The following is a 69651-nucleotide window of genomic DNA, read 5'->3' as shown; positions in this document are numbered from 1 at the left end:
CTGGGTACATCATCAGTTTCCAGCCTTGTTTGCCTCTCTGCTCAGAGCTCCTCATTCCTGCTCTGCTTCCTTCTTTTACAACAGACTGTTGATCAAGCAAAGGCTCTGGGTGTTTAAAAATAAAGCAGATAAATATGGAAAACACTGCAGTACCTTCATCCAAAGCATCTCCCCCAGACCCTGAGTATCTTTCTACTGTGCTTACTGTTCCTTTCTATCATGTTAAGGCTGTGCTTAAAATTGAAAACTACTCCCTTTTATATTTTCCTTTTGATTTTTGTTTTCCTCTCGCAGGGATAATTTGTCCCCTGATGGAATGGAGATCAGCTGGATATTGCTTTCCCACACAAGTTCTCCTCTTTGCAATGTATTTGTGATTGGAAACTGGCCATCAGCAAAGGACACACTACTGTTTTCATCTTGTTTGCCCACCCATCCTGTGTCTCTTGCTTATCTTTTCACCTCTTAGTCTCTTGCCATACCACCCTGCTCCCCATGATCTCCAAGAAACACAGCTTTCAGGAGAAAGATGACTTCTCTGTTTCCAAGCTCATGAAGGTCTGTGCTAGTTAAGTGCAAGATGTTTAATTGGATCCTTCTTTCTGTTCAATGAACTATACTGTGGAATGGTTTTAATTAGGAATGTAGATCCCCATGGTCTGAACAGATGTTTTGTATCCAAAGTCTGGCAGAGTATCCAGGAACTTGCGTTTCACATTCATCAAAGTCTACCTTCCTTAAATCACCGAAAATGCACACTAAAAAAGGGACAGGGAGTGGCTAAAGGTGTTGTCAGCTAAGAAAACCTGTCCTCGGAGCTCTTCTTTGCTCCACCCTGTGACCTTGAACAAAAGACTCTGAAATTGGAGTAATCTCTTTTGAACCAATAGACCTGTACTGATGCATACGGTGTGAAGCCTTGGCTCAGTCTGTGCTTCAAAGAGCACAGACCGAGAGAGATCTTTTCTTTTCTCTCTTCCTCTTCCTCTTCTCTTTCTCTTCTCTTCTCTTCTCTTCTCTTCTCTTCTCTTCTCTTCTCTTCTCTTCTCTTCTCTTCTCTTCTCTTCTCTTCTCTTTTCTCTTTTCTCTTTTCTCTTTTCTCTTTTCTCTTTTCTCTTTTCTCTTTTCTCTTTTCTCTTTTCTCTTTTCTTTTCTCTTTTCTTTTCTTTTCTTTTCTTTTCTTTTCTTTTCTTTTCTTTTCTTTTCTTTTCTTTTCTTTTCTTTTCTTTTCTTTTCTTTTCTTTTCTTTTCTTTTCTTTTCTTTTCTTTTCTCTTTTCTTTTCTTTCTCTTCTCTTCTCTTCTCTTTCTTTTCTTTTCTTTTCTTTTCTTTTCTTTTCTTTTCTTTTCTTTTCTTTTCTTTTCTTTTCTTTTCTTTTCTTTTCTTTTCTTTTCTTTTCTTTTCTTTTCTTTTCTTTTCTTTTCTTTTCTTTTCTTTTCTTTTCTTTTCTCTTCTCTTTTTCCTTTCCTTTCCTTTCCTTTCCTTTCCTTTCCTTTCCTTTCCTTTCCTTTCCTTTCCTTTCCTTTCCTTTCCTTTCCTTTCCTTTCCTTTCCTTTCCTTTCCTTTCCTTTCCTTTCCTTTCCTTTCCTTTCCTTTCCTTTCCTTTCCTTTCCCTTCCCTTCCCTTCCCTTCCCTTCCCTTCCCTTCCCTTCCCTTCCCTTCCCTTCCCTTCCCTTCCCTTCCCTTCCCTTCCCTTCCCTTCCCTTTATTTTGTCTGTAGTTCTGTGAATGCCTTGGGACAAAGAACCTGTGATCTAAGACCTCTGTTGGCTGCCCTCGAGGTGCCTGATGGAGGAATTCCTACTCAGCTGGTTTCCCTGGAAAGGAGATGGTGTGGCCTCTCCTGCACCACTGCAGTGAAGCAGGAACCTGTGGGCTGCCATCTCTGAGGGGCCTGATGAGGAGGCAGCTCCATAGTTGCTGATGTCTTACATTGCACAAACCAAACTTTAGCAGAATCCACTACTGGCAGGTCAGAATGCCAGGAAGCCTGCATGGATGAATAAAGAGCTCTTGGACACAGCTAGATGCAAGAAGAAAGCCTACAGAGAGTGACAGCAAGGACAGGGAACCTAGGACAAATACAAAGAAATTGTCTGTGCCACCAGAGCACAGCTGGAATAGAATCTGTCTGGGGACAGTAAGGGGAACAAGAAGAGCATCTTCAGGTATATTAGTGACAAAAGGAGGACTAGGGAGAATGTGGGACCCTTCCAGAAGGGAAATGGAGAGCTGGTGACAAAGGACATGGGTAATGCTGAGGTGCTCAATGACTTCTTTGCCTCAGTCTTCAAAGGCATAGTCTCCAACCACAATGTCCAAGTCCCAGAGAGCAAAAGTAAGGACTGAGAGAAGGAAGATCTGCCTATGATAATTGAAGACCATGTTTGGGAGCTCCTAAAGAATCTGAACCTGCATGAGTTCATGGGGCCTGACAAGATCCACCCACCCAGGGCACTGGCAGGTGAAGCTGCTCAACCACTGCCCATCCTATTTGAAAGGTCCTGGCAGGCTGGTGAAGTTCCTGCTGACTGGAAAAGGACAAACACACATCTTCAAGAAGGGAAAAAAGGATGACCCTGGGAAGTACAGAGCAAGTAGTCTCACCTCTGTGCCTGGCAAGATCATGGAGCAGATGCTCCTGAAGGCAAATGGAAAACAAATCAGAGGTGATTGATGGTAACCAGCAATGGCTGCACCAAGGGCAGATCCTGCCTGACAAATCTGATGGCTCTTTGTGATGAAGTCACAGCAACAGTGGACAAAGGAAGGGCAACTGACATCATCTGCCTGGACCTGAGCAAGGCATTTGACTGTCCCAGGTGAAATCCTGGTTGCCAAGCTGGAAACACACAGACTGGATGGGTGGAGCACTGCTGGGTGAAGAATTGGCTGGATGGTGGCAGGCACAGAGCAGTGATCAAGGGCACAATGTCCACCTGGAGACCGGTGACAAGTGGCTCCCTCAGGGGTCAGTGCTGGCACCAGTGCTGTGTAACATCTTGGTCAGTGACAGGGACAGAGGAATCAGTGCACCCTCAGCAAGTCTGCAGATGACATCAAGCTGTGTGGCAGAGTCGACTTGCTAGAGGGGCCTGGACAGGCTGCAGAGCTGTGCCCAGGCCAACCTCATGACATTCAACAAGGCCAAGTGTAAGGTCCTGCACCTGGGTTGGTGCAATCCCAAGCACAGCTCCAGGCTGGGTGGGGAATGGCTGAGAGCAGCCCTGAGGAATAGGCCCTGGGGGTCTGGGCTGATGCAAAGCTCCACAGGAGCCTGCAGTGTGAGTGCAGCCCAGACACAACCCTGTGCTGGGCTGCAGCAAGAGCAGTGTGGGCAGCAGGGCAAGGGAGGCGATTCTGCCCCTTGGCTCTGCTCTCCTCAGACCCCACCTGCAGTCCTGGGGGCACTTCTGGAGTCCCCAAAACAAGGCAGTGATGGAACTGTTGGAACCAGTCCAGAGGAGGCTATGAAGATGCTGAGAGGGCTGCAGCAGCTCTGCTATGAGAACAGGCTACAAGAGTTGGGGCTGTGCAGCCTGAAAAAGAGAAGGCTTCAAGGAGACCTTGGAGTGGCCTTCCAGTATCTGAAGGGAGCTTCATGAGGGCTGGAGAGGGACTATTGACAAGGTCTTCTAATGACAGGGCAAGAAGGAATGGGATTGAACTGGCAGAGGGGAGATTGAAACCAAACATTAGAAAGAAGTTCTTTCCAGTGAGGGTGGTGAGACACTGGCACAGGTTGCCTAAGGATGTTGTGGCTGCTCCCTGTCTGGAGGTGTTCAAGGCCAGGTTGGATGAGGCCTTGAGTGACCTGTTCTAGTGGGAGGTGTCCCTGACTATGGCAGGAGGTTGGAGCTGGATGATCTTTGAGGTCCCTCCCAACCTGAACCATTCCATGAAATGGATCCTGGAGGTGTGACTTGGATGAAAATAATCTACATTTTTATGCATCCTTACATGTATGAGAACTTTAATTGCAAGAAAGAACCATTGATGAGCTAATAATTTCTAAGGTCACTTGAGGTTTGCAGTGAAAGAATCCCAAGAGCCACCATCAAACATATTTTAAAAGGAAAACCAGTTTTCAGAAACAAAGCAAGAATTTAATGCTGCCTCTGTGCAGCATGGCCCAAGAATTCAGATGCAGCTGGACATGCTGCATGCTAACTGAAAGAGAAATATTGTGGGGAGCTGCCACAAAATAATTGTGTATTGATCAGGGAGAAGATAAACAGGTGCAGAGGAAGAGGAGTATGGCAGCTGCTTATTTTAATAGCAGGGCTACAGACTTAGATCCAGTCAATTTTTGGGGCTTGGGACAGGACACCACGAGCTTATCTGCCTGCTAAGCATGGATGCTAAGACGTCTCTGGGGGTACGATGGGTCTGTCCTTAAAGAGCAGAGTTTTCCCAGATGATGCAGCAGAGTAGATGTGTCCCTGTGTCTCACAGAACCACAGAATGGTCAGGGTTGGAAGGGACCTCAAGGATCATCCAGTTCCAACCACCCTGTCATGGGTAGGGACACTTCTCACTAGATTATGCTGTCTAGAACCACATCCAGCCTGGCCTTAAAAACTTCCACAGATGAGGCTTCCACCACCTCCCTGTGCAATCTGTGCAACCTGTGCCGGTGTCTCACCACCCTCACGGGGAAGAACTTCCTCCTAACATCCATTCTCAATCTCAGCTGCTCTAGCTTGGATCCATTCCCCTCCAGTCTTATCACTACCTGACACCCTAAAAAGTTCCTCAGCAGCTTTCTTGTAGCCCCCTTCAGATACTTGAAGGCCACAATAAGGTCTGCTTGGAGCCTTTTTCTCTCCAGGCTGAACAATCCCAATGCTCTCAGCCTGTCACAATAACAGAGCAGCTCCAGCCCTCTGATCATCCTCGTGGTCCTTCTCTGGACATGCTCCAGCACCTCCAGATCTTTCTTTTAATATGGGCTCCAGAACTGGACACAGTACTTTAGGTTTGGGTCTCACCAAAGTGGTGGAGAGTGACCTACTGTTTGCAGGTCTCTGGTGGTGTTGTACCAACTCATCCTGTGCTGCAGAAATGGTTCTAAGGACTGCAGCAGGAATGCTCCACTTCCATTTTTAGCAGCAGCTTTGGGGAACACTAAAGCAAGCCCCCAGAGTCTCCCTTGTGCTTGCAGAGACTCACTAATTTCTACTTCTAAGGGAAAGCAGCAGCTTGGGATATTGCTGGCATCTGCCTCAGTGGGTGCACAGCTCTTGTGGACAGCGTGGCTGCCCCTCTCCTGCAGAGGATTCCATATCCAGAGAGGTGTAATGAACCATGATGGAGCTTCAGATTTCATGAGGCCCCACAAAATCCAGCAGTGAGAAGGCTGTTAGAAACCATGTCCTGTTGGTCCTGCTGCTGGTCATCTCGCCAGGGGCTCACCTAAGCTTTACAATGCTTTAATAGCTAAGCGTAGTTTGACCAACACAAAACTTCTGTGGATTTGGGCTGCATTTAGGTGCTTTAATAGAAGGGAAGTGTGTTTTGCATTCAAAGTGTTGGCATGATTCATCCTGACACTTCTGAAGTGGAACATGTTCCTTTTTTCCAGGCTGAAGTCACATAGGGGTGGCACTGATCTCAATGCTGGACTGGAAGTGGCAGATCATGCACTGGGCTGCATGTCCTGTGCAGTTATGCTGCCTGTCTGGTCCAGCTTTAACAGGGTGACTCAGGCCTGGGGTTTGCTCTAGCCCAGGGAGCCAGGCTGTATGCAGAAGGAGAGAGGTTATGGTTTAAATGTGTAGTGAAGCAGGAGATAATCTCCCTTGTTTCAGGGCAGTGTGTAAGCTGTGGGGCTGCTGAATGAAAGGCTGAGCCCTAATGGTTTTGCTCTATCCCTTGCCTTTGAGACTTTTGCCTTTTACTGTCAAGAATGCCTGAAGACACAATTAACTTCCCTTTTTGGCAGTAACTGAGAAACGAGGTCCTTGCGTTTTCATTCCCACCAAAAGTGAGAAAGGAACTTCCTTTTCTTTTTTTCACTTTTGGTGTGTCCCACAAAGCACACATACTGTAACTGCACCTGCAGGAGAGGTTTGTTCTGATCGCAGTGCATCTGCTGTGCTGTGCAGGGGGCAGAAGTTAGAACATGTTTTTTTCAAGGTGAGTTTGCTCAGAAAGGTTCAGGCCAGTGGCTTCTTTCTGCTGCTTTATTCTACCATGGCAGCCAGAGCATTGAATTAGGAGGCCACAGAGGAAGAGATCCTTTGATCCAAGATGCTTGCAGCTGTAGGACACCCTGCTAAGCTGTGGAAGCTTGTGTAGAAGAGTCAAGCCTGATCAATGGCCAGGTCAGGATGTTTCAGGGGTGTTGATCCAACTGTCCTCAGGAAGGTGGCCTGGGAGCAAGGCACGGAGGCAACCTGGAGGTGGCTGTGTGGGATTGTCAGTAGCAGTCAGGGTTGGCACCATGGCATTTGCAGGTGGTGGTAAGTGGGGCAGTGCTGCAGCCAGCATTATATAATGGCACAAAAGTTGAGTTATGCGCACAGACAGAGGGCTTGAGAATTTGCCTCTTGGCTCCTTCAAATGCTGCAGAAGGTATTAGTGGCCTGAACACAGCAAGGAGCATGCAGCACTCACAGGGCAGTGCTGGCTGATGTCAAACCATGCTGAAGGGGCAGGCTAAGGAATGAGTGTCTGAAGAAGGGCAAAGAAGGCACCAACTGGTGTGCCACATATAGCTTGTGGCTGACTTAGCACTTGTGCCACATTGCTGTCCTGCACAAGATTTTCTAATTCTGTCCAGGACGATGTCAGTGTCCCTCAGCAACTGGCAGCGAGACATACAAAGCATTCCTTGGAGAGCTGGCAGCAAGACATACAAGGCATTCTTTGGAGAGACCACAAACATCTCCCTCACCCCCCTGCCTTGCCCCAGGACGCTTGATGAAGAGGGGGAGCAGCTTTCTGAATGTGTGGCTGCTTCTCAGCTCTTGCTGGAGAGCTTGGTGGCTGCATTCAGCTCAAGTTCAAAGAGTTCACTTTTCCAGTGTGAGGAAGAGTGTTGCCCAAGTACTTTGTGCAGTTTGCTTTCCACTGTCCTGTAAGGCTTCCAGTAATTTTATTTTGGCATCTCAGCTTCCTCTGCATGAGCATCAGCTTATAGATCACTGAGTAACCAGGCTCTGAAATGCAAGTGTCTGGCTAAATGTAACCAAAACACCCATGAGCGAGACTTGTACCTTGCTGCTGCTGCCCAGCTGCTTTGGCAAGGGCTGCAGTCAAGACAGAAGGTGTGTATCAAATCTCACCAGGCAGAGCTCTCTACCAAGGCTGGTGAGACTGGAAAGGTTCTGTGTGGTTTGAAACCTAAAGACTAGGCACTGCAAGAGATGTTTATCTCTGCATAGAGCTGCTGCAGATAAAATCTCCTTGGTGCTGCTTGGGCAGGGGGAATTCACAGAATCACAGAACTTTAGAGGTTGGAAAGGACCTCAGGGCCCTACAGTCTGTGCATGAACTGAAGAGATTCACCTCCTCTCTTTTCCCTGGGGTGTGTAGCAGTGGAGTTAAATCGTTATGTATTTAAAATGAACTTAGGTCATGCTTTAATCTACTTGGAGATGGAGCAACTTCACCTTTGGAAAGGGCATTAAATGTGCCTTGGTGGCCAAGGAGGCCAATGGGATTCTGGGGTGTCCTAGGAAGACTGTGTCCAGCAGATCAAGGGAGGTTCTCCTCTCCAAGGCCTCACCTTTCTCTTTCACCTTGAAGAGACAGGAGTGAGCAACAAAACACACTTGGGAACTTCATTAGGAACTGCTCAGCAAGTTTGCTGAAGATGCCAAACTGGGAGGCTTGTCTGGGACACCTGGAGGCTGTGCAGCCACGCAGCAAGACTTAGACAGACCTCAGCTGGGCACAGAGGAACCTAATGAAGTTCAACAAAGATAAGTGCAGACTCCTGCACCTGGGAAGTGAACCAGTACAGGTGATCTGCTGGAAAGAAGCACCACGGAGAAGGACCTGGGAGTGCTGGTGGAGAGCAAATTCTGCATGGGACAGCAATGTGGCCTGATGGCCAAGAGGGCCAATGGCATCTTGGGGGGCATAAAGAAGAGTGTGGCCAGCAGATCCACAGAGGTTCTCCTCCCCCTCTACTCTGCCCTGGTGAGACCCCATTTGGAATATTACATCTAGTTCTGGGCTCTTCAGTTCAAGAGGGACAGAGATCTACTGGATAGAGTCCAAGGCAGGGCTATGAAGATGATTAAGGGGCTGGAGCACTCCTTCCTGCTACACCAGTGTGAGATTTGCTACTCTGCTCACAACAGAGAGAAATTCACCATGGTTTGCTCATTAACAGAAAAGTCTAAGTCAGAGCTGGGCACAACAATTATCCTCACTCTTGAAATAATAGAATCACAGAAGTGCTGGAAAGGACCACTGCCTGTTGAGGTGAGCCTGAGAGCCCCAAGCTGATTATTCTGAGGAGAGAAAGCTGAGAGGGGATCTGATCAATGTCTACAAATATCTGAGGGCTGGGGGACAGGAAGGGAAGGACAGGGACAGCCTCTGCTCACTTGTGCCCTGCCACAGGACAAGGGCAAGGGATGCAAACTGCAGCACAGCAAGTTCCAGCTCACCAGGAGCAACAACTTCTTTGGTGTGAGGGTGCCAGAGCCCTGGCACAGGCTGCCCAGAGAGGTTGTGGAGTCTCCTTCTCTGGAGCCTTTGCAGCCCTGTCTGGATGTGTTCCTGTGTGACCTGTGCTGGATTCTCTGGTGCTGCTGTGGCAGGGGGGAGTTGGGCTGGAAAATCTCCAGAGGTCCCTTCCAAACCCCTAATGTCCTGTGATCCTGTGACATGTAAAGATGGAGCTGCCCTTTTGCTTTGGAGACCATTGTGTCTGGTGGCAGTATTCCCTGTGGCACTCCAGCTGTAGCATCTCCTCATAACTGACACTGCTTTGGGCCCAGCCTCCAGCATGGTGATGTCTTGATGTTGTCTGTGGATCTTGTTAATGCTTATGAATATCTAGAGGGTGAGTATCAGGTGGATGGAACCAGACATCTCTAAGATGTTCAAAACTTGCCTGCCCATGGACCCATGTGATGTACTCTAGGTGATCCTGCACTATCAGGGTACACACATGAAGGCCTTCAGAGGTCCCTTGCAAGCCCTGCCATGCTGTGACTGACTTGTATTCTTTCAGAGTTCTTTTTGGTGGCACTGTGTGCCCCTGCATGCTCCTTCCCCAGCAGAACTTTCATTCCGGCTGCCCAGTCCATAACTAGAGAGGTGGCCTCCAAGCAGCAGACGAAGGAGGCTGTAAGCAGGGCCTGGCACTTCTTTAGACAGTCAGAGGTCAATAAAATCTTAGATGCCACAAGGAGTTGATGTGGATCCCTTAATGCTTTAATGGGGGGAGGGGAAACACAGCAACCACTTGTGCTGTGGTCCAAGGGGTCAGAGCATGCTGTAAGGTGTCAGGTGCTTCTTACAGGAGGCAGGAGGATGGATTTTATGTTGGATAAATCAGGCTGTTTAAAACCAGTTGTGGTGGAGCTTAGTCTTGTGTAGTCACAGCTCCTCTCTGTGTGAAAATAAGGCACAATAAACTCTCTGAACAATTCCCATTGGAGCTGCTGAAGGTTGCAAGCCTTGTTTTCGGGAGCAATGCACACGGAGGATCTCTCCTTCAGGAGCTGTCAGGCAGCTAAGTTTGCTGTCTTTAAATAACCCACTACTGCTGCACCCCCTATTTAGCTGCAGACAAGTGACACAGTGATGCTTGAGAATGTAATTTTGCTCCTGGTGTGACCTATGAGATCACAGGAAATACACAGTGACTCTCTCAAAGCATTGCTGTGTCCAGGATCTGCAGATTCTGTGGGGCTGGCAGAAATGTCAGAGAACAAGGGCTTAAGAGACTCCTTGGCCAGGCTCTGGCTGTAGGGAGTGACTGAGCACCTTTGGAGCACCTCTGCTGCAAGGACAGGCTGGGGGTGTTCAGCCTGGAGAAGAGAAGGCTCCAGGGATCTAATAGCAACCTTCCAGTACCTGAAGGGGGCTACAAGAAGCTACAGAGAGACTGTTTGCAAAGGCCTGCAGGGACAGGACGAGGGCAATGACTTCAGACTAGAGCAGAGCAGATTGAGATTGGATGTGAGGAACAAGTTCTGCACCATGAGGGTGGTGGAAAAGGGCAACAGGTTGCACGGGATGATGCTTGAGGCCCCATCCCTGGAAATATTGAAGGTGAGGCTGGACAGGGCTGTGGGCAATCTGATCTAGATGAAGATGTCCTTGGTGACTGCAGAGTGAGTTCAACTGGATGATCTTTGGAGGTCACTTCCAGCCCAGACCATTCTATGATTCTATGAAAGCTGTGTGTGCCTGTTGTTTGGCAGGCAGTGCAAGTGACCTCTGACTCCACCTGCAGCTCTTCTAAGGTTGCTGTTTCATATAAGGTTCACATAGTCAGCACTTTGGAGCTCCACTTACCGGGTGTGATATGAGCGAGGCTCCAGTTTCAGCCTTTTGTGCTTGGATAGGCAGTCCAGAGGGCTTTTCTCCTGCTTGCTAAACTGCTGTCCAAGTCAATTGCTTTGTAAGGAGATGCCTTCAGAGCTGCCAGCCAGGGGCTGCTGACATACTTCACGGAGGCTGTTATCCCCACAGGTAGTTCAGCAGTGCTTGTTATTTTTATTAGATGCTTTTGTCCCAAACTCAGTTCTCCTAAACAACTTTATTAAGCCAATAGGACTGCAGCTGCTGTCTGTGGGCTGCTCTCTGTGTGTGCAAGAATGGCTCCTAATCCCTTTTTCTTATGGGTTATATTGTCTTTTCTTCTGGAGAGGTGTTGGGCCATGAAGTGGGAACTGCAAGTGCAGCTGAAGCCCAAGTGCCAAAGTTGATTTGGTTGAATGCAGCAGTGTAGCAAGGGGAGGTGCAATGACAGTGGTAAGTACTGTGGGAGGAGTCCTCACTTCTGTAGTTTTGGGGGGCTGTGGAATACATGAAAGATGAGATGCTGAAAGGTGATACCACTGTGGAAGAGTCACTGACAGGCTCCAGCCTCCTGACTTTCTTGAATTAGCTGTGCCACCATGGTCCCTTTGGATTTATTCTACCCATTCATTTTGGCAAATGAATTTTAGCTTCTGGGTTTGCTGAGAGGGTAAACGTAGCTATTCACACCTGGATGTCTGCACACTCCCGATTAGCAAGTAGACCGTGGAGTATTTCTATTTCCTGCTTCTCAGAATGTGAGGCTGACAGAAAAGCTCCACAATATCAAATTCATTATTAGCTTCAAGCAACTGTTTTGAAAATCTCTTGTAAATACATCTGGTGAAGACTTTCTTGCCAAAGGATGGAAGTCATTTACACAAAACTCTTAAAGTCAACCACATGTTGTGTATCTTTTTATTGTAATGTTATTGCTCTCCCCATTTTTCTAACAGCATTAACCATGAGCATATTTCATGTTTGTTGCAAGTTACAGAGATGCCTTTCATCTCCCATGCAGAAATGAAGCACTGGTATTTACTTGCTGTTTCAGCAACAGACCGTGGTGCATGTAGCATTCTAAGAGAGCAGAACTCACAGAATTACAGAAAGATCTGGCTGGAAGAGCCCTTCAAGCTCATCCAGTCCAAACCTTGACCCAGTTTAAGGTCAACACCAAACCATGTCCCTAAGCACAGCTCCACAGGCTGCTCAAACACCTCCAGCCCTGGGCAGAACATTCCATGGCTGAGAGCCCTCTCTGGGAAGAAATATTTCCTAGCATCCAGCCTCAACCTCCCCTGCTACAGCTTGGAACCATTTCCTCTGCTCTTGTCCCTTGCCACCCAGGAGCAGAGGCTGCCCCCTCCTCACTCCAGCCTCCCTGCAGGGAGCTGCAGAGAGCAATGAGCTCTGCCCTCAGCCTCCTCTTCTGTAGCCTCAACACCCCCAGCTCCCTCAGCCCCTGCTCACAGCCCAGCTGCTCCAGGCCCTTCTCCAGCCTCACTGCCCTGCTCTGGACAGGCTGCAGCCCCTCAGTGTCCTTCCTGGAGTGAGGGGCCCAGAGCTGAACACAGCACTCGAGGTGTACTGAGCACAGGGGCTGATCCCCTCCTGTCCCTGCTGCCCACCCTGTTTCTGATCCAAGCCAGGATGCCTTTGGCTTCCTCTGCCTTTGAGATCCCAAAAGCCTTCTTGTTGTATTAGTTTCCTTGGAAGTATGATAGGACAATCCCTGCTAGGCATCATGTTTACAGCCATGGCATCCACAAAGCCTTCTTGTCTCCACGTGTCTCCTGCTGTGGACCCTGAAAGGCGGCTCCAAGGAGACCTTGTTGTGGCCTTCCAGTATCTGAAGGGGGCTATAAGAAAGCTGCTAAGAGATATTTTAGGGTGTCAGGTAGTGATAAGACTGGGGGGAATGAATCCAAGCTACAGCAGTGGAGATTGAGATTGGATGTTAGGAGGAAGTTCTTCCTAAGAAGAAGGGTGGTGAGACACTGGCACAGGTTTCCCAGGGAGGTGGTAGAAGCCTCATCTGTGGAAGTTTTTAAGGCCAAGCTGGATGTAGCTCTGAGCAAGCTGATATAGTGAGAGGTGTCCCTGCCCATGGCAGGGAGTTGGAACTGGATGATGCTTGAGGTCCATTCCTGATGATTCTGTGGTTTCTGTATGGCAAGTGCTGGTCAGTGTTTCATTTTGGATCCTCTTTATTGGTTATTTGTTTTGGGGCCCATGGAGCTGATGTTTTACTTCTTGCAGTTCCCTTTTCTTGCCCTATCACAGAATCACAGAATGTCAGGGGCTGGAAGGAACCTTGAAGCTCGTCCAGTCCAACCCCCATGCCAAAGCAGGATCACCTATACCAGATCATACAAGAACATATCCAGGTGGGTCTTGAATATCTCCAGAGAAAGAGACTCCACAACGTCTCTGGCCAGCACGTGCCAGTGCTCTGGGACCCTTACAGCAAAGAAGTCCTTCCTCATGTTGAGGTGGTCTGCAGTGTAGACTCTGTGTCTCCTGCTCAGATCAGGTTGGTTGCAGGATGACACCCAAAATTTCCATCACTTCAAACTGTTGAAGGGCTCAGCTCTGTCTGCAGGGGCATGGTGTCAACTTCTTACAGAAGAAAAGGTGTTGAGGTTGGGAATGCAGTGAGGTTTTCTTTTTCCAAGTGAGACCCCACCTGCAGTGCTGTGTTCAGCTCTGGAGCCCTCAATAGAGGAAGGACATGGACCTGATGGAGCAGGTTCAGAGGAGGACCACAAAAATAATCAGTGGGCTGGAGCAGCTCTGCTATGAGGAAGCTGAGGCTGAGGGAGCTGGAGGGTGTTCAGTCTGGAGAAGAGAAGGCTCCAAGGAGACCTAATAGCAGCCTTTCAGTACCTGAAAGGGGCTACAAGAAAGTAGGGGAGGGACTTTTTACAAGGGCTTGTAGTGATGAGGGGAATGGATTGAAGGTTGAGGAGGGCAGATTTAGATTGGAGGTTAGGATGAAGTTCTTTACAGTGAGGGTTGTGAGACACTGGAACAGGTGGCCCAGGGACGTTGTGGATGACCTCTCCCTGGGGGTATTCAAGGCCAGGTCCAGTGAGGCCTCGAGCAACCAAGGCTAGTGGAAGGTGTCACTGCCATGGCAGCGGGTTGGAACTAGGTGATTCTTAAGGTCTCTTCCAACTCAAAGCATTCTGTGATTCTGTACTCCAGGTAATATGATTCACTCTGTGCCTGAGCAGGTGAGGTTTAAGGATTCACCTTGCTTGCCCATGTTTCTGTATTAGCTCAGTGATAGTTTGGACTGTTCCAAGGTAGAAGGGAAGTGTGGGGAGATGGTTATATTCTTTTGGGTTTTGTGAAAACTGCAGCTGGGAAGAGTTCTCAGTCAGGCCCTGTTTCTATAGAGCACACATCATATTGAAGTCTTACAGTGTGAAAAGCCAGGAAAGGATGTTGGACTGCTTCTCCTTTGTTACAGAGAGTGTCTCTTTGTGTTTGCCTTGCTGATGCCCTGGATTTGTGATGGGCCATGTAGGAAGGAAGTGCTAATATCATTGCTCCTTGGTTTCATGGGGCTGTAATTCATAGACTGTTCAGTGAAAGGCAAAGTCATTGGAGTCAATGGATGAGATTACTGATGGTGAAAACCAGGGAATTGGAACTGTTGGTATTGTGAAGCTAACAAAGCAGAGGGGGGAAGATAATGGAAGATGACTTGCTGTTTTGGGGGGTCTGTTGGCTCACCAAACCTGAGGACAATTGGACTCCTTTGAGATCCTTACATCAGGCTTTGTCTTCTCTCTGTGCTTGTGAAGCATGGGGTCAGTTGTGCTGGAACAGGATATTGCCTGGCTTTTGGTGGTATAAACACCTTGGAGTTTATCCTCTGTGGTCATGAACCAGCAGGGCTTCCCAAATGCTTCCACTGGCGACTTCCCAGCTCTTTGCAAACAGATTTGTCAGGCTTGTCAATACTGAGGGCTGCAGTCTGGTGGGGTGGTGAGCCCTGTTCTGGGAGCTGCTGGGCTGTGTCTTGCTGTGGCTTTCACTTAACTGCAGGTTGCCTTAATTGCCACCCAGGTGGCATTTGTCCTCTTTTCCTATGGTGGTAAATGAGCTACAAAAGTCTAGCAAGGGTATCCCTGGATGTAGGATCTGCTCTTATCCAGGGTCTGAGTTTTATGATGACCATCTCACAGTCTTGTAGACTTTCTTCTGAGGCCTCTCTTTTTTTTTTTTTCCTTTTTTTTTGTCCCAGTCACTTGTAAAATTCTGATGGACCCCTTTCCATCCACTTCTAGTGGTGTCCCTATGAAGAAACACCTCTGACAGAGAAGTGCTATGAAACAGCTCCAAAAAGCTTATGGGAATAGGAGAAACCCCTGCAATTAAGAGGTGCTTTGGGTATCCCCTGTGAGGAAGCTCCTTGGCACAGCTGTGCTCTGCCCCACAACAGTGAGGGGTATCCTTAAGGAAGAGTAGCTATAATAAAACTCAGCCAAATGGTGAAAATGTGAGCAACTGCTCAATCTGATCAGAGCCAACAGCTGCTACGTGGAACATTTGCTCCTGTTCTGTGTGCAGCTTTGCACTACAGGGCAACTATTTATGGGCCCAGCTCCAATGGGATTTGTGGATGGCAAAAGCCTACCAGCAGATTCGATTACTGCCTGAGATCACTGCAAATGCTGCAGCAAGCTGCAGCAGCCAGCAGCAGAGCTTTTTGCAAGGGCAGGTGTCCTGCCAGAAAGAAATTCCCCAGCTATGAGACTATGGAGGTAAATGGCTCCCCACAGCCCTGCTCTTTTTCCCCTCTTAAGGCTCTGGATTGGTTTTTAGCACCTACTCTGCACTTTTTCCATAGCTGTCTGGCTTCCTTGCTGCAGAGGAAGCAGAGCAGTGTACTGTCACCCACAGGCTTTAAGGGTGCTTGTTGACCTAATTTGCCATCTTTCCCCCTTAGGGGAATGCAGAGGGGATGCTTAGCATCTGTGGGGAAAGGCCGGCTACAAGGTGTTCTGTCCACCACAGTGGGTGGCAAAAACTAACAGCTCTCCTGCCTCTGGAGTTGACTGCTACAGGAAAAGCAACTAATCCCTCTTCTGTTTCTGCTGGCAACTCAACGCCTCTATTGTTCAAGAAGTTTTTACGGCCAGGCTGGATGTGGCTCTGAGCAACCTGATCCAGTTTGAGGTGTTCCTGCCCATGGCAGGGGGGTGGTAACTGGAATATCTTTCACGTTCTTTCCAGCCCTGACAATTTTGTGATGCTGTGAACTATTGAAGATGAGGGAGTTTCGCTTGAGTAGTCCTGGGCTGTGCTCAAACGCTTCCTCCCCAAAAGCAGAGGGGAGTGTGCAGGTTTCCTTGTGCTACAGTGGATTTACCTTCTTCCTACACTGCATTTTGCTTCTCCTTGCTGTGGTGCTGTAAACCTGTAGTGGGGTGCTCCAAACTCCTTTCCCCCTGCTCCATCAGCAGAGGTTTGAATGGGGTGAAAAGGCTTTCCCCTCCCCCTTTTGGCTTGAATAGGGAACAGCAAAAGGTGCCCTTCTCCTCCTGCTCTCACACATGTATTCTCTTGCGGGAAAGCCTGTGTTAGAATCTGGGATTGTGATTGGCTGCATTCTCCATGCCCAGTATATATTGGCACTGGACATATTGTCTAGGAATGACTTAAATGGAGCAACCAGAAAGCGCTTGCTCACTCAAGTCTCACAAGTCTGCCAAGTCCATTAGGTCCATTTGAGAGTGTTGCCTGCGGCACCCTTGGACCAGAGTGCCCTGGCTTCCTGCTCCCTACCAGCTGGAAGCTGGAAGGACCTTGCCTTTGCCATAAACTGCCACTGTTCACAGGAACATGTCCGCAGTATGGCTGTCCCTGCACTGTAAGGCACTGCCGCTCCACAAGAGCTGTCTCATGGCAGCCATGGCTGCAGACACTTTGGTGGGTTCCATTCACACTGGATTTATGCCACGCGGTTCCACAATTGGATTATAATTTGCAGTTCCAGAGGCTGACACAAAGGAGATCCAGGGACCGTCTCCAAATACTTACTCCACCCTTGTGAGTAAATCCAGTGCCCTTCCCTAGGCTCTCTGCTCTGCCGGTGATTTCTAAGTGGAGTAAAACTTATTTTGTGGCTTAGCCTTCTCCTAAATTACCAAAATTGCCCATAAGCATCCTCATGGAGATTCACAACCGAATTAGAACCTGTACATAAAATTTAACGAGTTCTGTATATAGTTTTGGGGTGGGGCTGTTCAGGAAAATAAAAACAACTATATTTTTATAATTCTTGCCTTGTGAAATCATTCCCAACTAAATCAAAACTGGAGTTGTGAAGTAATCCAGAGTAAGAGCCACCACTCTTTTTCCTCCAAAGGAGCATCATGGAGATAGAAACAAGCAGGTGAGAGTGAAATGGGGAGAGAGATAAAGCAGGAGTGTCTCAGTTCTGCTGCAGAAGGAAAGAGCAGGGAACACCTTGAGCAGCATCAGCAAGTACAAAGCTTGGTAGGTGAGGCAGTAGCAGGTTCTGTCTCAAATCAACATCTGAGAACTTCTTCTACCCAGCAGCTTTCAAGGGGCTGTTTTTATTCTGAAACAGCAGAAGTCCTGCAGGATGCAGAGATGTGTGATGACCTTACTCAGGACTTGGCAAAGCCATGCATTGCACCAACCCAGGCATGCAGAGATCTTCATGCTCATCCCCTGCTTTCAAGGATCAGTTGTGCCAATGATGAGCAATGCTTGTCCCCAGACACCAAACACCATGTTCACAGAGGTGCCAGCACAACCATTGCCACAATTTGCTTCTCTGCACATTAATGAGCTTGTAGAATGTCACTCAAGCCAAGCAATGTCACTTTGGTGGTAGCAGCATCCCTAATTCTTGCTCCAGAGCTGAGGAGTTCTTTGAAGTCCAGCTGACATGAAGTAGTATTCTGTAATCTTTGGCAGAGGCAAGGGGCAGAGGAGGAATGTAGATAAGTCTGTGTTAAATGGAGAGGGATGGCACATCTGTTTGCAGCTCATGGTAAGGGGATGTTTGATGAGGGGCATTCTAAGCCATGGAAGGCTTTGCTTGTTCTTTCCAAACTAAGGAATCAACAATCTGTCAGATGGTGTTGGGATCCCTTTAATAATATATCAGGACCTGCTGTTAAGGTCAAGCACAAATGGGCTATGCCTAAAATTTGATCATCTGGTCAGAGCTGAACTGCCCCTGACTCCTACATTCAACTGTTGCAGAAGGGCTGGCTCCTAAACTGCTCTAAATCAGCTCAACTTCAGGGGCATTACACAGAGACAGGTCTGTCATACAGAAATGGTGTGCCCAGAAAAAGTGATTGTTACCGAGAAAAGCAAGGAAACGGAGGGAAAATTAAAGTAAACAGGCAAGCAGAAGGTATAAGCTATGTTGATTGATTCAGGGAGAGAGTAAAGCAACCCTCTCACTTTCAGCTACAATCTGGGAGTCTCTGGGTGCCCCTTTTGCCAAGGTTACAGAGCTGTACTTGCTCAGTTGAAGAGTGAGACTAAACAAGACTTAGAGAGGCAGGGAGAACCTTAATGAAATTCAACAAGAGCAAGGGTAGAGTCTTGCACCTGGGAAAGAACAACCCCATGGACCAGGATAGGTTTGGGACTGACTTGCAGTGAAGGGATCTTATTGGATGGGAGGTTGACCATTAGCCAGCAATGCTGTGGACAAGAAGGCCAAGAGCATCTTGGGGTGGATTAGAAGGGTTGTGGTTAGCAGGTCAAGAGAGGTTCTTCTGCCCCTCCACTTTGCCCTGGTGAGGCCACATCTGTAGTATTGTGTTCTGGCCACCTCAGTTCAAGCACATAAAACCGCTTGAGAGAGTCCAGCACAGAGCCACAAAACTGCTGCAGGCAGTGGAAGATCTTCCTTATGAGGAGAGCCTGAGGAGCTGGGGCTGTGCTGCTCGGAGAGGAGGAACCTGAGAGGTGACCTCATTCATGTTTATGAAGATGTGCATGAAGATGTGCAGGGTGAGTGCCAAGAGGATGGAGTCAGGCTTTGCTGGGTGGTGCCCAGTGACAGGCCAAGGGGCAATGGTAGAAGCTGAGGCATAGGAAGTTCCATGTAAACATGAGAAGAATTTTTTACCCCTTGAGGGTGACAGAACACTGGGACAGGCTGCCCAGGGAGGTTGTGGAGTCTCCCTCTCTGGAGATATTCAAGATCCGCCTGGATATTTTCCTGTGTGATCTGCTCTGGGTGATTCTGTTCTGGCAGGGAGGTTGGACTGTGTTGCAGAAACCTGATTAGCTTGCCGCGGGAATGTGGTCTAAGCCCCACAGATCAATGTGATCAAGGTGATGCTACATGGACTCCAGACAATTCAATGTGAATGATGCCAGAGACCTTTATTGAGCATTTCAGTTCTCAATATATCCCTCAGGGCATAAGGCACAGGCCTACACATTAGCATAATTAGTCAAGGACAACCCACTCCATCACCATAAACCATGCCTTGTTTTTCTCATTAACAAGGTGTCCATTATCTATCCTTTCTAAGATAAGTTAGCCAGCAGCTGGTGGGAACCAAGGTCAGCATCTGCCTGTTATCCTTCTTCACTTTGCATTCCCAGAGGACTGGATGAGCTTTCAAGGTCTCTTCCAGCTCCTGACACTCTGTGATTCTGTGAAAGACCCAACTGTAAAGATGCTGCAGCATGTCAGCTGTGGAACTGAAGAGTATTGGCTTTTGAACTTAGTTGCACACTTCTTGCTACATGCAGTGTAAGTCTGGACACTACTACTGTACAGCAGTGCCTGAAACCACCAGCTCCAAGGTGCCTGGCTCCCTGCCTTGTGCTTTTCTGTCTCCACATGTGGCTGAAGCAAGTGGTTGCTTCTAAACTCTGCGTGACAGCAGCATCAGGGAAATGCGGGGCCACTCTGGCCTGGAGACAGCACATCAAGCTCATCTACAGAAGGCCATTTCAGCCCAGTTCAGTTTTCTTGTCCAGGTCATGACCTTCAGGTTTCTTTCTCGGGTGCAGCTAAAGTGATGCAGGAGACACCTTGGCCAAAGTGCTCAGAGTTCTGGGCAGGAAGATGTGGAGGAAACTGTTGTCCTTTACAATGCAAATAAACACCCAAACAATTATTAAATTAAAATATCTTGCAATAAAGCAGCTGGTGTCTGAGTTCTAATTTAAATTTTCAGAGACTCAGATACATTTGATAGAACCAATAACAATTTTATAAAGTGCCCTTCCCTCTTCCCCTTCTTTCCCAAAAGAAAGGGATTAGATGGAGAGAGAGAAGTAAGCACACCCAAATAAATCAATCTCACTCCATTTTGGAAGTTAGAAATAAAAGTTTAACAATAACTTAAAAGAGGTATCTGAGGTAGGGAGTTTACAAACGTATAGGGAAGGGAAAGCAAAATACAAAAGGTATAAATACAACCCGAGTTTGTGATGGTGGCTTTGTCTGCCTTGTGGGAGATGGCCACGTGGTAAAAGAGCTGGTAATGGTGGTATGATTGAGGCAGGGAGATGCAGAGAGGTGATGAGTAGGTGCAGAGAGGTGCAGAGAGAGAGGAACAGGAAGTCTCCCTGCTTTTATAGGACAGGCAGGGGGAGTGGGCTAACCATCACCTAGAGTCAGGTTCAGGGTTTACTCCCCCTGGAGTGTTAACCCTATACAGCTGGGACCTTGCCAGCCTGGAGTAAGGCTTCATTATCACTGACACCATCTTCACTTCAGTGTTACCACTGTACCACTGGAAAACCTCACTTGAAGTTGGCTGAGGTGGTGGAAAATCATGAACAACATATGAGGAGAAAGGTAAGAGAGCAGTGCAGAGGGGATGTAAGCTGAATGAGATGCTGGCTGATAAGTCACACACTGTGCTAGTTTGAAGCTAGCTAGAATGTTCTGGTGAGAAGAACTAGATTACAGGCTGTGAAAGGGAGACAGTGGTGATGTCTATTTCACTTATAGGCTTGCTGAGAGGTGTAAGAGCAAGAATCCAAACATAGGTAAGGGAGTTGCTCTCTGTCTTGATTTTGAGCTGCATTTGTCTCTTTCTCTAACCTAACCTGATTAATCCACTTGCTTCCTAACCTCTCTGCCCAACCCTCCATTCTTCCTTGGGCACAACACAATGTCTGGGGTAAGGTAGAGGGGTGGGAGAAGGTGGAAAGGCAGTTGGGAGCCCCTCCTGGGAACTCCATGGTGGAGTTCCTACCACTAAGAAGGAGACTCTCTCGGGTGCAGTGGGATTTTGGAGACTACACATTCCTGGTGTCAGTCAAATTGTCAAACCTCTGCATGATGTGACTCGTCAGAGAAACAATTTCGAGTGGGGACCTGAACAACAAGCAGCCTTTGATCAGATCACGCGAGAAGTAGTCCATGCAGTGGGCTTGGGACCTGTGAGATCTGGTCCGGAAATTAAGAACATTCTGTACACAGCTGCCAGTGACAATGTCCAACTTTGAGCCTTTGACAGAGAGCTCCAAGAGAGACACGTGGTCGTCCTCTTGGTTTCTGGGGTTGTAGCTACAGAGGTTCAGAGGGAAATTACACCGCAACAGAGAAAGAGATTCTAGCAGCCTATGAAGGAGAGCAGCTTCTGAGGTGATTGGCACTGAGTCACAATTGCTTTTAGCTCCTAGACTGCCAGTTCTAAACTGGATGTTCAAAGGCAAAGGTTCATCACCACATCATGCCACAGATGCAACCTGGTCTAAATGGATGGCTTTGATAACCCAATGAGCATGAATAGGTAATCTTGATCGACCTGGTCTGGTGGAAGTGATCACCAACTGGCTGGAAGGCACAGACTGTTCCAAACCTCCAGAGGAGAAAATAACTCGTGCTGAGGAAGCTCCTCCCTATGGTGATCTCTCTGATCAGGAAAAGAACTATGCTTTGTTCACAGATGGTTCCTGTCGTCTTGTTGGGAACAAGCGAAGATGGAAGTCAGCAGTCTGGAGCCCTACCAGGAGAGTTACCGAAGCGAGAGATGGAGAAGGAGAATCCAGTCAGTTCGCTGAGGTAAAAGCTGTTCAACTTGCTCTTGATGTGGCTGAACATGAGAATTGGCCTATCCTTTACCTCTACACCGACTCGTGGATGGTAGCCAATGCTCTATGGGGTTGGCTGAAGGACTGGAAGAAGAATGGTTGGCAGAGGAAAGGAAAGCCTATTTGGTGTGCTGATCTATGGCAGGACATTGATGCACGGCTGGAGAGAACTCCAGTGAAGGTGCAGCACGTAGATGCACACATGCCTAAGAGCAGAGCCACTGAGGAACATCAACACAACCAGCAGGCAGACCAAGCTGCTAAGATTGCTCAAGTTGATACCAACTCTGATCTTGACCTTGATTGGAAACACCGAGGTGAGCTGTTCTTAGCTCGGTGGGCCCATGACTCATCTGGACATCAAGGCAGAGATGGAACATACCGATGGGCTCGTGATAGGTCAATTGACTTGTCCATGGACGCTATCACCCAAGTCATCTATGACTGTGACATTTGTGCTGCTATTAAGCAGGCTAAGCGAATCAAGCCCTTATGGTATGGTGATAGATGGTCAAAGTACAAGTATGGAGAAGCCTGGCAGATTGACTACATCACTTTACCTCGATCTCGTTCCGGCAAGCAGTATGTGCTGACGATGGTAGAAGCCAGCACTGGATGGTTGGAAACCTATCCAGTTCCACATGCTACTGCACCTAACACCATTCTTGGCTTGGAGAGACAGATATTGTGGAGACATGGAACTCCAGAGAGAATTGAGTCAGACAATGGCACTCATTTCAAGAACAATCTTGTGAAAAACTGGGCCAAAGAGCATGGTATTGAATGGATCTATCACATACCCTACTATGCACCAGCTTCAGGGAAGATTGAGCGCTACAACGGTTTGCTGAAAACCACCCTAAAAGCCATGGGGGGTGGAACTCTGAAAAACTGGGACAAACATTTAGCAGAAGCTACCTGGTTGGTAAATAGTAGAGGTTCAGTAAACAGAGCAGGACCTGCACAATCAGATTTGGTCCAAACAGTAGATGGTGATAAAGTTCCTGTTGTACGTGAGAAGAATCTGTTAGGGAAAACTGTTTGGGTATTTTCTCCTTCGGGCGAAGGGAAACCTGTCCGAGGGGTGGTTTCTGCTGAAGGTCCTGGTCATACCTACTGGGTAATGCAGGAGAATGGTGAAATCCAGTGTGTGCCACAGAGAAATCTAACCTTAGCTGAGAGAGTCTAAATTCAGAGTGTATAATACAAGCTGTTAGGAGTTTTCTGTTCTAGGTACTATTGGCATCCAATGAAAGAATCTACAGTACTTGAGCACAAACCTAATGTCACCTGGGAGTCCCTGCTCGTCTCATCTGTGAAGAGACAAACTGATTGCTGTTTTCTGAGCTTTTGAATCACCTACATCTGAGATAGCCATTATGAAGTGTGAACTGAACTTGTGATACTAATTAGTGTAAATATTATTTTAGATTAGATCAAATAGTTCACAGCAATACTCTGAGTGAAACAGACAGGGGTAGATTATGCTAGTTTGAAGCTAGCTAGAATGTTCTGGTGAGAACTAGATTATAGGCTGTGAAACAATGGTGATTTCTACTTCATTCATAGGCTTGCTGAGAGGTGTAAGAGAAAGAATCTGAACATAGAGAAAGGAGTTGCTCTCTGTCCAGGCTTTGAGCTGCTTTTCTCTTTCTCTGACCTCACCTGATTAATCCACTTGCTTCCTAACCTCTCTGCCCAACCCTCCATTCTTCCTTGGGCACAACACAATGTCTGGGGTAAGGTAGAGGGGTGGGAGAAGGTGGAGGGGCAGTTGGGAGCCCCTCCTGGGGACTCAGGTTTCTTGTAGGGCTGTTGTGTTTCTGTATTACCTTTTACCTCGTATGTTTCTGTCTGTAACTGGAGCTATTGTAAGTAGCTTGTATATTGTGTTAAGCTGTAAATATAAGCTTTGTTCAATTTCCAGAGCCAGCTGAGTCCAGTCTGGGTGATTTACTAAAGTGTGTGGAGGCAGGTAACACTTAAAACATTCCATGTGCAGAGGAGGATGAAAAAGCTGTGAAGGGTCTGGAGAATGAATCCAATTAAGAAAGACTGAGGCCCCCAGGAATGGGGCCTCAACCACTTTCTTGGGCAACCTGTTGCCCAGTTCCACCACCCTCATAGTGAGAATCTGTTTGTAACATCCAATCCAAATCTGCTCTGCTCTAGTTTGAAACCATTGCCCTCGTTCTGTCTCTCTCCAGCCTTCCTGTAGACCCCCATCAGCTATTGGAAGGCTGCTATTAGTTCTCCCAGAGCCTTCTCTTCTCCAGGCTGCACACCCCCAGTTCACTCAGCCTGTCCTCGTAGCAGAGCTGCTCCAACTCCCTGATCATCTTTGTGGCCCTCCTCTGGACCTGCTCCGTCAGGTCAATGTCCTTGCTGTATTGAGGGCTCCAGAGCTGGACAGAAGACTCCAGATGAGGTCTCCCCAGAGCAGAGCAAAGTGGCAGAATCCCCTCCCTGAACATAGCTGAGACTACTGTCAATTCACAGGGCGATGATGCACAGCTACAGCTAATGTCTGCTTCAGTGTTTAGGATGTTTTGCAGCTTACTGACCACACTGCTGTACACAGGAGGTGAAAACAAATGGAACTAGATGGCAACACATTCAGCATGTGGCTTTTACTTCTTTTGGACCATAAGGCACTCTTTTCTTTTCTTTTTATTTCCCCAGCACTGCCATGGACAAACATAACCATCACCAAGCAGTATTAATGCTCACACTTCTGAGCGAGTCCCTTCCAGGTGACTTGCTGAAGCAGGAGCAGTTGTGGTTTTGGATGCCTCCTGCTCCCTCTGCCTGTCAGGAAGATAGGTGGAGGTGAGTAGCACCACCCCCCTGTATGAGAAAGGAAAAGGCAACCTGAGAACCTCTGCACTGTGCTGCTTTCCCATCTCAACTGCTGGACACCCTCTCTGATAAGCTTTACCACAACCCTTCAAGGAAATGGAAATGGTGGAACACCAGGCAGTATAGGACCTTAAGCAACCTCATTTATGCTTGTGCTGGAAGTCAGGATCGTCTTTGAGACCGGCTTGTGTAGTCTGGTCTTAGAGGATCTGGTGCTGCCTCCCCTAGGCAGCTTGCTCCTCCCTCTGTTGGGCAGGAGGGGGCTTTTCTGGGAGGACCTACATCCTCTTTCTGGTGGCCAGTGCTGCACACATGAGTATTTTGGTGTGGCCAAGATTAGCCTGCAGGATTGTGGTCTTTAATGGAAGCCATAGCAGACAGCAAGCAGCCTTGGAGACAAGGGATGTCCTGGAGAAAAACCATGGCCAGTGAGGGAAAAAAGAGGCCCAGCCTCCATGGGCTGAAGACAGCTAACACTGAAATACTCTTAAAGTTCTTGTTGGGAGTGGGAAGCCAACAGGCCTCCAGGAGCCAGCAGTGCAGTCACTGTGGCATATCTTCATCTGTTCAAATGCAACTCCTGGTCACAAAGTAGAGGGTAAAAATAACCCAGAGCTTGCTTGTTTCAGCATTTTTATTAAATAGTGCAGTGTACACCAGGCTCTGGTGATCCCCTGAGCAGTCTGAGAACCCTGGGATGTGATGCTGCTGTGACACCAGGCTGCACAAACCACTTCTCTTTGGTGACCAAGAGAAACCCAGCAGTCCTGTACTGCCATCACCCCAGCCAAGCTGGGAGGTAACTGATGTACTGCAGGATCCTACCCCCAGACTGATCAGCAAAGCCCTGCTCTCAAGGCTGTGTTTCCTCATTTCTGGCCACTTCCTTCCATGTGTTATGTAGGTTCCACAAACGATGGGGGATGACTAGTGCTGCATGAGTGAGGCCTCTGACACGAAAACGTGGCCTAAGCAGCTGAGCTGCTCTCTGCCTCAGGCTGCCTTCTGATGAGCTTCCAGAAACACATGATGGCAGCAGGAGGCTGGGCTCTGAGAGAAGGGGCAACCTGGCAGGGATGGAGCAGCCCATCCATGAGGTGCTGGAGGGGCTGCCTCTGCTGCTGTTAGGCTGCCCTGTGTTTAAGCACACGTGAGCCAGCTCTGGTCCTCCAGCTTTGCTAGCACCAACGAAAGAGTGTGCTGGCTTGGGGGTCACCTGCTCTTGGGTGGTACCAGACACCCATCGAGTGGGCCTTTCAGAGAGCAGAAGCCAGGCTGAGGAGCTGCCCTCAAGGAGTGCCAAGCAGCATGGCTGTACCAGTGTCTGCCTCTGCACTCGGCACACCTGGTGCTCAGTGCTAGGCTCAGCTCTCTAGCATCAGCTGAGGGCAGACAAACTGATTCACCCCTTGCAGGCTTCTGGTCTGACAGGCCAAAGCTCTTGCAGCTGGGGCAGCTCTTCCAGCTGGGAAGATGGGTGGTTGCATATCAAACTGCACCAACCAGGAGCAAGGCTCACATGATCCAGGCTAAGGAATGCTTAGAAACTGAGGCATGTAAACTACATCTACATGGGTTAAGAGGGGAAACACTGACACAACTCAGTGCAGTACATCGCTATTCCCGTGCTGCTGGTGGTGGCCTGGCACCACTTAACACCTGTAATGTTCATCCAGCAGGTTAAATAAAGCCTGTAAAGTGAACGCTGGAAGCTGAAGAGCACATACCAGCAAGCATGCTTAGCTCACTTTCACACTGGAGCTTTCCATTACAGGATCAATGGAATTTTGCAGGGTATAACACAGGACAGCAAAAAAGCTCAAAAGCCAGTGGGATATTTATCTGTCACTGGGAAAAAATGCAGGGAAGAGCTACAGTTAGCCTTTGCCTTGAAAGCAGGCATGTAGTAATTCAGGAGCAGGCTTCGATGTGTCAGTTGCAGCTGTACCACTTACAAAGTGACATTAAAAGCACACACTAGGCTTCACAACCACCACATTCCCTTCATGTGGACCAGCTCAGTTACTCAACTGCCTCACAACCTTATAAGCAACACTTAGAAGCAACCTGCAGGGCAACAGGCTTGGGATTTTTCATCTATTGTTTCCCAAAGACATGTAAAATTCTGTACCTATTTGCCAGCACGCAAACTAAAATAAACAGCAAAATTAAATGGCTGAAGTTCCATTCAGTAGAAAACTCCCAGGAAATGAGGCACAGGAAATAGCAAAATTCTATCGCCACCAAAATCCTGCATGCTTCTTCCTTGCCCCCACCTGCAGCCCTGTGTTAAAGAGACACCAGCAACACCTGCATTCTGTCTTCTGAGCTGAAATGATGTAATGAGAGGCCTAGAAATGTTAGGAGAACTCAGCATGCCCTCAGGAGGGTGGATTTACATCCAGTTAGGTGAACAAGAAGGGGGTTGGAAGAAGAAACCTCTTTTCCAAGTGTGGAATGAAAAGGACAGGAAACTGCCAGACTCAGAGCTCAAAAGCAGGGAACTTTGCCTTGGTTGGTACCAGGAGGTCAGCAAGGAAGTAAATGGTTCCAGCCATTCCTGGGGACAGGAAAAAAACAAGGCAATTAAGAGAATTCCTTTGGGCACCCATTTCATCAGTTATCCTGAGCATGAATGAACCATCAATAAAGAATCATAGAATAGAGAATCAGGCAAGGTTGGAAGGGACCACAAGGATCTGCCAGTTCCAACCCCCCTGCCATGCCCAGGGAAACCCTACCCTAGATCAGGCTGCACACAGCCTCATCCAGCCTGGCCTTAAATAATCCTAGCCATGGGGCCTCAACCACCTCTCTGGGCAACCCATTCCAGCCTCTTACCACTCTCATGCTGAAGAACTTCCTCCTCATGTCCAGCCCGAACCTACCCACCTCCAGCTTTGCTCCATTCCCCCCAGTCCCACTCCCTGGTAGCCTGAAAAGTCCTTCGCCAGCTTTTTTTGTAGCCCCCTTCAGATACTGGACAGCCACAAGAAGGTCTCCTCAGAGCCTCCTCTTCTCCAGACTGAACAGCCCCAACTCTTTGTCTGTCCTCTTAGGAGAGGTGCTCCAACCCTCTGATCAACCCAGTGGCCCTGCTCTGGACACACTCCAGCATGTCCACATCCTTCTTGTAATGGAGGTTTCAGAACTGGATGCAGTACTCCAGGTGAGGTCTCACCACAGCAGAGTAGAGGGGGAGAATCACCTCCCTCAACCTGCTGGCCACACTTCTCCTGATGCCACCTCACGATCTGGTTGGCCCTCTGGGCTGCAAGTGCACACTGCTAGCTCATGTTGAGCATCTCATCCACCAGCACCCTCAAGTCCCTCTCCCCAGGGCTGCTCTCAGCCACTCACTGCCCAGCCTGGATTAGTGCTTGGCATTGCCCCGACTCAGATACAGGATCTTGCACCTGCTCTTGTTGAATCTCATGAGCTTGGCTTGTGCCCACCTCTGCAGCCTGTCCAGGTCCCTCTGTATGGATCCCTGCCCTCCAGCCTGGCTGCTGCACCACACAGCTTGGTATGGGCAGCAAACTTGCTGAGGCTGCACTCAATGCCTCTGTCCATGGCACCCACAAAGATGTTGAACAAGACTGGTGCCAGGACTGATCCCTGAGGGACTGCACTTGTCACTGGCCTCTACTTGGACATGGAGCCATTGACAGCCACTCTTTGGGTGCGGCCATCAAGCCAGTTCTGCATCCATCCAGTGCTCCACCCCTCAAACCCATGTGGCACCAGCTTGGAGAGCAGGATGTGGTGTGAGACAGTGCCAAAGGCCTTGCTCAGGTCCAGGTAAATGGCATCAGTTGCTCACCTCTCATCTATTAATGTTGTGACTTGTTCATGGAAGGCCACCAGGTTTGTCAGGCAGGATTTGCCTTGGTGCAGCCATGCTGATTGTACCCAATCACCTCTTCACTGTTCTCCTGTCTCAGCAGTGCCTCCAGGAGGATCTGCTCCATGATCTTACTGGGCACAGCGGTGAGACTGACTGGCCTGCTGAGCCCTGCCTCCTCCTTCCTACCCTGTTTGACAACGGGAGTTATGTTTCCCTTTTCCAGTCAGTGAGGACTGCCCCAGACTGCCAGGACTTTGGGACAGAACAGAGAGGGGTTTAGCAACCTCATCTGCCAGCTCTCTCAGCACCCGTGGGTGTATCCCATCGGGTCCCATGGACTTGAACACTTTCAGGTTCTTCAGGTGATCATGAACCTGATCTTCACTTACGATGGGCAGTTCTTCCTTCCAGCCTCTGCCATTACCTTCCATGGCTCCAGGAGTGTGGCTGGAGGCCTTTGCAGTGAGACTGAGGTAAAGAAGTCATTGAGAAACTCATCCTTTTCCACGTCACTTGTGACCATTTCACCTGTTTCCTTTCTGAGGGAGCCCAACCTTCCCTAGGCTTCTTTTTACCATTAATATACCTGTAGAAGTTCTTGGTGTTCCCTTTGACTTCCCTGGCTAGATTCAATTCAAACTTTGCCTTGGCTTTCCTAAGCAGATCTCCAGCTGCTGGGGCAGCTTCCTTATATCCCCCCCATTCCAGCTGTCTTCTTTTCCACTCCTTGTAGTTTCTTATTGTGTGACAGTGTGTCCAGGAGCTTCTTGCTCAGCCAGGCAGGCCTCCTAACATTCTTCCCTGCTTTCCTCTTTGTTGGTATGCATTGCTCCTGGACACAGATAAGGTGATCCTTGAATACTGACCAGCTGTCCTTGGCCTCTCTTCCCTCTAGGGCTTCGTCCCATGATACTTTGGCCAGCAGATCCTTGAAGCAATCAAAGTCTGTGTGCCTAAAGTCTAGGGTGGTAAGCTTGGAATACCTCCCCTTGGTTGCCCTGAGGATCTTAAATACAACTGTGTCATGGTTACTGCAGCCAAGATTTTCCCTGAGCCTCACCTCTGTCACCAGCCCTTCCCTGTTGGTGAGAACAAGGTCCAGCACAGCACCTTTTCTTATTGGTTCCTTTACTATTTGGAAGACAGGAAAATGTTTTCTGGGGCATCTAACCAGCTCCCAAGGTTTCCCAGACATTGTAGGTATTTCAGTGGGACAAAGCATCCTGAAGTTAATTAAACATTGAACTCATATGGGAAAACCTGATGAGTCTTCCCCGACTTCAGCTTCCTCCTCTCCCCTTTCCCTAAAGATACATTTAACAAAGCTTTGGCCCCTGTGTCAGTGCTGCCTTAGATCCTCCCTGATGTCACTGCCCTTGTTCCTTGGCCTACAGCAAAGCCAAGGAGGAACACCAGCTGAGGAACTGCTGACCATAAAGTGCTACAGCAGCTAACAAGGCCTACGAAAGCAGCTCCACCTGCTCCTTGCTCACCCTCTGGAATGGAACTGGAAAGCCCAGGAAGGGCTCCAATCCTTAAAGAAAAGCCAGTCTACAGTCTGAGAAGCTGGGCTACAAATTACCAAAGTGCAGACTTTGACCCGTATCCATTAAGGAATTGCCCTGGAGACCTGTGTGCAGAATCTATGCAGGAAGCCCATGAGGATGAGAAACTCCATCAAAAGCATCAGGCTGTGCTATGAGAATGCATAACCAACAGCAAATACAATTCTCTTCCCATCCTCAGTCCACTGAGTTTTGCAGAGTGGAGCACGAATTTGTTTGCCCTTGGTGTTGGACTGGCTCAGATCCAGGAGCAAAACCTAAGCCTAGAGCAGGAGGTTACCTTCAAAGAGAGAGAACGGAGTGTCTGGAGTTCGGCACCCATGCTGGCCATAGCTTAAACACCACTCTGCAAACTGAGAGAAGAGGACCAAAAAGTGTTGCCATTTTGTTAATGAAAACCAAACCCTTTCATCTTTGCATTATCCCTTGCAGAGCAAGGCTTCTGCAGGCTAGTCCTGCTGCACAAGCTGTCACACAGCACCTGCTGAAGGACTGCTCTCGTGGAGACGCTCAGTTCTAGCTGCATTTCTGCCACACTAGGAGTTCACTTTTAAAGGCAAGGGTGATGACATAAAAGGCTGAGGTGGATAATGCCCTCTCCCTCCCTCATGCAGGCCCTTACCTCATAAAAGGCTGAGGTGGATAATGCCCTCTCCCTCCCTCATGCAGGCCCTTACCTCATAAAAGGCTGAGGTGGATAATGCCCTCTCCCTCCCTCATGCAGACTCCTACCTCATAAAAGGCAGAGTTGAATAATGCCCTCTCCCTTCCTCATGCAGGCTCTTACCTTGCAGGCCCTGTACAGGTATTTCATGTTCTGAGTGAGGTTGTACAGCACTAGGAAGCCATAAGCATTGCCAGCTGTTCCATGGCACAGCCCATAGCCTTTCTTCAGTAGCCCATGATGCCAGATCACTTCTGCACACTGCAGGGCATCATTTAGGTACTGTGGTTCCCCAAAGACCTGCAGAGACAGGAAATATCCCCCACTTGCTGAGATTTCCTCCACACAAAGTGCAGCCCTAAGTGAACGGGGAGGCCTGGGATGGCTAGTTTCTCTCCTGTTGTGACTCTAGGGTCTGGTTTGAAGGAGGATGGGTGTGACGTGTTGACTGGAGCCGTGTGCCCCTGGCATTGCACACAAGTCATTACCACCATCACTCAGCTGCAGTTTTAGAGGCTAATTTCCCTATCAGTCCCTGTGGGATCATTTCATCATAACAAGCCACCCTACTCTCACAAGTTGGGAGCGTCTCAATAGAATCTTCTTCATTTCAGTGTCCCCCAAGTGTCTTTGCAAGATTTCTTGTACCTTGTAGGCCTGGAGAAGCATGTAGATAACACCTGGTGCCCCATGGCACCAGTGGACAAGCAGGTCTCTGGTGTCATCGACACAGGGAGGGAAGTTGCCAGAAGGGAACTTGAGGCGGCAGACAAAGTCCACGCTGGGCTTGATTGCGTTGTGCAGCTTTACTTGGCTCACTCCAAGGCCAGGCTAGGAGAGAGAAAGCATTAGCAGTAGCGAGAATTCCCACTCTATCTGTCCCTGAGAGGCCCAAGAGGTACCTGAAAGGTAGAAACAAAGCCGGCTATGGCCATGCTTCCTCTTGATCCTCACAAATGGTTTCTTTGGTTCAGGCTTTTCACATCACTAACACTTGCCCCCAGGCTGCTTTGCCCTTTGGCAGGGACTTATTTCCAGTCATACCTTTGCACCCCCAGAAACAAGGACTTTCCCATAGCCTGTCATCTGGCTCTCTAAGCAAGAGGGCTTGATGCTTCTTTTCCTAAAGATGAGTAGGAACAGTTTCAGGTAGCCAGAGCTGGAGTCAAGAGATACACTGCCCAAAATCAGTGTTAAAGATGAATACCAGGAATGATTCCTAGCATCTAGAGCAGCTCAGCTCAGGTCTGAGGTGCTAGGCCAGCCCAGATGGTGAGCTGTGATGCTCCATTGTCACAGATGCGTCTGGAACAACAAAGAGGTGACCACAGGGCTGACCTCAGAGAGAAATGAGGGTGTACCTTCAGTGTCCTCTTGCCCCATGTGAAATCTGTACAGTTCTAGTTTCCCACAGCAGAGTGCAATGAGAAGGTCACACTGTTCCCAGGTTGATAATTTAAAAATTAAAAATCAATCCTTGTGCTGTAAAACCATTACAGATAACAACTCAATGCTCCCCTTTCCGTATTTCCTTTGTTTGCTTTCCCCAAGCCTTGTTCTGCATCATCTTGGTTGATCCTGGCTTCTTTTACTCCATATGCCAGAGCAGAATGAAGCCCAGGCAGTACTTTATGAGAGACTTAAAGTGATTTAAAACATCAGCCTGGGAACAAGTGTGAGGACTCACTGCTAATTATTGAACCATGGAATGGTCTGGATTGGAAGTGACCTCCAAAGGTCATACAGTCCAACCCCCTCTGCACTCAACAGGGACATCCTCAGCTAGATCAAACTGCCCAGAGCCCTGTCAAGCTCCATCCTAAATATCTCTGGAGATGGGGCCTCAACCACCTCCCTGGGCAACCTGTTGCCAGTGTTCCACTACCCTCACGGTGCAGAACTTGTTCCTCACATCCAGTCTAAAACTGTTCTGCTCTAGTTTGAAGCCATTGCCCTTGTCCTGTCCCTGCAGGCCTTTCAAGCAGTCTCCCTGCAGCCTTCTTGTAGTCCCCTTCAGGTACTGGAAGGTCACTATTAGGTCTCCCAAGAGCCTTCTCTTCTGCAGGCTGAACAACCTCAGCTCCCTCAGCCTGCCCTCAAAGTGCTCCAGCCTTCTGATCATTTTCATGGGCTCACAGCACACTGTGTCCTCCCTTCCCTGCTACCCACCATCCACTCTGTAGTCCTAGGTAATTACCACCCTGGCTCCTTCTCCTGTCAATCTCCTACTCAGAAAACAGCAAGCACTTCTTAGTCATGTCAGAGGGTTGTATTCACAGGAACTCCACTTATCTTGATTAAGGGCTTGAATTTTGAGGGCTGGTTCTGAAGGACAACTCAAATACTTGAAAACCGGTGCTCTCTCCCCAGCCTCGTCGCCCTTCTCTGGACACGCTCAAGCATCTCAACGTCCCTTCTAAACTGGGGGGCCCAGAACTGAACACAATACTGTGATACTGTGACTGTAAATGTATGCACAAAGTGCCCCCTAGAGGGGAACTGTCACTCCAATTTCAGATCTGGGTAAGGGAATATTCCCAAGAGTTGTGCGAAACTGAGAGAAAGCATCAAAGTAAAGCTCCTGGCTTCATGTCTTGCCCTGCCTACTCCAGGCACTGCAGAGCTCATCTGCTTTATCCAAGGAAAAAGCCTCACTTTGTTTACATTGACGTGCAGGCCCTTATGTGGAGGCGTCTTCCACTGCCCTAGTTCTGAACACAAATCTCTTGGACCATGCTTTTAGCACAGATTCTCACTCTGTAATGATCCCAGGTTGCTCCAAGTAACCATTTCAGAAAAGGCAGGAAGATACCAGCAACTGGGAACACTTTGTAAGCAGCTAACACAAGAGGGAGAAGCTCAGATCCAGCTGACCTAGAGGCCTCCATGATGTGAAACTGCTGGTGTAACACAGGTCACATTGCTCTACAGAGCTCCAAGGAGATGGGAAAGTCACACTCAAGACTTGGAGAAAGCTTTGAGAAGTGGGGATGCATGATGCACTTACAAGAGTAAGGCAAGGGATCCTACCCAGCCTGATCTCATCAAGAGCTAATTCAAAGGAACATGAAACAGCTGCTGCAGACACCTGATCTCCAGTGCCACTCACCTGCATCAGGTAGTAGTAAATCCCAGCCAGCCCATGGGCTGCCCCTACATAGTACTCCTGGTACCACTCATACATCAATGGGCTCTTCCCTATGAAGTTCCTCCTTTTGGCCAAGCTTTCTCCTGAGGCTACAACTGCTTCACAGACCTGTGGATGGGAACAAATGCAAGGAAGGGAAATGCTGCTCTCTTGGACACAGAACAAGAGTTGTTTTTCTGCCCTAGCAGGAGTAGGGAGTGAATCCTGCCTATGAATTTACAGAGATGGGGTGGTGCTTTGTGCCCTTGGGGGAAGGGCAGCAGGGATACCATGATGTTGCTTCTCTCTTGTTGCCAGAGTTCTCTGTATCTAGCATTGATTTTTACCTGCCCAAAAATCAGCTCCATGGGAAGAGACAGCTAACAGGATCACAGGATGTCAGGAGTTGGAAGAGATCTTCTAGTCCAACTCCCTTGCCAAAGCAGCACCAGAGAATCCAGCACAGGTCACACAGGAGCACATCCAGATAGGGCTGCAAAGGCTCCACAGAAGGAGACTCCACAACCACTCTGGGCAGCCTGTGCCAGGGCTCTGGCACCCTCACAGCAAAGAAGTTACTGCTCCTGTTGAGGTGGAACTTGCTGTGCTGCAGTTTGCATCCCTTGCCCCTTGTTGCAGGGCACAAGTGAGCAGAGGCTGTCCCTGTCCCTTCCTTCCTGCCCCCCAGCCCTCAGCTCTTGATAGACATTGCTCAGATCCCCTCTCAGCCTTCTCCTCTGCAGACTAAGCAGCCCCAGGGCTCTCAGCCTCTCCTCCTCAGGCAGTGCTGCAGTCCCTTCAGCATCCCTGTAGCCCTGCCCTAGACTCTCTCAAGCAGATCCCTGTCCCTCTTGAACCAGGGAGCCCAGAACTGGGCACAATATTCCAGGTGGAGCCTCACCACGGCAGAGTAGAGGGGGAGGAAAACCTCCCTGGATCTGCTGGACATGCTCTTCTTAATGCCCCCCCAGGACCCCACTGCCCTTCTTGGACACAAGGGCACATTGCTGTCTATGCAGAACTTGTCCATCAGCACTCCCAGGTCCTTCTCTCTGGGGCTGCTCTCCAGTAGATCTCTAACAAATCTCTAAGAGATGAGCAGAAGCCACAGTACCTGCTGAATATGACTCAGAGGTATTTTCTCCTCTTCGAAATGCTTGTTGACAAAGATCAGTGCATAGAGGTAGCCCATGCGCCCATACAGCAGCTCATCTGGCACTCGAGGGTCAAGTTTGTGCAGATGGAGCAAGCTACAAAGACAAATTCACAGCAAGGAGATTATGGAACACTGCGAGCCTTGCAACCAAACAGTGAGACTGGAGCTTAAGCACCTAGGTTGCTCCTTCTTGTTGCCTGTGCCCTGGGAGATATCGGACAAGTCTCTGGGTCATCAAAGGATGGTAGGGGTTGGAAGTGACCTCTGGAGACCCCTGCCAGAGCAGGACCAGAGTATCCAGTGCAAGTCACATAGGAGCACATCCAGATAGGGCTGAAAAGGCTCCAGAGGAGACTCCACAACCTCTCTGGGCAGCCTGTGCCAGGGCTCTGGGACTCTTACAGCAAAGAAGTTCTTCCTCATCTTGATGTGGAACTTGCTGTTCCTATCCCAGGGCACAAGTGAGCAGAGGCTTCCTTCCTGACTTCCAGCCCTCAGTTATTGGCAGACATTGCTCAGATCCCCTCTCAGCCTTCTCTGCAGACTAAGCAGCTCCAGGTCTCTCAGGCTCTCCTCATCAGGCAGTGCTGCAGTCCCTTCAGCATCCTTGTAGCCCTGCATTGAACTCCCTGAAGTAGATCCCTGAGCCTTAAAAAATGGGGAGCCCAAACTGGATGCAACATTCTAGGTGAGGCCTCACTAGGGCAGAGTAGAGGGGGAGGAGAATCTCCCTTGAGCTGTCATACTACATGCTTGGTTTTTATAGCAGCACCTCCTGGAAAGCTATTTGTGGGGAAACCTGGGCTATGGGAAGCAGACAGCCAAGCTGCTGGCTGCTCAGGAAAAGCTGCTCACCTCTGTCTCTCTGTGATGCTGTTGGCAATGCAGACCCCTCTGCCAAAAATTAGTGTTCAGAGTAAAGCTATTACCTGTTTAACGTGCCAGCTCAGAGAATGCTGGGGAGTCAAACTAGTAATGATATGGAAAACCATCACTGCTTATGCTCAGAAGTCCTCACACAAAACCCCTGGCCTGCAAGTGGTCAAGGATACACTCGGTGGAGAAAGAGGTGCCTCCATGAGCTAAAAATCTAGGTATGAGGTAGGGAGAAGCAGCAGGAAATGTTGTTTAAGTTACATAAAACCCCTGCAGCACATGCAAGAAACCTTCTCTAGGGTGAGCTGAGCAGCAGTGAAGACAGCTCACTAGTGAGTGCTGTGGGTGTCCTTGGGGCAGCCCCAGACTGAGGACAGCTCAGCTGGCAGCAGGCTTTAGCCCAGAAGCGCAGAGCCAGAGGGCTGCTGGAGTTAGGTCTTCTCTATGCCATCCTTCTATTATCATGCTTGCAAGAGTAGTGATATTCCTGTAGTGTCAGCAGAGACTGATAGCTCTTTGCAGCCTCATACCTTCTGCATGCGTTTCCCCTCTTTGTTTTGCTACTACTCACACTCCCAGCAAGACTGCATATCATAGAATCATAACCATAGAATCATAGAATCAACCAGGTTGGAAGAGAGCTCCAAGATCATCCAGTCCAACCTAGCACCCAGCCCTAGCCAGTCAATTAGACCATGGCACCAAGTGCCTCATCCAGTCTTTTCCTGAACACTTCCAGGGATGGTGACTCCACCACCTCCCTGGGCAGCCCATTCCAATGCCAATCACTCTCTCTGACAACAACTTCCTCCTAACATCTAGCCTAGACCTCCCCTGGCACAACTTGAGACTGTGTCTCCTTGTTGTGTTGCTGGTTGCCTGGGAGAAGAGACCAACCCCACCTGTCTACAGCCTCCCTTCAGGAAGTTGTAGACAGCAATGAGGTCACCCCTGAGCCTCCTCTTCTCCAGGCTAAAAAAACCCCAGCTCCCTCAGCCTCTCCTCATAGGGTTTGTGTTTCAGACCCCTCCCCAGCCTTGATGCCCTTCTCTGGACACGTTCCAGAGACCTGGACCTCTCTGGACATGTTCCAGACCTCTGGACCTCAACATCTCTCTTGAATTGAGAAGCCCACAACTGGACACAGCACTCAAGGTGTGGCCTGAGCAGTGCTGAGTACAGGGGAAGAATAACCTCCCTTGTCCTGCTGGCCACACTGTTCCTGATCCAGGCCAAGATGCCATTGGCTGTCTTGGCCACCTGGGCACACTGCTGGCTCATCTTCAGCCTACCATCCACCAGTACCCTCAGGTCCCTTTCTTCCTGGCTGCTCTCCAGCCACTCTGGATGGGACTGGTTTGGGCTTTATTTTTCTCTTCACTCTTGAGACAGCAGTCTGAAAAATGCCATCACTTTTAAAATACCAACATGAGTGGCTTCAAGGCTGTTCCTTCACCTGCTTCCGCTAAGAAACCATTAAGGACAGCTGGGTGTGTGCAGTGGTTCCCTGTTAGAGCAGTGAGAGGAGCAGAAAAGGTGCCTTGGCAGCCTTTGCTCCTCAGCAGAACTATATTGCAAAGGAAAGAAAAGCAACCAAATGTCCAGAGCAGCCCTGAAGCAGACAGAGGATGCTGGGCTGTGACTCACCACAGCACAGAATGTTCCTTTGGCACTCAACTCAAAGTGAGCAGGGGATACAGAAAGAGAAAAGACAGTGCAGCGTCTCAGGGCCCTATCTTCTCATGTTCCACATGAGATATGCATTGCTCCATGCGGGAGATCTCTTACAAATTAAACCCAAGAGACAATCTTCCTGTAGAGCATTCCAAATCACCCCCTCCCCCATCTCCCTGGATTTGAATGGGGAGGAGAAGAAGGTGTGAAAACCTGCTTTCCCCCTGCCCCCCGTGGGCTGGAAGGAGGAACAGCAAAAGGTGCCTTTCTCCAAATGTGTGCTGACCCATGTGGAAGCCCGTGCTGGAATTGGGCTGGTAGTTGGCTGGGTTCTTCACACCCAATATAAAATGGCAAATGGACACTTTGTCTAGAAAAGCCATAAACAGAACAAGGCTGAAGGTGTGGTGCTCCTGCCCTGACAGAGATCCCAACAGGACAGGTTCCTGCTGTGACAGAGTTCCCATTTTGTACCGTCCCTGCTTTTGGACTGCTCCTACCTTTTGCACAGCTCTCAGCTTTTATCACTGCACCATTCCATGCAAATTTGCAAGCTTGACAAGTCCTGGGATCCATTTGAGATAGCTGCCAGCAGCATCTGGACCTGACTACTCTCAGACCATACTGCAGCTGACTTCCTGGTTGCTATCACAGCTGGGAAGATGATAATAATTTGGTTCTCTGATGCTGAGGCAGCATCATTCCACCATCATCCCACTTGTGGAAGAAGTATCTGAGACACTTCCGAGTTTGGCGGCTTTTCCACCTGCCATGGACTTTTGCCATCTGGATCCATAATTGCATATTGCCTGCAGGGTCACAAGCGCAGAGAAATCCAGCAAGGGATCATCTCCAGTTTCCTATCTCACCTCTGTGAGCAACGTCTGCTGTTCCCTTAATTCTCTGCTCAGCCTAATTTTTAGTGGGGTAAAAGTTGTGTTTGTAGCTTAGCCTTTTCCATCTCCTGACTTCTTAAATCTCTAAATTTGCCCATAGCATCCTGTGAAGACTCTTCTCAACCAAATTGAGCCTGCAAATAAACCTAAACTAGTTCTGTATATAGTTTGGGGGCAGGGTTTTCAGGAAAAGAAAATAATTCTATTCTTATAATTCCTGACTTGGCCACATTAATTCCCTGCCTCCATGACAAATCTCTATATACAGGACTAGAGTAAGCAGGGGTTCCTCTCTCAGCTGTGTGGGCTGAAAAAAACAACCTTAATGCCCACTCATGTCCCCTGTACCCAAGTTCAAGTAAGGCAGATGAAGAGGAGGGTTTCCAGGGAGGAAAAACAGGGTTTGGACAGATGGACTCTGCCTAGTGGCAGGCTGGCCAGAGATATGCTGGCTGCTAATGCTCAGCTCCAAGAGATAGGTCAGGGCAGTGTCAGGTGCAGCAGAAGGGTGAATAAACAGTAATACCCACAGCAGAGATTTTCTGAGCTCTGGCTGTGAAATCATCTTTTCCTGGGGAAATCTTGCTCCTTAGGCATGACTGCTTCAATCTCCAACTGCTTCCCAAGACTGGACAAGCAGGCGACTTGTCATGGAAGGCCAAAATAGGCTTGTCCAGCCATGATCCCCTGCTCCCTCAGAGAACAGGGTAATGCAAGAAAAGAACAAAAGTCTTGGAAACATTGAGTCTGAGGACCCAGAATTTGTCCAGACTTGCTCTGCTCCTGTACAAACACTCGGTACATACATTTGGCCTGTGCTTTCCCAAATACAGGTAAAGCAAGCTCCTGGCTTCACTTCCTATGGCAAAGTGCCATTCTGATTGGCTAAGCTCTGTGGCCAAATGGTTCTGTCAGATGAAGGCAACTGACAAATATGATCAAAGTTGTAAACAATCTAATCTGCTCTGCCTCATTTTGCTTTGCCTTGCTGTGCTGCTGCCATGCTCCAGAGCAACGTTCCTCTGTAACAACAATCTTTGATACTTCAAGCTTATCCATCTGGAAACTTTGTCATGCCTCAGTTTACCAGAGAGAAGCATTAAGTGCCTCTATGCAGTAGGCAAGACTCATTGCTGTCAGCTGCCTGAATCAGCCAGCCTTAGTGTGACAAACCCACCACTGTGTGTTCAAACATTGTAAACAACTGTTTTCTGGAGAGATTTAACATTAATAAATAATTTTAATAGTTTAATATTTTAGCCTGGTTAATTAATATTAAAATTTATAATCACAAATGTAATTAATCAATATTACATCAAGAGGAAGCCTGCCAGCCTTTGATGTGGGGCAGGGCTAGATGGAATGCATGCAGCAAGAGGTGGCTGGGACACTGCTGATGGCATGCGGAATGTGTCTCTCAGACATGAGGGGGTAAATCAAGGTCCCTGAAGGAAAATCCACTCCTGCTTATGTATCCTTTTTTTACCTCAGCTACCAAAATCCAGTGATTTCTGGACAGAGGGAAAGCAAGGCCCCTGGAAAACAAGATGGGCTTTTGCTATGTCACTGGCTCCAAAAGCGAACATTTGACCTTCTGAACCAGTGGGAGATAGCAGGGGAAAGAGGACTGCTGGCACACGGCTCAGGTTTTTAAAGGCTCTTGGAAAAGGGGCTGCCCTGAAATGTCTCTCCAGAGCACGAAAGCCCACTTGTTGGTCATGAGCTCACTTAGGCAAGATCAGGGAGCTAACAAAGTGCAAGCTTCTGTCTCTTCTACTGCAGGTAGGTAAAACCTGGCTGACAGATTCTCCACTCAGGCTCTGCAAGGATGAGGTGCTTTAAAAGATGACAGAACAACGTGGGGAGAGCCCATCCTACTCCATAGGTGTAACAGAATGGTGTTTTCTAGGCACTTGCACTGCATAACTTAGCAGCTCCTCTGTAACTAAACAGCACACTCAAAACCTACTTCAGAGTTTGGATGAAGAGAGCTATTTCTCTCTTTTTAAAGGCAGCATGGCCAGGCTAACTGCTGTGGGAACTGGTGGCAGAGGAATAACAGTATTAACCTTCCTTTGAGAACACCACATTTTTCTGCCTCCCCTCAGAGGCATGGAGAAATCCATTTGCAAGGCTCTGCCTTTATGATGCCATTAGATGGCAGCACGGAATTAATCATCAATGCCCATCCTGCCACAAAGCTGCAGGCAGAACAGGAGGGATGTGGGGAGGGGAATGCTGCTTCCAGACAGCATCAGTTCAGGATTTTTCAAAACTAGGGGCTTATGCATTTACAGCTGGTCAGTACTCTTTGACAGCTTACTTCCCTTTTTGTCAGCAAATACATCAGTCAGAGTGAGATTCGCCACTCTTACACAGTATTGAGCAAAACTCAAAACACTGATTATCCCAAGAATAAAGAGAGTTCTATTTTCAAACTGACCATATCATAATGGAGGCTGGAGCACCTCCCCTGTAAGGACAGGCTGTGAAAACTGGGGCACTTCAGCCTGGACAAGAGAAGGGTCTGGGAGACCTTAGCGCAGCTTTCCAGTACTTGAAGGGGGTGACAAGAGAGCTGGAGAGGGACTTTTTGCAAGGGCTTGTAGTGATAGGATGAGAGGCAATGGTTTTAACTAGAAGAAGGGAGATTTAGACTGAATAAGACAGTGAGGGTGGGGAGACACTGGAATGAGTTGCTCAGGAAGGTTGTGAATGCCCCTTCTCTGGAAGTGTTTGAGGCCAGGCTGGATAGGGTCCTGAGCAACCTGGCCCTGTGGAATGTGTCGCTGCCTGCAGTAGTGGAGTTGAAAACAGATGATCTTTAAGATCCTTTCCAACACAAACCATGCCGTGATTCTGTGCTAGCCACACAACCCAAATGGCACTGCTAGGTAAGGAAGCAGGACCTTGGCATCCAAACCATGCAGGCACCTCTGATTCCTACCTAAGGCTTCTTTAGTACTATGTATCACTTGCTGATGGCTGTTTGAGGACGCTCAGTACTATTTTGAAGTGTCAGGCTTTTTGTCTTGATTTTGTGCTGACAATACAGAAAGTCAAAATCTTTGCAGGGCTGTTTCTCACCTTCTCAAAACTGACCTCTCTTAAGCTTGAAAATGCAGCTCTTTAACTTCTTTCCTTCCTCTGCCACATGCTGACCTGACTGTAGGACACCTTGGTTGTCCTTTTCTTTCCTTAAGTACCCAAAAGAAATACATTTTGAAAGAGATGAGGAAAGGCAGGAAATTGAAATAAATGAATCATAACCAGCTGCATTCAGTAGACGAAAGGGATGCTATCAACCCTAGCATTAAGGCAAAGTAAACTGGCAAACAGCAAGAGCAAACGAGTGACAAAATTAATCTAATATTTCTAGCACAGCTCTACTCTTCATCAACGTGGCTCTAAAGCTAAGTTTAAGGGTCTGGACAAAACTCATCTTCTGTGGTTTTTAAATTTTCATAGAATGGTCTAGGTTGGAAGATACCTCCAGAGGTCATCCAGTCCAATCCCCTCTCCACTCAGTAGGGACATCCTCAACTAGATCAGGTTGTCCAGAGCCCTGTCAAACTCCATCCTGGATATCTCTAGGGATGAGGCCTCAACCACCTCCCTTGGCAACCTGTTGGTGTTCCACTACCTTCATGGTGCAGAACTTGTTCTTAACATCCAATCTAAATTTGCTCTGCTCTAGTTTGAAGCCATTGCCCTCATCCTGTCCCTGCAGGCCTTAGCAAGCAGTCTCTCTGCAGCCTTCTTATACACCCCTTCAGGTACTGGCAGGTTGCTATTAGTCTCCCTGGAGCCTTCTCTTCTCCAGACTGAACACCCTCAGCTCCCTCAGCCTATCCTTGTGGCAGAACTGCTCCAACCCCGTGATCACCTTCGTGGCCTCCTTTGGACCTGCTCCATCAGGTCCACATCTCTTCTGTATTGAGGACTTCGGAGCTGGATGCAGCATTCCAGGTTAGGTCTCAGCATAGCAGAGGAGCAGAATCCTCTCTCCAATATCTGGCCATGCTGCTTTTGATGCAGCCCAGGCTGCCACTGGCCCTCTGTGCTGCAAGTACACACTGCATTTTTTCCTCCTTGTGCTTACCAGAACTACTTTTAAGAATGCCAGCTGAACAATATCCTTGCTCTCCAGCCTGTAGGCTGCCAGGCAAGCACATTTGTCCTCAACCTAGCTCTTTCCCCAGGGCAGAAAAGGTTTGTGCTGCTTTGCTGAATTACTGGATTCTCTCCCCTGTAAGGCTGCAACAAAACGTGCCCAGGCTCAGTGCAGAGCATGTGGGGCAAGCCCAGAGCAGCTCTGTGAGCAAGAGGAAGGTTAGGTCAAAGACATAAGCAAGCACTTTACCGAGTGATGCAGTCCTCTGCCTGCTTATGGTTCTGCAGCTTGCGGTAGACAACAGCAGCCACTGCCAGGGGCCCAGCGTCTCCACACAGGAAAGTGATGGATCGTCTCGTCAGACAGCTCAAGCTCTTCTTCACATACTCATGGGCCACCTGAAGGTAAGATGGGTCTCCATACACATCATACAGGTGCAGATAAAGCAAAGCAATGCCTGCAAAAGGAACACACAGATTGAACCCACCACACAGGTTTACCCTGCCCACCATGCACCCTGGCTGTCTGAATCAACCTCAAAGTCTGTCCCTGAGCATCATTCAGGGCAGAAGTGTTCTAGATGGGCTTCTTGGGCACACCCAGGGGCACAACTCAGGGCTGCAGCAAACACAACTTCTTTTCTTGCTTTCTGACCCCCCTGTACCTGATGCTGCTCATGAGTGGGCTGCAGGTCAAGACAAACAGCAGTGTCTGAACCAGGAAGTCCTGAAGGGCAGCAAGGAGCAGATGATCCCTAGACAAACCCACCTAAACCTATCAGCTGGATCTGGGACTGGTGCTTAACGGCAGAGGGAAAAATCTAAAACTCTGTGCAAGCTGGTACATGTGGCAGAAAGTGCCAAGATGTTAGCCCACCTCAATCATTTTTCTCCCATGCCAAGAGGTAAAGCACTTGGCTGCTTGGTTTGGATTGTGTTTTACAAAATGGATCACCAGCACCGAGAAGCAGCACCCTTAAGACATCCCACTTGGCTCTCTTGTTTTCTTCCATCCCACAGAGAACACCAACATGATTGTTACAGCTCCCTGGACATCATCTCCAACCTCTACCATTCTGTGATCTCCTGCTGCTGAGCTGGTCCCAAGCCCTACGCCAGGGACTGGTGCACCCTAGAAAGGAGCTGCCAAACTCTCTTTGGCAGTACATAATTACTGAGATCAGCCCTTGTCTGAAACAAAACCCTACTTGGAACACTGGAAAAGGCTCCCTGGAGGTGTTCAATGGGCTGGCCAGCTACAGGAACATCTACTGCAGTCTTCTGCTCTGCTCTGTCTTCATCAAGCTCTTAGGTAACTCAGTGCTATTTTTAACTATCCTTTTGATCTCACAGGCATCCTCAGACATGCACTGAAGCAAGCTACTGGCCTACACCACTCTGAGAAAAAGCTCACATCTCCCTTTATAAGCAACCATTTTAAGAAAACTCAGGTCCTACACTGAAGCCTATTTTAACAGAGCCAATCTCTGGCAGATTTTGATGTGGTAAGGTGAAGGGGAGGCAGCATGCTACAAAATGACTTTTCATGGTACTGAGGACAATTTGCAATGTAGGTTGTTTTCTCCTTTTGCAGGGGTAGTCTGCAAAGCTTTGTGCTGCGGACAGTTCAAATCCACACACAGAGCAAGGGCAGATTTTCATTCCCTGCTGAAGCCAACAGCCTGCTCCTCTCTCTCAGCTCAGTGTTAGTATTGTCAAAGAGAGCTCAGGTGCATGGTAGCATCACTCAAGGCTGCAAGGATGGGGATGTGAAGCCCTTCTTTAAAGGGGAGCTCTCTTCCAACTAGCAAATGTCAAGTGACTCTCCTTGATTTATTTAGCACCTAGCACAGCTTCTGGACTTTAGCAGGCCCGAGAGCTAGCTGAGCATAACTCGCACTCCTGACTGATCTGCTTTAATATACAACTTTCTGCTTTCAGAAGTAGCTTCTATTCCCACTCTCATCATACCACCCTAATTATGTACATTAACTACCATGCTAAGAGAAGTACTAGGGCTGAAAGCAAATCTCTCAGCATTGTTTTCCTCTGACTTCTTTGCCTCTGCTCTTCTAAAACATTTCTCACCTCCTTTGCTCCCAGCCCCAAGAGGAAAGACTCCAAACTACCACTGACCTGTACTGAAGAATGAGTGAATTGTATTCCCAAAGCACTTTTCTTTATTCTTTAAACACAAAGGCCTTACAAAAAGAATATAAAGCAAGCTTTCTCAACTCATTCCTCCCAAGCACTCCAGTGCTGCCTTCAGCTCACTGCATACTCTGTTGCTATCTGTTAGCCCAAAAGCAAGACAGGCCAACACAGGAGGGCAGGTCCATGCAACATTTACAGATATAGGTAGAGTTATCTGGGTTGGGGATCGAGGGCACCATCAACAAGTGTGCAGATGACACCAAGATGAGTGGTGCTGTTGATACACCAGAGGGACAGGATAGCATCCAGAAAGACCTGGACAAGCTGGAGAGGAGGCCCAAGTGAACCTCGCGAGGTTCACCGAAACATTCCTCACTGTCAGGCTGGGGGGAGGAGGTAACAGAAACCAGCTCTGAGGTAAAGGACTTGGGGATGCTGGTGGGTGAGAAGCTGGACAGGAGCAAGCAGTGTGAGTTTGGAGCACTGAAGGCCAATGGCAGCCTGGGTTGCATCCAAAGCAGAGTGGCCAGAGATGGAGAGAGAGGGGATCCTGCCCCTCTGCTCTGGGGAGACCTCACCTGGAGTGCTGCGTCCAGCTCTGGTGCTCTCAACACAGCAAGGACATGGATCTGTGCAAGGATTGGTCCAAGGAGCATTCTGTTTCATTATTGTCATCAGGAATCAGGATCTGCTTACCTTCAAGGACTGACTGAAAGTCATGCTAACAGCAAGTGTCTTGCAGCAGCCTACCCCATAATAAAATACTGATTAAGTTTCTGTTCCCATACAATGGAATCTGGATGCAAGCCTCTGTGGGAAGGAACCAGTCTGGTACCAATAGTCCATACCTGCCACCTCTGATGGACAGTTCCACTGTTTAAGAGCATCATCTCAGAACCCAAGAATGGAGCTGTCATCATAAGAGACTGATGTTCTGGTTTTGCTAAGGGAACTGTGAACTCGAGTCAACTTTGTTCAATATAATATCACTGAAATACCAAAACACATCTCCTGGCCTCAGGCTACCTGCCTCTAGGTCAGACCATGCATTGGGCACACCTCCTTAGGCCCAGAGCACACCTCGGGCACTCCTCCTTGAGCATGTGTGCAAACTTTATATCGTGGGGAGCATGAGGGGTGGAGAGAGGGGAGCTTGGTCATTGGCAGGTGTGAAGTCGAATATAAAAGATGTCTCCCCAGACACAGGTAATCTGCTTCAGTTCTCAGCTTCACCTCTACACTTCTTCTCCACATTTCACAACATCAGAAGAGGCCTTTTCCAGCAACAAGAAGAACAAGAGGACCAGCAGGACTGGACCCTGGGATCAGAGACATCTTTGGGACCATCACATAGTTGGCAGCTATAGGACCTCTTCCCCTTTTCTCTCTTCACCTTTCCCCCTTCTCCTCTCACTCTTCTCTGTTTCTTATGGCTAAACACTAAAGTTTTACTGTTGATTGAAGTGAAACCCCTTGGTGTGAGTCACCTGTAGAGATCACACTAATGAACCACCATGAGTCCACCATTTGGACCGTGACAACCTGATGGAGAGGGTCAAGAGGAGGCCACAAAAATGATCAGGGGGTTGGAGCAGCTCTGCTATGAGAATAGGCTGAGGGAGCTGGGGGTGCTCAGCCTGGAGAAGAGAATACTCCAGGGACATCTAATAGCAACCTTCCAGTAACTGAAGTGGGCTAAAGAAGACTGCAGAGAGACTGTTTGCAAAGGCCTGCAGGGACAGGATGAAGGCAATGGCTTCAAACTAGACCAGAGCAGACTTTGACTGGATGTGAGGAACAAGCTCTGCACCATGAGGGTAGTGGAATACTGCCACAGGTTGCTCAGGGAGATGGTTGAGGCCCCATCCCTGGATATATTCAAGGTGAGGCTCAACTGGGCTCTGGACAACCTGATCTAGTTGAGGATGTCCCTACTGACTGCAGAGGAGGTTGTACTGGATGACCTTTGGAGGTCTCTCCCAATGCAGACCATTCTGTGAACCTAGGATATCTTATACCATGTGCCAAGCCATAGGCAGCATATTTCAGAGGCAGTGCAGATTGGAGAAGAGGGTTTCCACCTCCTGCAGCTGGCTCAGTCAGGTAGTTTTCTGCACAAGAGCTATTCCACAGCTCCGGCTCACTGTCTCTCTAGTAATACCTCCTTCAGCTGACCTCACTAGGTGGGGTTTGCCAACTGGACGGGTGTTCGCTTGTCATGCTTTACGTGCTAAACACACATGGCATCATCAGGCAAATGGGGCTGTGTAAACTGCAGAGCAACTCTGATTCTGTGTGCCCTGAAAGTCTGTGTATCAGAGGGTAATAATAGACAGGGCTAAGGCCTGATACAAGCCAATACAAATCCGATCCAAACCCAATCCCAATCCAAATCCAAATCTCTTTATTGCACCCCAGACATGGGGTTATATACTTTTTTATCAGAAGGCTACATAAGAAGGTTACAAATCATCTCAGACTCCAATTGGTTACATGCACCTGCATTAGGACTACGTTAGGATTACACACTACTTGGCACAGACACTCTTCATATTCTCTCAACAACACATATGTTGTGTCTGGTGAGTTTAAGTCAGCAGAGACAGGCAAACACCAGAGAGTCCAGGCTTACATTTGTTTACTTTTGTTACACCATTCTCTAAGGTCATTCCAACCCTCTAACTCCGCACTTAGTGAACTCTCTCCATGGCTGGACAATAGCTGCACCACAGTCACACAACTCTATAAAATCGCTGCATTTAAAATTACTGTATCCAACATTGTCCCAGTTGAAATGTGACCTACTTTTGTGACCTCTCAGACTCATGATTTTGTTTCCAGCAGAACTGCCAGGCGGTGGCTGCCTATGGCCTGCCACTCCCAAACGTGTATAGGCTTTGCTCTCTTTACTGCTGGACCTCCCTATTCTGGAGTACTCCAAATTCTTTTCTTTTCCCCCGTGCCCCGAGAGTTTGAAGAGGGAGGAGAAGAAGGTACGAAGACTGCTTTCCCTCCCTCCACCCTGCAGGCCTGAAGGGGGAACAGCAGGAGGCCTTTCCACACATGTGCTGACCCACGTGAGAGCCGTGCTGGAATCAGGATGGTGCTCAGCTGGCTTTTTGTGCCCAGTATAAAATTGCAGATAGACACTTTGTCCAGAAAAGGATAAACAGAGCAAGGGAGAAGGTGTGGGGGTTCCAGCCTTGAAAGAGCTCCTGCCTTGACAGAGTGCCCAACAGGACAGATCCTGCTGTGACAGAATTCCCATTTTCGACCGTCCCCACTTTTGGATGGCTCCTACCTTTTTACACAGTTCTCGGTTTTACACCGTCCCTGCTTTTGAGTTGTTCTCCCCACTTTTGCACCATTCTGTGCAAACTCACAAGCCTGGCCAAGTCCTGGGCTCCATGTGAGAGAGCTGCTGCTGGCACTCAGATCTGGCTACTCTCAGACCATATCACACCCAACTTCCTGGCTGCCATTCTGATTTAGGGAGATCCTAGAAGTTTGGCTCTCTCTCTTCTGCCGCTGCCTCAGCAGCGTTGCTTCCATGAATCCCCATCTTGTAGCAGCTGTGCCTCAAGACACTTCTGAGTTTGGCAGCTTTGCCACTTGCCTTGGGCTTCTGCCACGTGGGTCCAGACTACTGGACATTGCTTGCAGCTCAGAAGGCAGCTGAGCTGCAGAGAAACCCAGCAAGGCATGACTGCTGGATCCTTTTTCATCTCTGCGAGTAAAGCCTGCTGCTCCCTTAATTCTCTGCTCAGCCTGATAGTGGGGTAAAGCTGTGTTAATAGCTTAGCCTTTTCCATTTCCTGACTTCCTAAATCTCTACATTTGTCCATAACATCCTTTGAAGAATTTCCCATCAAATTAGAACCTGTAAATAAAGCTAAACTAATTTTGTGCATAGTATGGGGGCACTGGTTTTCAGGAAAATAAAAATAACTCTATTTTTATAATTCCTGACTCGGCCACATTAATTCCATGCCTCCACGACACCTTCTTCTCTGTACTTTTCTCAGACTAAATCTTTTGCTCCTTACAGTGTAAGATCTTTTGTGTAGCCACATGTAATGGAGAATGAATCAGACATCGCTTGATGGTGATGTCTGTAGATGTTTGAAGAGTAGGGTTCTGGGTTGGATTTGCTGACCCTGAGGGTCTTTTCCAACCTAAATGTTTCTGTGATTCTCTGATGGTGCAGGAATGCATTGACACATGCTGCTAACAACACACCGTTTAGCAGGGCTCTCTAGACTGAAGCTGCCATCTCTAGTGTGCAGGGCACCAACACACAAGAGCATTCATGCCCAGGGTGCTTGTTCACTGCAGCAAATCAGGAGGCAAAGATCAATTCTGTATGTCCCTCATACAGTCTGTTTACATATTCAGAAGGACAGCAAACACCACCCCTCTCCTTTTACCATCCTGAATGAGCAGTATTGTAGGTGCAGAGGGCTCTTTGCAGCAGAAATTTCTTTTGAGCAGGGCAGAGGAGAGCTAAATGGACACAGTGGCTGTGGAATTGCTTGCATCAGTTGCTTAGTGATGACTTTAGCACTCACTGCTTTCAAAAGAGCAGACATCATTAGAGACACCAGAAAGGTCCTGCTCAAGCATTCCATCAGGCTGTAAGAATAGCTCATCCACCTTTCTGCTGATCAAAGAGAACTAAGTAAATCTATGCCTTGACTTCTCTGCACGTTTAGACTTGTCCTTTATGTTGGATTGTATTACCATTGCAAACAGTCCTGCTGGTGACAGGAGAACAACAGTCATAAGACAAAGTTTCCCCTTCATGCTGAATAGAGGATAAAAGTGAGAGGTGTTAGCTCCACTGCAGGGATGCTTGTTAGAGCATTCTGAACAGGCTTCCTTGTCCACCAGAAGCTAAGCTGCAATGTGGTCCTTTCACAGAGGATGCTGGGTTGCCACAAGGGATTTCTTGACCTAACTGGGCCTAGTTCCAAACTCACCATCCACAGTAATAAAGAGCTGACCCAGGGAAGTAGGTCAGCCAGAACATTCAAAGCAGGATGTCAAACACGAAGGGAAGAAGTGGAGACCTCTCTCTGCACACAATCATGGAGCCTGATGGTTTCTAATGAGAGACCTGCTACCGTTGCAATGAGACAGGCATGGGGTAAAAGCCACAGAAGGGGTGGTCTACCTTTACTGCCCTGCTAAAAACAGTATCTTTTCTGGTGCAGACACATGGAATGTCTTGTGCTCCAAAGTGCATGCCAAAACCATGCTGAACAGGACAGGGAGACAGCTTCTCTGGAGAGCTGAATGTTCATCCCATGTGCAAAACTGTCTGGGGAGCCACAGGTGCATTTTACCACAGCATGCAGCCTGTCTTCCTAGCACGCTGTGGCCCTGATCTCCATGCAGAGCTGAAAGAAACCATAACAAGCTGATTCCAATGTGCTCTGAGGGCACTCAGCTATACACTGGATAATCTGGATCCAAACTGCTCTCACTGCCTCTGAGCTGAAAGTATAAACACTGCCCACCCTCTGCTCCAGCTTTACATGCCAAGAAACTGTGGCTTTCTTGGCACAGAGGCTGGGGAGACAGGGCTCTGTCAAGTGTGTTGGGAAAGAAACAGACCCCAAAGTAAAATGGCAGCATATGCTGTGTTCCTGGGCAAAATGTTGGACACTCAAAGATGCTCCATTTCAAGCATGGTTTGTTCTTAGAGAGCCACACTTCAAACCTCTCTTATTAGCAGTCACAAGAGTGTGAGTTGATTTCAGACTCCTGGGCAATGATTTACATGAGAAGACAGGAAATAAACCTCTTCTACATAAGCAATTACAGGAAAAAGCTGCTGTCTTGGCCCAATTAATTTTGTCTCTGCAAACCAGCACTGAATAAATTAATACAGCTAAGATTAGAAAAGCCAGCAGGATGACAAAGTACAGCCTCACATCTGCAAACTTCACTCTGCTAGCTCTGACCTGCAGGAAATATTGCCACACTTTCTTCTAATCCTATTAGCCAAGATGAGAAGGTTGTGTGCCCAATGAAGAATGATCCCTGAAGGGAAAAGAGCCCCTCTTGAGCAACTCCCTTCCAAATAAAATCAAGCTGATATCCTACTGCAGCCCTTGACTGCTGTTTTGCTGTTTCACAGTGCAGTCACTTGACAACACAAAGTTCTCAAAGGCCTCTGGGGAAAGTTAGTTACCTTCTCCCTGCAGACTTAAGAGAGTCCTCCTGCTTTAGCTCAATTACTCTGTCCAGAGGCAGGCTCTACCATCATGATAAGCAGCATCTTCATGACTGAAGAACATCTTTATGTGGAGTGCTTTTCATCTTGGGTGACCTTAGAGCAGGGTCACGCAGGCCTGGAAGACTGAAGCTGTCTCCCAGGGTGGAATCAGGCAGCACTGAACAGAAAGGTATTAATTTGTAGGCGGCAGCAGCAGTGGGCTGCCAGGCAGCCTCTTCCATGCTGGAAGGCACCCTAGAGTTTCTTATGAACTGCTCTGGAGTGTTCTCTGTGTACCTTACAAAAACTGTGTAGGCAGGCTTTTCTGATAGGGCTGTCATCAAGCTGCAGCATTAGTTTAGCACCAACGCAACAAATGCCATTCTCCCAAGCAAACTGTTGGCATCAAGTTACACGGCATACAAATAGAAGCCAGCCACACCCATCTTATAATGCAGAAAGATGCCATTTTGGATTGCAACCTCAAAAAAGCAGCAATATACATGAGATTAATTGCAACTACTCAAGGCCTGGGAGGGGACCCCAGGGCCTTGAGAAGCCTGGGAAGCTGACAAAGCATAAAGCAGTAGCCAAGGATGAGGTGGTGGAGAAAGGTGTGTCCTCCCTGGCTCCATCGGGTAGGAACAGGGAGGGGAAGGAATGGCATGCTCCCAAGGAAGGAAAACCATCTTGAAAACGCAGAAGAGGAGGAAGCTCTGGGAAGCTTTGCACACACATGACTTGGTGTGAGGAAGGATTCAATCCTTCATTATACTCACATTTGCATTTCTGCCCCTTCCAGCAGGTACTGGAACAGAACCAGCCCTGGCTAAGTGGAGGGGCACTACCTGGGGAAAAGGAATAGAACAACCTGCCAATCAGACAACGTTGTAAGATAAAATTCAGCCCATATAGAAGGATGTTATCTCAGGCTATAAACTCACCACTGCCACATGCAAGGGCACCTTGCAAGTAAGTGACCTACCACATGCATCTGCCTACTCCTATTTACTTGCCACCAGCCCCACGAGGGCCAGATTTGGAGCAGTCCCTTCAAAGGCTCCCACATTTGTTATCAAGCAGGTGCTGACTTTCTCTGCTACCAAAGTTCAGCACTGTCAACCAAGAGAAGCCCAAGCCCTGCTCTGCAAAGCTAGTCTTCTCTATGCATCTCAAAGTCAGCCTCTCCATGGATTTAAGCACATCAAAGCAGCACCATTCTTGACATGAAACTAGGATAATCGTTCAAGCAGCCAAAACTCCCCATAGTCTGCAGTGGCCTGACCTAGAAATTGGCTGTAGAGAGCTCCTGCTCAATCCCACTGGATCAGCTGCCCTACCTGCCCAGCCAGTATACGTGGTGCAGTCCTGAGGGTCGGCAGACTTCAGGCCCCTCTCCATCTGCTGGAGCAGCTCCCTGATTTTGTTATTCAGCCGCTGCGTGAATTCGGGAGTCAGCTGTTGGAGGAAAGAAAACAACAAGCCCCAGACATGCAGCACATACCAGCACGGCAGGTGGAGTCCTGGTACACTGGGTATAGCCGGCGGGAGTACAGCCAGGGAACCAAGTGGGCTCCCGGGTGCCTGTCTCAGCGTCACGGCCGGGGCGGGAGCGGCCCTTGCCGCAATGAAGCACAGCGCCCGACCTCCGGAAGGCCCAGCTGCCGTCCCGGCCGCCTTACCCGGGCCCCACTCACCCTGCCAGCGGCATCGAAGTAGCCGGTGGCCAAGGACTTGTCGTAGTCGGCGTAGGGATTAGGCAGCGCCCGCTGCGCCATCATGGTGCCGCCGTCCCCACTTCGCTCCGCCGCGGTCCTCCGGCGCTCCGCCCCGGAAGGCAGCCGCTGCCGGTACAATTCCCTCCGCTGCTCCTATTCCGCTTCGTCCAGCGGACCTGGCGGCGCCTGGCGCTCGGGGCCTGACGTAGCTCTGTGCGGTTTTAAGGCTCTTGCGGGGCTTGCAGGCTGTAAGACTTAGAGGTTCCTTTTGTCTGGCTTTGTGGATTACACGGAGCCCTTGGGCGTTCAGGGCTATCTTGTAGGTGGCCCTCTGAGGTTCAGAGGATTGTTGGTTTTTTTATTTTCTTTTTCTTTTCTTGTTTTTGGGGGTTGTGTTGCGCCTGTGCAGTTTAGGAGCCCGTTGCAGCAACCTCCCTGGGGTTTGGGAACTCATTGCAGCAGGCTCTCTGAGGTTTAGGAGGGTTTAGGGGCCACTGCACCTGGTTCTGCGGGATTTAGAGAGCCCTGTGGGGTTGAGGGGCTGCTGTACCTGGCTCTGGGACTTAGGGAGCCCTGTAGGCTTTAGGGTCCCTTTTGTTAAAATTGAGTCACCAAAAACATCGAGAAGTTTAAGGAGTTTTCTTTTGGCAAGCCAGGAGCAGCACTGGGCGCAGGGCAGGACAGCTCAGCTGCACACATGCGGCGGCAGGAGTTTTATTTCCCGCTCACATACACATTCACAGAGCAGTTCAGTGCATAGTCAAACAATGCCCGAGGAGCTTGTGGGTTTGCCTGGAACTGTTGCGCATGCCTGCTAATCCTCCTGGGGGTCTCGCTGGAGGGCGTGAGGCTGAAGTAACGAGTCTTCCTCAGGCGTCTCTTATCTACCATGCTCGTGGTGTTTTCTGTTACCGTCCATCCCTAGCCTTGCTCAGTTAGCCCTGGCACAGCCCTGTTTTGTTCACGTCCCCTATTCACAGGGGGCTATCTCTCCGCAGCGCTGTTGTTGCGACGTCTGCAGCTCAGCTAGCTCCGACACCCCTGTTCCCCTGTTTCACTCCTGTCCCGCACGGACAGCGGCTGTCTCTCCACAGCACTCTCTGTTATCTCTCGTAGCTTCCGATGTCTCCACCTTCGCTCCGACTCACCCTGCTCTGCCATCCTCGTATTGGCATATTTTCATTTTCTCATAGTTTTGTATTCTGCTCTGCCCTGTCTCATTTTGGCACGGGTACTATTTTTCACACTTTTAGCTGGCTCTGTATGCCTTACAGGCTCCATGGGGTTTAGGGGCTCTTTTTGTCCAAGCCTGTGGGGGTTTATGGAGCGCTTTAGGATTTAGGGGCCCACTGCAGCCAGCCCTGTGGAGTTTAAGGGCCTTTTCTTTTTCTCGTGACCCTGCAGGATTTAGGGAGCCTTGTATGGTTTAGGCGCCCATTGCAGGTGATCCTGTGCTGTTCAGTGGCTCCTGTGGAGTGTAGGGACCTGTTGCAGCTGATTCTGTGCGATTTAGGAAGCCCTGTGGTGGTTCAAGGCCCTTTGAGCTGGCTGTGTGGGACTTGCAGGCTCCATGGTGTTTAAATACTCTTTTTGTATGACCCTATAAGGTTTTTAGGATTGCAGGTGACTCTGGGGGGTTAAGGGGCCCTTTCAAATTTTGCTCACTGAGTGCAGTTTAGCAAGTTTTGTGATTTTGAGACTCACTGCAGCTAACTCCACGGGGTTCAGCATCCTCTGGTAGCTGTCACTGTAGGGCTTAGAGAGCCCTAAGGGCTTTAGGGACTGTGTCTTTCCACCATGAGCCATGTGGTGGTCAAGGATTCTTGCAACTGGCTGGCTGCGGTTTAGAGGTCTCTTGTGACTGGCCCTGTGAGATTTAGGGAGTCCTGTGGGATTTAGGGTTGCCTGTGGCTGGATCTGTGAGGTTTAGGGAATCCTGTGGGACTTAGGGGTTGTATATAGCTGACCCTGTGAAGTTTAGGGAATCCTGTGGGATTTAGGGTTGCATGTTATTGGATCTCATCTCTTCCCTTCAGTTTGCTAATCCAAATCTCCAGTTAAGCCAATTAAGCTTCTCTTTGTGTTCATCATTCCATTTGTCTGGTTCCAGGATAGTCAAATTCACTGGATTACATTGAGTCCTAGTACAATTAGGAGAGCAACTTCACATCTCAGTATAGCCAACAGGTAAGGTTGGAGTTTCCATATTCCCCACTTCGCACAATGCCACCCCTGCATACTCCCCCTGCATGTCCCCACAGGCATAGACTTTTGGGTAGTATAGGACACCGCCCAGTAGCCTGAGGGCACAGGTATTTGTGTTGAGTTCGGTAATATCTCACCCAGTCCATAGATCCACATCTGCCATGCAGATCTATCACTTGACAAGCATCAAAGCTTACACTAGCAGGTGTATCCAAGGTAGTAAGTTCCTTTCAGGTGATGAGTTCCCCATCTTGGTCCCAAAATCTAACTTCTAAAAGTCCTCTCCTTGCTTTATCTCTTGGGTTGTAACAAGTCACTTTGTTCCCTTCCCAACACACCCCATAAATTGTGGAGTTGTTCTTGCAGGTTCCTTGGGTTCGATTAGTACATTGGTAATGTGTATGGTAGATAAGAGTCTGAGTCAACAAATGATCCTCCTGGGTAGTTTTTCATTACACTTTGTATCGGAAATTAATAATGGTTATGAATTATGACTGTTAATTTCTGTATGAATATTATTTTTTATCATTAATAATAAAAAATCAGGGAATTTCCCTAAGGTTCTTTGGTTTTTCAGTCGACAAGGAGCAATTGCACATAATTAAACAGTTTAAACAATCAGAACTGGGAAAATAGGAACGCGAGAACAGGAAGAGTTCTAACTATGCCTATGGAGTCTCGGCATTCACTCCAGCAGATGTACTCACGATGCTTTTGGTCCCTGAGTAAGTCTCCTGTATCAAAGACGCTTTCAAACTCATGATGATCCCAGGGTAAAATACAAGTATTTCAAGCAGAGGGGAGAGATGCTGCTAAGCCACTGGCGTGAGCTGTATACACATGGCCACCTTTAATGTGCTGCGAACGAGGAGAGGCAGGATGGCTCCGAGCTGAATGCAGAAAGGCTGAATAGAGAAGGGCACAGTGCAGAAAGGTGTGGTTTCTAAATCATCTCCCTTTATATACTTCATTTTGAAAATCAAATTGGCCAATGAATTCAAAGCTTTGTGCCTCCTTTGACCATGCAGGCACAGTGAGGGCAGCACAAGACACCTGGCACATGGTGCTAAGCCTCCTAGCCCTCACGGCTTTGCTCATCTGACTCAACTTCCCAGGGATTCCCCTCACACCAAGAGGAGGAGAGCAAGAGTTAAACCAGCCTGGCAGGATTTATGCTCTACCAGGGCACACTTGCTTTGCTGTTTCACCATCAGAGAGGGGATTAGGAATCCGGTTTGACATGTACCTCCACTCACACAGCCTATGAGGTTGCAGCTCACAGCAATGGTTGTTAATCTTCTTTGCGACAGCTACAGAGGTCTACCTGGCCTTACTACTCAGGCCTCTCTTACAGCCTTAGGGTGCACCACCATCTTCAGGTCGACACTGGAACCTGCCTCAAGGTAAGTTTTAGTTCTTCACTGTGGGGTGTGGCCAGCCACTCTGCAGGGGGTCCACCAGTCCCTTGGTCCTAGTAGTCTGCATCCACCCTCGTTCAGTCATCTGGACTGCAGCATCTGTGGTGAGGAGAACCTGAAAGGGATTGTCATATTGAGGAGTGAGTGTTCTTTCCATGCCTTTATCATAATCCAATCCCCTAGTTTGTTCCTATGAATACTAAAGTCTAAAGGTACAGACTGGGCAGGCTTTCCCTGTGCCTGTAGTTGTGTCAGATTTTCCCCAGTTACTTGAATATAAGTTGTAACCACTTTATCTTCAAATTCATATGTAGCCATATTCCCAACAGCCTCCTGGAAGGGCAATCCAAACATCATTTCATATGGTGACACCCCCACATTGGGTGGCTGCATCTGAATTTGGAGCAAGCCTAGAGGTAGGCACTCAACCCATGAGAGGCTGGGGCCTGTCCTTTTTAATGTCTTTATCAGTGAACTGGGTGAGGGTATTGAGGCATCCTCAGTAAGTTTGCAGATGACACCAAGTTGGGTCTATCTGATAGAGGGCAGGGAGGCTTTGCAGCAGGACCTGGACAGGTCAGACCCATGGGCCAAGGCTCATTGTGTGTAGTTGAACAAGGCCAAGTGCCAGGTGCTGCACCTGGGTCACAACAACCCCATGGGGAGCTGCAGACTTGGCATTGTGTGGTTGGAAAGCTGCAGCTCAGAGAGGGACCTGGGGGTTCTGGTTGGAAGTTGACTGAACATGAACCAACAGTGCCCAGGTGGCCAAGAAAGCCATTGGTAGCCTGGATTGGATCAGGAGCAGGCTGGGCAGCAGGGACAGGAGGGGATCATCCTTCTGTGTTCAGCACTGCTGAGGCCACACCTCGAGTGCTGTGCTCAGCTCTGGGCCCTTCACTCCAGGAAGGACACTGAGGGGCTGCAGCCTGTCCAGAGCAGGGCAGCGAGGCTGGAGAAGGGCCTGGAGCAGCTGGGCTGTGAGCAGGGGCTGAGGGAGCTGGGGGTGTTGAGGCTGCAGAAGAGGAGGCTGAGGGCAGAGCTCATTGTTCTCTACAGCTCCCTGCAGGGAGGTTGGAGCGAGGAGGGGGCAGCCTCTGCTCCTTGGTGGCAAGGGACAGGAGCAGAGGAAATGGTTCCAAGCTGCAACAGAAGAGGTTGAGGCTGGATGCTAGGAAATATTTCTTCCTGGAGAGGGTTCTCAGCCATGGAATGTTCTGCCCAGGGCAGTGCTGCAGTCACCATTGCTGGAGGTGTTTCAGCAGCCTGTGGAGCTGTGCTTAGGGGAATGGTTTGGTGTTGAACCTGTGATGCTGGGTGGAAGGTTGGACTGGATGAGCTTGAAGGTCTCTTCCAACAAGATATTTCCTGTGATTCTGTTGATGTATTCAACAGCAGCATGATAGTACATATTTAGGATAGATTTCAAAGTGTCCCCAAGATATTGGGAAGAGCAAAGTGAAAGATGTCATTTTCTCTTTTAAAATCATAGGTTTGAATGTTGGGTGTTTTTTCAGCTTTGATGCTCTGTACCAGGCAGTGATAGTTCTAGAAACTTTGCTGTTCTTTAATATCAGAGCCCCAGCTCACTGCACTTGATCTCAGTGAAAACTCAGACCTGTATTAAAGGACTGAGGAGCTGAGTGCCATTCTGGAGCTAAGCAGCCTTGTTTATGGAAGGTAATGCAGATGTTATAGCTTGGCATTTGAACTGCAAAACTTTTCATTTTAGAAGGATATCTAAAAGTGGGAGAAAATGTCTTATTTTATAGGAGTCTCTTTTTCCAGTTCACACTAAGCATGACTGCAGATGGTATTGATTGTTCTTGAGCTGCATCTGTGAAGAGATCGAAGCATGAGCACTGGTCACGGATGCTGCACTAAGGAAGCTGATTATATCACAAAATCATCACAGAATATTGGGGGTTGGAACGGTCCTGCTGGAAAGCAGCTCCACGGAAGACGACCTTGGAGTGCCGTTGGACAGCAAGTTCTGCATGGGACAGCAGTGTGTCCTTGTGGCCAAGAGAGCCAATGGCATCCTAGGGTGCAGGTCCAGGAAGGTTCTCCTCTTCCTCTCTTCTACCCTGGTGAGACAAAATTTGGAATATTGTGTCCAGTTTTAGGCTCTCCAGTTCAAAAAGGACAGATATCTGTTGGAGAGAGTCCAACAGAGAGCCACAAAGATGATTAGGGGATTTGAGCATCTTCCCTGTGAAGTGAGCCTGAGAGCCCTGGGGCTGTTTAGTCTGGAGAAGAGAAGGCTGAGAGGGAATCTGATCAGTATCTATCAGTATCTGAGGGTTGGGTGTCAAGTGGCAAAGGCCAAGCTCTTTTTGGTAGTGCACAGCAATAAGGCAAGGAGCAATGGATACAAACTGGAACGGAGAAGGTTTCACCTCAACATGAAGAGAAACTTCTTTACAGTGAGAGTGACAGAGTCCTGGAGCACATTGCCCAGAGAGGTTGTGTAGTCTTCTTCACAGGAGACTTTCAAAACCCAGCTCAGTGCATTCCAACCTGCTGTTGTGGAGGGCCTGTAGGCCCGAAAGCAAGCTTATGTATGCCTGCTCTGCCTGAGAATGTCTCTCTGCCTGCACCAGGGGTAAACGAGCACAAAGGGGCACAGCAGACCAGGGCATAAAGTCAGTTGCCCAGGACACCTGATTGTGTAATCCCCACACTCCCAGCTCATGCCTGCCTGGTGCTGGGCCCACGTGATTCCCATATTTGGAGTCCAGGCCTGTGGGTTTTACCTAGTGTGGTAAGGTTTGGCTGACTGCCAACCTGATTGGTCATTTGTGTGGCCAATGAGGCCATTAAATCTCAACCCACATTTAATAAATAGGGGTGCACAGGCTCACATGCAGCCTGCCCCACATTACTTGCGGCTCCGCCGCGTTGCTTGCTTGCCTGCCTGCGTACTTCCTTGCAGCTTTATGCCTGCCTTTAGCCAGCATTACACCCGTGCTCAGACTGCACAGAATCCTGCCTCTGCACCTGCAGATCCTGCCTGCATACCCCTGGAGAGAGCAGCCAGCAGGAGCCAGCAGCAAGGTCAGAGACTGCCATTTCCCCTGATGCCAGAGGATTCCAGCCTCAAAGTCCACAGGCAGAGACCCCGAAGAATTGGACACTTGCAGTAGGCTGTGACGTAGCTCTGGAGGGTGATTTCTTATTAATCTGAATTGTGAGTAAATACCTGAAATGCCTCTGTAATTTCTATTACCTCTGCCATAAAGCAGAGAGCAGCTTTCAGCTCAGCTGTGCTGGGCAAATAGTATAAGACCCCAGGCAGCATTAAACCGCAGGAAAAACTCTCTCTCTGTATATAGTTTGAATGTTTGCTGGTTATTAATAAGTTTCTGTAGATAGATATTCCCATAATGTCTTCATAATCGTGCAAAGAACAATTTAGTATTAAAGTTCAGTGGTTGGGGGTGGCGAGAGTTGAAAATATTGGAGTTTAATAAATATATATATTTTTATAAATATCCTCTCGCATTAATTCATTTCTCCCCTCCGCCTAATCGGTGTAGGTCGCAGAATACCCCCTCCGCAACACCCGCCCTGAGTGATCCTGCTTTTGGCAGGGGAGTTGGACTTGATCTTTCAAGGCCATGGAATCACAGAATGTTAGGGACTGGAAGGGATGTCTAGAGATGTTCTGCTCCCTTCATCATCTTTGTGGTTCTGTGCTCGACTCAGGCAATTCCCTGACATCCTTCATGAACTGAGGAGCCCATTTATGTCTCAGAGGTGTGGTAGGTGGTTCTGTGAAAACGCTCCCTGGCCAGCAAAATGAAGTGAGTTGTTGCTAGCAAGGGAAGAGAGCGCAAAACTCAGAATGCTGTTATGTGTATCTGTGGCTGCTCTGCATCACAGATACTGTGCTGATTTCTGATGTCATCTCAAACAGGGTAGCAGAACCAGGAGGGGTGCAAAATTGTAGAACTGATCAGCTAAAAGGCTCCTCAGCTGTTTGGCATGGCTTATGTGCAAGGGGTGAGTAACTAAACTGGGACTATTTAGACTGGAAAAGGGACATGCAAGGACTGAGTAGCTAGGCTAGGACTATTTAGACTGGAAAAAAGACATTTACAGAACACTGTAGAAGAATTTTGTAAAGTCTTGAACAGTGTCACAAGTGAGAAGAGGGGAAGGCAACACTTGCTTTCAGAGCTAATAGACACCAAATGAAATGACCAAAGCAGCACTGCTAGGTGAAGGAGATCATTCCTATGGTTAAGCTGTGACAGGCTGTCAGGTAAAAAGACAACACAGTGCTTGTGCCTGGGAGGTGCCCGGGCCACTGATACCTAGACGTTCTGACCCTGCGTTAGGGGCCCTGGCTGAGTGGACTGCTTGAGCATCAGGTGTGAAAGGTGGTGTTAGAGGCTTTCAGCTGAGCTGGTGTGCCCGATGCTGTGTTTTTGACGCGTTACTTGAGTAGAGCACTTAACTGCCTCCATGTCGGCAGCAGCTGCGTCCCGCTTGAGCTACCACCGCAGCCCTAGCGGGAGTGCGCCTGCAGCGTGTGCTCTTTCGCAGCTGCGCCGCTAGGTGACAGTGTCGCACAGGGGAGAAGCTGGGGGTACGGGGCTCGGTTGGGCGCTGCGTCACGCAGGATGTGCGGCTGCTTTGCGATGTGAGTACCCAGCAGAGAGCAGTGCTTCCGTGCACCGGGCCACTAATCTTTGCAGAGATGCATGTGGCAGTCCCTCATGACGTTTCGGCATTTTCTGCTCTTTGTGGACTGTAAGGGATCCACCTCAAGTGCAGTGGGAATCCCCAATTCCATAGCCAATTACAGAGGCTGGAGAGCAGACCTGGTTGTCTGAGAGCTGTGTATGGGCAGGGGCAAAGAAAACCATCCAGGATGCTGCTGAGAGCTGACTGAAGCTCTCTATGTCAGTGATGAGGTCATCTGGAAGACAGTAGGTTTTGTTGAAGCTATGATACCCTTTGATCCCTGCAAAGAACTGAAAGCAAGTCAGATCTTTGCTTCAGTGACTACAGCAATTCTGCATAGGGCACTTACATCCTAATGATCTGTTTAAAGTTTAGGGTGATGGCCAGTGAAATGCATGATGTGGTTATGGCTGAGTGCTCACCCTGACATCCCTCTGCCTCTGCGTTTGCCTTGACATGTCTACAAGATGAGCAGCAGCACAGTCATGACAGTTGACCTGTTTGCTTAGCTAAATGAACACTTCAGGATGGCAATGACCTGGGTCTTTTTGACACTGACCCGTAAAATTAGTCTTTACAGGTGATCTGAGGACTCTGACAAACACTGAAGGACCCTGCTGGTGCCTCTTGTCCTTGTCTTATAATGGAATTTGCTGTTGCATAGAATGCCCAAGTGGAGTTGTTTTGGAAACTGTTGACTGACATGTTTTTAAGGGACCCTCAATCTCAAGTGTCTGTACTGCTGGGAACTGGGACATTGCAGTTCTTTTCTGTGGCTTCTCCTAGGAGGCAAATTAGAAGAAATTGCCCAGAGTATAGCTCTGCATGTTGTACTGAAGGGGTTCCTCCTCTACGGTTCTGTTCTGCAGTTCACAGTATCACAGAGGTTGGAAGGACTTCCAGAGATCACTGAGCAGACCTTCCTGCCAAAAGCAGCATCACCCAGGGTAGTCTACACAGGAATGCATCCAGGTGGATTTTGAAAGTGTCCAGAGAAGAAGACTCCACAACCTCTCTAGGCAGCCTGCTCCAGGGCTCTGTCACCCTCACTATAAAGAAGTTTCTCCTTATGATGAGGTGGAACCTTCTCTGTTACAGTTTGTATCCACTACTCCTTGCCTTATTGCTGTGCACTACTGAAAAGAGCTTGGCCTGCTCCACTTGACACCCACACCTCAAATAATGATAGATACTGATCAGATCCTCTCTCAGCCTTCCCTTCTCCAGACTAAACAGCCTCAGAGCTCTCAGGCTCTCTTCATAGGGAAGATGCTCAAGTCCCCTAATCATCCTTGTGGCTCTCTGTTGGACTCTCTCCAGAAGATCTCTGTTTCTCTTGAACTGGGGAGCCTAAAACTGAGTGAGACCTCCCAGTGTGGTCTCACTAGGTCAAAGTTGAGGGCCAGGAGGATCTCCCTAGACCACAGTGGCCGCACTTCTCTTGATGCACCCCAGAATGACATTGGCTCTCTTGGCCACAATGACACATTGCTATCCCGTGCAGAACTTGCTGTCCACCAGCACTCCAAGGTCTTCTTCCGTGAAGCTACTTGTGAGCAGGGCAACTCCTAACCTGTCTTGGTGCCTGCATCCTGGCTTGGATCAGGAGCAGGGTGGGCAGCAGGGACAGGAGGGGATCATCCTTCTGTGTTCAGTGCTGCTGAGGCCACACCTCGAGTGCTGTGCTCAGCTCTGGGCCCCTCACTCCAGGAAGGATACCGAGGGGCTGCAGCCTGTCCAGAGCAGGGCAGTGAGGCTGGAGAAGGGCCTGGAGCAGCTGGGCTGTGAGGAGGTGTTGCAGAATGGCTAAAGGAAAATGGACATGACTTAGAGGTGGGCAAGCAAGATGAGTATATGTGAGGTCTCTTCCAATCTTGGTGATACTGTGATATATACTGTGATATAAATTAAGCCTGTGCTAGGCCACACTGAAACAAAGGCCACATTGAATAAACAAAGGCATATTGAATAAACAAAGGCAGCATTTAATATAACTAGCTAGGGAGGCACTGTCCTTGACGAGTCAGCAGACAACTCAAGCAGAGCAGGATACAGCTAACTCTGAATAAGATAAGAAGTAGTTTGCTGCTTGCAGCTGCACGTAGCAAGTAGGTGCACCATGCAAATGGGGTATTTAGGGATTCAGCCATTTAGCTTCTTACATGTATGCATATATTATCTGTAACGCCTATAAGCGCGCGGCTACTAAATAAAGTTGTCACTCGCTTTTGATCCACACTGGATTGTGCGGTGTCCTTGCATATTTGAGTTCAGCCCTTCTCCGCCAGATCTGCCTCGCCGCAGATTGGTGCCCAGAACAGGGACCCCAATTTGGGGTGCCCTAGGAGACACGGAGGAGGACAGGCCGGTGGAGCGGGCCGTCGGAGGAGAGCGATGCCCGCTAGCAGGACAAAGCTAGGACGGGGTGGTGGACCAATTAGGGGGGCCCGAGGCTGGCGATAAGAGGGCCAGCCTTTGTCGCTGCAAGGGGGGCAAGCGGGATGCCGCGGCATGGATAAAGAGGTAGCCCTTTCCTTGCTATCTTGCTTCTTAGAAAAGCGCAAAGTGAATTTTAATACCAAGTATTTGCCAGGACTTTGCACATATGGCTATGCTAAGGGTTTTTTCAAAACCCCCAAGTCATATTTTGATGAAGCAGAATGGAGGGCGTTCGGCAATGACTCGGTTAAAGACTCCTCAGAACTGTGTCGGAGAGGAGGAGAGGCAGCTGTTCCCAGCCTTGGAGTCGGGAGCCCCTGCCACGGAGATCCCCATGCAAGTGGCAAGCTCGGCAGCAAAAGCTCAGGTACAGGTGGAGGCGAGAAACCTGAGGAGCCCGATGAGAGCCTGGAGTGTAGAAGCTGGAGTAAGACCATGCGTAAAAAAAAAAGGTAGCATTGTCTCACATGGAAGCAAGCACTCAACCGGCAACAACATCAAAGATTCCTCAGTTTAAAAAGTCTCTCAGCACTCCTGCAGCCGTGTGTACCAACTTTGCTGAGTGCCGCTGGTGACCTGCCCACAGGACTCCGCTAAGCACCTGACAACGCAGACCTCCCCCCCCCCCCCCCCCCCCCCCCCCCCCCGCGTCTCTACCGACAGTAACACAGGAAAAAGAGAAAAAACGCCAGAGAGACAGAGGGACGATCAACAGAGAAGAAAAAGAAGTAGAAGCAACGGAGACAGTATGGGATGGGGGCTGAGAGACCGGACGGCTCAGACGAGCGATGCGAGCCTCCCTCCCCCCCATTCCCCGGCATTATCACCTTCCCCCGTTTCCCTCCCTCTCTCCTGTGTTCTTCTTTCCCTTGCAGTTGCTGCGAACAAAACTATTTCATTTCTTAAAGAAACAGGCTGAATTTGTGATAGCTATTTCGTGACTTGAAAAGATGTTTATTTTAATAAGTTTTAGAATCATTTTAGAAGGGTAATTGGGATAAGACTTAAGCAGTTAAAATAGAGTATGTTAAGTACTTGACAGCTGCACATGTCTAATAGTTAATATAATAGAATATTATAGTGAGAGTTGTTTGTAAGTGTATAACTTCTAATTTAGGATTGTTTTCCTTTTCTGGTACCAGAGTATTTTCAAAGGAGCTCCATGAATGTAATATCTTCCTGATTTTCTTTGGTTTTTTCTCCGTACTGAGTTAATGGCTTCATTTCCTTTAGTTGTTGTATTTTTTAAGTTGACAGATAATATAATTAAGTATAAGAGTTTGTAAATATAAATGTAGAATTTTAGGATATAAGGATATTGTAGAATATTTTAAAAGACTTTTTCTGCATATTTAGATAGCACTGGGATTATGTATAACTCAAAAAAAAAAAAAGAGGGGGGAGAATAGAGAATAGAGGAAGGAAGGAAAGGAAAGTAGGAGAAGGAAAAGAGAATGTTGAAGTTTCTGTGGTTGTGTCATACAGACTAGGCCAATGGATCTGTTAGCCTAGGCAATGAATGTCTGCATTTGTTCTTGTATCTGCTTGTGTTTGATCATTTATCTTCACAGGCCTTAAGATGGAGACCAACCTGATTATGACCAACTTGTTTTTTCCTAAAGTGAGCAGAAGTCTTGCTCAGATGGCAGAATTGTGAAAGGACTTGAAAGGAGCACTGACAGGATGATTGTGTGTGTATGGATCATAAGGTTTTGATGATGGTTAACGAATTTGGATATTTTCATGAGTTTTCAGTGATTGTGGTTTAATGGAATAGATTCAGTTTAGCACCTTTTGTAAGGGCCAAAACCCAATCGAATTGGCACAAGATGGCAATGCGATTTTTGTCTCTTGCAAGGGCCTTGCAAAAGACAAAAAACACTGCCTTAAATTTTTAAAAGCAGATGAAGAACTGTGGGGAAAAGGCCTAATAGAGTAGCCTGAAAGCAACATCTAGGGCGTATCTTTGTATTGTAGTTTTTAAGCACAATAGACAGACGCAGCTCATAGCTTAGGAGTGTGATGAAAGCATCAAGGTTTCTGAGAACTACAGAGTGAATGTAGAACAATGGGAGTCTGAGGAAGAATATTGCACAACAGATACATCTGCGACTCTACAACATCAATTGCCACACAGAACCAATGAAGATGTGGCACACCTGCACTCTCATGTGACTGTGACATTGGTCTGGACTTTTGGTCTTTTGAACAAATGACTTACTGTTGCTAGCAGATAAAGCTTTTGGGATTGTTAGCAAAGCTTGGGTTTTTAGCTTGCCAAACTAATGCTACTAGTAAAAGCTCTAACAGGTTTATTCTCTTTCTGATTTTAGCACTATGGTTGTAGCGATTTTGAGGGAATGTGTTGCTTTAACCTCTCGGACCATGGGGAGTCTATCCATAAACAGCTTGCTTGGCTGAAAAATCATACTAACCGCATTGTTGTAATGAACATCCCTTTGACCAGTGGCTAAGATCAACTTTTGGAGGTTTGTCTCCCTGGATACTACAGCTTATCAAGGAGGGCCTCCGCCTGCTGGGAATAGTACTGCTTATGCTTATATTACTACGCATAGGGAATGGATGCATTCTGAGGGGTGTGGATCGAGTTACCGGGGGTACAGCCCTGCTTGCCCAAAAAGAAAAGAGGAGAATTGTTGCAGAATGGCTAAAGGAAAATGGACATGACTTAGAGGTGGGCAAGCAAGATGAGTATATGTGAGGTCTCTTCCAATCTTGGTGATACTGTGATATATACTGTGATATAAATTAAGCCTGTGCTAGGCCACACTGAAACAAAGGCCACATTGAATAAACAAAGGCCACATTGAATAAACAAAGGCAGCATTTAATATAACTAGCTAGGGAGGCACTGTCCTTGACGAGTCAGCAGACAACTCAAGCAGAGCAGGATACAGCTAACTCTGAATAAGATAAGAAGTAGTTTGCTGCTTGCAGCTGCACGTAGCAAGTAGGTGCACCATGCAAATGGGGTATTTAGGGATTCAGCCATTTAGCTTCTTACATGTATGCATATATTATCTGTAACGCCTATAAGCGCGCGTCTACTAAATAAAGTTGTCACTCGCTTTTGATCCACATTGGATTGTGCGGTGTCCTTGCATATTTGAGATTAGCCCTTCTCCATGAGATCTGCCTCACCCCAAGGAGGGGCTGAGGGAGCTGGGGGTGTTGAGGCTGCAGAAGAGGAGGCTGAGGGCAGAGCTCATTGCTCTCTGCAGCTCCCTGCAGGGAGGTTGGAGTGAGGAGTGGGCAGCCTCTGCTCCTTGGTGGCAAGGGACAAGAGCAGAGGAAATGGTTCCAAGCACCCAGGGGACGTTGAGGCTGGATGCTAGGCAATATTTCTTCCCAGAGAGGGTTCTCAGCCATGGAATGTTCTGCCCAGGGCAGTGCTGCAGTCCCCGTTGCTGGAGGTGTTCCAGCAGCCTGTGGAGCTGTGCCTAGGGACATGGTTTGGTGTTGAACCTGTAGTGCTGGGTGGAAGTTCAGACTGGAGGAGCTTGGAGGGCTCTTCCAACCAGGTGTTTTTTTGTGATTCTGTGACCTTTACTAGAGAGTGCTGTGGCTGAGGTAACAAAAGGAGGAACGTAGCAGCTTCAAATAGAGAATTATTCCGTCTTTAGCTGCATCTCGTGGAACCCATTTCCCTGGAATAAAAGGCAGAACAGGAAACAGAAGGCAGTTTGCATTGCCCTAACTACAGCTGTATTCAGAGCTGATACTGAGCTAGAGTTTAAGCACAGCTCTCCACATTTCTTCTGGGAATGTTCTGCCAATTTTGTTTGCCCTGAGTTCTTGCTGTTGAAGCAGCAATTTCTTCTGCCTCTCCCACCTAGTCACTGAATCTCCTTGTGCCTGTGAAATGATTTTACAGTCCATCTCTTGTGGGGAGAGGGGATGGGTTTCTGTTCCGGGGTACTCCGGGAGCAGCAAAAGGTGCCTTTGGCACGTGTGCATGTGGGAGCCCGCACTGGAATCGGGCTGGTGATTGGCTGGGGTTTCGTTCCCAGTATAAAATGGCAAATTGACACTTTGTCTAGAAGATATTAAAATGAGCAAGGGAGAATGGGAAGAAGTTCCTGCCTTGACAGTTCCTCTCTTGAAAGATTCCCACCTTGACAGAGTCCCCAACAGGACAGGTTCCTGCCGAGACAGAGTTCCTGTTTTGGACCGTCCCTGCTTTTGGATGGCTCCTACCTTTTTGCACAGCTCTCAGCTTTACCCTGTCTCTCCTTTTGGATGGTTCTCCCCACTTTTGCACCATTCTGTGCGAACTTGCAAAACTGGCAAGCCCTGAGGTCCTTTGAGAGCTGCTGACAGCACCCAGACCCAGCTACTCTCAGACCATATCAGCAGCCGACTTCCTGGCTGTGCAGTTTGGCTCTCCCCTGTCACAGCAGAGGCAGTGTCACTTCCATGATCATCCCACTCATGGAAGAAGTGCTTGAGACATTTCTGAGTTTATTGGCTTTGCCATTTGCCTTGGGATTCTGCTGTGTGGATCTACACTACTGGATTTTGCCTGCAGCATCAGAAAGCTGCTCCTGCAGAGGAATCCAGCAAGAGATCACTGTCAAGTACCTATCGCACCTCCTTGAGTAAAGCCTGCTCTTCCCTTTATTCTCTGCTCAGCTGATTGCTAGTGGGGTAAAGCTGTGTTTATAGCTTAGCCTTTTCCATTTCCTGCCTTCCTAAATTTCTACATTTACCTATAACATCCTTTCTGAAGAAATTCCCGGTTGAACTGAACCTCTAAAATAACCTAAACTAGTTTTCTATATAGTTTGGGGGTGTCTTGGCCACATTAACTCCCTGCTTCCATGACAGTTTCAATGGGAAACTGGAAGCGTTCACAGCATACCAGCACTGCTCTTCTAGCTGCTATATTGTACAGTCAGGGCACTGATGAAATGAGGGTAGTTTGCCAGGATGAGGTGTTTTGGTAAGGGCTATGAGAGGAGGAAAGCTAGATCAGAGCCAGAAATTTGTGTGGGTAAAGGCTGTAAGCTCATTGTGGATCAGCAAACAAAAAAGTTTTCTTTTACAAAGTCATGACTTGAGGCCAATTTCTTCTTCTGTTGATGCTAGAAATAGAACCATGCTGCCCTAAATGAGCTTCCAAATTCTTCCGAGCACAATCCCGAGTGTTCCACAGCTGTAGAGAGATTGGTAGGAGCAGAAGAGAAGGAGGTAGAGAATTAGGTTGTCTGGAAAGGGTCAGTGTGATTGCAAGGAGTACCTGACTCCTTGACCAGAGCAAGGAAGCAGGAGGTGAGGCTGCCTCTGGAATATAGTGTCCAGTTCTGGGCCCCTCAGTTTGAGAAGGACTTCAGGGAACTGCCTGGAAGAGACCAGAGCAGAGTCATGAAAATGATGAAGGCAGTGGAACATTTTCCTTCTAAGGAGAGCCTGAGGGAGCTGGGGCTCTGCTGCTTGGAGAAAAGGAGCCTGGGAGGTGACCTCAGTCGTGTTTATAAAGATGTAAAGGTGAGTGCCATGAGGCTGCAGCCAGGCTCTGCTGGGTGATGCCCAGTGGCAACAAAAGGGACAAGGGATGGAAGTTCCATGGAAACATGAGGAAGAATTTTTTAACCTGTGAGGGTGACAGAGCACTGGAACAGGCTACCCAAGGGAGTTGTGGAGTCTCCCTCTCTGGACATATTCAAGACTCACCTGAATGTGTTCCTGTGATGATTCTGCTCTGGCAGGGGGGTTGGACTGGATGAGCTTTCAAGGTCCTTTCTAGCCCCTAACACTCTGTGATTCTGTGAAGAAGTCAGCATACCACAGATGACTAGAGCTGGTGATTTTGGGTGCCTCACTATATGGAAGCCTGCTGTTGAAGTGGTCCCAGTTCTGAGGGTCTGTAATTTTCAAACCTTTTTTTCTCCTTCAAGTCCAAAAGGACAAACTGAAGCACTTCTTGACTGTGTGGCCCACAGAAGTCAACTGCTGGTCTTTGTGGTGATCTCCAAAGCAGAGGGTGTTGCTGTGGTCGGAGGAATGAAGTGAGAGCTTCCCAGCTGTGCTTAGCTCTTGTGGAGTTTTATCAGGTTAGTGAAGTTTTGTTGCACTGAGTGTGGTGTTTTGTGATTGCTTTGGTTGGAGTGGATTGTTACATGATGAGATCCATACAAAATGGGAATAAACAAATGGAATTGATTTTGTTTTATTTATGGTAGTGGGTAGAGATGGAGAACTGAGTATGTACATTACTGTAATCAGTACAGGAAAGTGAACGAGCTACCTTTGTACTACTCTCCTTTACAGTTTGATTGCTCATTTTGCTAAAATCTGCTCATGAAGTTACCTATCTGAGCACTAAAGCCTGTGTTTAAAGCACTTAGCTGAATTAGGCATAGACCCTTCCACATTTATTTGATACATTCAAGCCTCAGCTTTGACTCCTGTGGGGCTAAGCCAAGCAGATGCACAGATGTGAGT

General features: G+C 48.5%; 1 protein-coding gene across 2 annotated transcripts; it reads right to left on the bottom strand.

The window, feature by feature from the left end:
* Positions 1-25042: 25042 nt before the first annotated feature.
* On the bottom strand, positions 25043-52612 carry LANCL1 (LanC like glutathione S-transferase 1). Of its 2 annotated transcripts, XM_064163924.1 has the most exons (9): positions 52412-52611; positions 52055-52172; positions 42591-42798; positions 34740-34875; positions 33608-33754; positions 31147-31329; positions 30622-30798; positions 30115-30187; positions 25043-26982 (listed from the first exon to the last, which is right to left on the bottom strand). In XM_064163924.1, exons 1-9 carry the CDS (start codon positions 52493-52495, stop codon positions 26906-26908), a joined length of 1203 nt encoding a protein of 400 aa, XP_064019994.1. In that variant the 5' UTR covers positions 52496-52611; the 3' UTR covers positions 25043-26905. The 2 variants fall into 2 exon arrangements, with proteins under 2 accessions (XP_064019994.1, XP_064019995.1); XM_064163925.1 differs by lacking the exon at positions 33608-33754 and having other exon boundaries at positions 52412-52612.
* Positions 52613-69651: the final 17039 nt, after the last annotated feature.

This window comes from Pogoniulus pusillus, chromosome 24, assembly GCF_015220805.1.
Source record: "Pogoniulus pusillus isolate bPogPus1 chromosome 24, bPogPus1.pri, whole genome shotgun sequence".
NCBI classification, from domain to species: domain Eukaryota; kingdom Metazoa; phylum Chordata; class Aves; order Piciformes; family Lybiidae; genus Pogoniulus; species Pogoniulus pusillus.
This window is presented reverse-complemented; position numbering and strand designations above follow the sequence as displayed.

Bases quoted from the DNA above. Each gene is read 5' to 3' on its own strand.
- LANCL1 (XM_064163924.1), bottom strand. From the start codon at position 52,495: ATGATGGCGCAGCGGGCGCTGCCTAATCCCTACGCCGACTACGACAAG. The intron at 42,799-52,054 runs GTAGGGCAGCTG...TTCCTTTTGCAG, and splicing joins CACGTATACTGGCTGGGCAG to GCATTGCTTTGCTTTATCTG. The intron at 30,799-31,146 runs GTACAAGAAATC...CTGTCTCTGCAG, and splicing joins TGCTTCTCCAGGCCTACAAG to GTCTTTGGGGAACCACAGTA.